Source organism: Lissotriton helveticus, chromosome 3_1 (assembly GCF_964261635.1).
Source record: "Lissotriton helveticus chromosome 3_1, aLisHel1.1, whole genome shotgun sequence".
NCBI lineage: Eukaryota > Metazoa > Chordata > Amphibia > Caudata > Salamandridae > Lissotriton > Lissotriton helveticus.
In genome coordinates, this window is record NC_136061.1 from 1,959,978,271 (window position 1) to 1,960,050,359 (window position 72,089).

Genomic DNA, 72,089 nt, shown 5'->3' on the forward strand with positions numbered 1-72,089 from the left:
TTCCGACCTGCTATGCCACGATCCGCCAGATTTATTCTGTCTGACAGAGACCTGGCTGCAGGATGCTGATACGGCCGTTGTCAACCTGGCCTTCCCGCCTGAATACTCGGTATTCACTCTCAACCGAGCCTCTAGAGGTGGAGGGATAGCCCTTGCGGTCAAGTCCTGTTACTCGTGTACGTGGCAGGGACAGAGTATCTCTGGCTGTGACAGTGCAATGTTTAAGGTGGCTATCACGCCTAATTTTACTCTGTCGGGGTTACTGATCTATCGACCCCCAGGTAGTGAAGTGACCTTTAGAGCTGCACTACCTGATGCCATCAGCAAGCTGGCTGTAGGGTGTTCCAACTTCTCCATTATTGGGGATTTGAATCTGCATTTCGACAATCTCTCTAGCCCGTCGGTGTCTAGCTTCATGGCAGATCTTGAAGCGCTCCAGCTGGCTCAGATGGTCTCACAACCTACCCATATAGGGGGCCATATCCTCGACCCGTTTTTTACCAACTTGGCGGAAGCCAGCATTTCTAGCCTTACACCGTTGGCATGGACTGATCATTATTTGATACAGATCCGGTGCTCCGTACCTGCTATGCAGCCCAAACCAGTGGTGTGTCCAACTCCCAGACGGCGTTGGAACAAACTGAAGTTGGATGAGTTTTACCATCTCTTGTCGTCCGACCCATTAGATATAACTGGGGCTGTAGATCAAGGCTACGATGGCTTCTGCAACTGGGTGACCAGGGCATTAGATTCCCTTATCCCCACAGTCTGGTGTAAATCGGGAGCCAGGAATTCCAGCCCATGGTATGACGACGCGTTACGGGCACTCAAGACCACTTGTAGGCGTGCAGAGCGGGCATGGCGCAAAACCTATAACAATGAGAAAAAGGTCCTGTACCTGGCCACTGTGAAACTCTATCATCGGGCAGTGTGCAGAACCCGCGCTGCCTTCTATGCCTTACAATTTCGGACTAGTGCTAACCCCTCTAAAACCATTTTCAAGGTGTTGAAAGACCTTACCGCTAAAAAGGTGACTGCGATCCACCAGAGCTCTGTCGAGCACTGTGAAATATTGGCGGATTTCTTTTTGGAAAAGGTCAATGTTATTTATCGGGCCTTTCCGTCGGCTATTCCACCCGCTGATACACCTTTTAAACCTTTGACATCTGAGGAGCTGCACTCTTTTCCGAATTTAACATCTGAAAGCCTTGGCAAATTGGCTTGCCAAGTGAGGTCGGGGTCCCCAGCGGATCCGCTTTGTCCGCCTGTGTTCAAAGACCTAGTTGTGCATGACATCTCACCGATATGTTCTTTGATCAACACGTCGCTTACATCCGGCGTAGTTCCACACAAGTGGAAACAGGCCATGGTTCGGCCTATTCTCAAAAAACCTAGCCTGGATGGTAGCAAGCCCGAAAGTTATCGGCCAATTTCACTTCTGCCGTGGCCTGCCAAGGTGACTGAGGCGCATGTTAACGCGGTCCTCTCGGAACATCTATACCAAGCCGATATCCTTGATATGACGCAGAGTGGGTTTCGGGCAGGTCATAGCACGGAGACGGCTCTGCTGTATATGGTGGAGCATTTGCGCTCCGTGCTTGATGCGGGTCAAACGGCGGCGCTGGTGCTATTAGATCTGAGCGCCGCCTTTGACACCGTATCACACCCCATCCTTCTGCGTCGTTTAGAGGAGGCTGGTGTCACCGGCATCGCTCTCCAATGGTTCCGGTATTTTTTAGCCAATCGGACCTTCAGCGTGACCGTCCCTCCGTACCAGTCCAAATACCATCTGTTGGATCTGGGGGTCCCCCAAGGCTCCTCGCTGAGTCCTACGTTGTTTAATCTATACGTAAGGCCGCTAGCTGAGGTTGTCCGGCAATGGGGTGTGACAATGGTGTCATACGCCGATGATACCCAGCTAGCGGTCACGATCAGCGGGGATGCCGATGTGGATGCACCCAGATTCCAACAAGGACTGCGGGCGGTCGCTGGTTGGATGACGTCCAACTGTCTCCAGTTGAACGCCAGTAAGACCGAGGTCATGATTTTTGGCAAACAACCGGAACTTTGGGGAGGGAGATGGTGGCCAGGGGATCTGGGTCCTACACCTACCCCAGTCTCTGAGCCTAAAAACCTCGGGGTATGGTTGGATCCTTCCCTTACGTTTGCCTGCCATACCAAACGTACGGCGGCCTGTTGTTTTGGCATTCTACGGGGGCTCCGTCCTGTGCTTAAGTTTTTTGATGCCGCCACCAGGCAACTTGTGATCCAAGCCACTGTCATCTCTAGGCTGGATTATGCGAGCTCCCTATTGGTTGGCCTGAACCAGGCAGAAATTGGACGCCTGCAGCGGATCCAGAATGCCGCTGCGAGATCGGTGGTAGGACTACCTAGATCATGCCCTACTTCCAGTACCCTGCGCTCGCTGCACTGGCTCCCGGTGGCTCAGCGGATTCAGTTCAAGGTCCTCTGGGTCGCCTATAAAATACTCAAGGGGTCTCCGGCCATGATTCTGTCCAAACTTCTGGTTCATTACACTCCAGCGCGAGCTTTAAGATCTGCTGATTTAGAACTGGCTGTTGTTCCTCGCTTTAAGCGCAGTAGAGCTGGCGGACGTTCCTTCCAAGTCCGTGCGGCGGTGCTTTGGAACTCCCTCCCCCCGGCGATTCGCGCCTCCAGGGACCTGCTTTCCTTTCGCCGTGCGGTGAAAACTTTCTTGTTCCCTTAGTTTTATTTTACTGTGTGTTGTCACGTTGTGTTGTGCTGCTACCTTGTCGCGGCGCCAGGACGCTCCTTCGCTGGAGCATCTGTGCGCCTAATAAAAGCGCATAACATAACATAACATAACATACACGCCGTATAGTATGTGGCTAGTCGGGCAGGCGTTGATAACTGCTCCAGACCGAGTTGGATGATATGGTGGGGTGATGGCTGGATTCTATGCCAGATGGCGCAGACAGGTTGCCGATGGCGGCACAGGATCGCTGGGCGTATGCTTCTCACTCAGTAGGCATTGCGCTGCAGGTGACCACGTGCAATGTGGCCAGAGTGCGTGTCCCTGTGGTGCTTTGCGTAGGTTACGCTGTGAGAGCATGTGGCGTAGGGGCCGAAGGGCAGGCTGCAGTGCGAGGTGGCACCATGAAAGGGCGATACACCGACTGTACAGGCCACTGTGCGAGTGTAGGATCTCCACATGTGCACATCCACGCGTGGCATGTGAGTAGGGAGGCCTCAAGGAACTGATGCTGCAGTTGGAGCCAGGAGAATGGGGAATGCGCAAGCAGTCGCGCTCATAGTGTACTTCTTACTTGCAGGCTTGAACGCCTCGGGAGGGGTGGCCGGCTGATGTGTAAACTGGAGAATCAAAGAGGCCGCACTCCCTCTCCGGATCACAGGTGCGATGCGCGCTCTCCCTAGGAATGAAGGCCAGTGAGGCATGGCGTGTCAGTAGGCAGGTGCAGCGGGGTCCGTGTGCCGCTCCTCGCCAGTCTGTAATGTTGCTGTTTTACCCCCAAAGTGAGGCGCGGACACAATAGATGTAAGTAAAGTAGTTTATTCCGGAGAGGGAGGATGGGGTTGTATCAAGGTCAGTGCCCCCGTACAATTGCCAGCGGTAGTCGCGCTATCCCGCCAGGCACCGCGTGAGGTCACGTGGTTGCCTGACGATTAGACTGCGATACCACAGAGGTGGTCCCTGAGATTGATGGGGTGAAGTGTGCCGCCGTGGCCGGAGCTGCATCAGAGAGTAAGTTGAGCCGGCCTGGCATGGCGTCTCGGCCAGGAGAATGGGGGATGCCACTGCTCGGGCAGTGGGGGTAGGCCAAGCTGGACACCCACGGAGGACAGCGGGGAGCGGCGTGGATCCGGGCAACTCTAGGTGGTCATCGACGGCAGAGGCCTTTCTGTCGGCTGCTACAGGTGCGAGGCTCCCCTCAAGTGAGGCTGCGGCAGGGAGCGCCTCTGTATCTGTGCAGATGGAAGTGACGGGCGAGACTCAGATGAACTCACCACCCATTGATACAATGTTGCCATAGGATGGAGGATGGCTACCTGGAGACGCAACCACAGTGCTGGGGTAGGACGGCCCAGGGGATGAATCACTCAAGGGAAGATCTCAAGTCTCGGGACTCCAGGAAGGAAGGTAGCTCTCCAAGGGGGTACTAGTAAGCATAGACTTCACTCCTTTACCCCTGAATACTGATATGTTTGGGACTGCTATGCTTGGACCTTGCTAAAAGAACCCGCCAGGCTCTCCAGAGCTAGGTGAGAAATTATTTTCCTTAACAGACTTTGAGCTGTCAGCCTCTAGTGTGGTGCTCGCGGAGGAATATTGCGGGACTGAGGGCTTATCGGCTGGCCCAGTGGGGTAAATACGTTAAAATGGTTATTCAGAAATGAAGAATGAAGACTAAAACAAGCTGATCAAGCCAAGACACGGATACCACGATACCAGTACAGCTGGCAAATTAAGATGGGGCTATTCTGTTATTAGTCAGGTTTACAGTGAAGAAGGGCGAGGAAAAACAAAACAACCCCAATATCCCTTCATGCCCTACAGACCACCCCTCTATTGATCTTGTTTATTCAACTCTAAAACAATTGCAAAGGGATGTCTTGTTGGAAAATTGCAGGGCCCACCAGGCCACAAAAAAAGCAAAAAAGAAATACAAGGGTCAATTTGGAAGATCAGTAAAATCTGCTTAGAAATGAAGGAGAGAGTGACCTTGGTTGAGGAAAGGGATGGGCATTAGCGGGGGAAGTTGGGAAACTTCAAAATCATAAAGAGGCACAGGATATGCAAATGACAGGTGTAATGTGGAAGCTCGGGAAATTTGAGAACCGACAACGTCAAAATAATCTCAGGTTTTTGGGTCTAGCTGAAAACTTTGAAGGGAGTGATATGAGATCCTTTATGGTTGGACTTCTGAAGGGAGCTTTCTGTGACCTACCGCTGTGGAACTGGGACGCAGTAGTACAGCTAGCGCAGTTTCCCAAAGATGCTAAAGAAAAACAATGTGGCAGGACAAATTAAACGGCCTCTAGCAGTTTTAGTTTTCTTCTGTAACTTCCTCCTTCGGAAGGCCATATTTGACAAGGCAAGAACAGAAGCCAAACGCATTCATGAAGGTTATACATTCTTTGTCTGCTTAGATTTCTGCCACACGTTTGTGGAAAGGCGGTGGAGATTACGCCAGTTGAGCTCACCCTTTCAGGGATTAGGTAGCAAGGCATACTTATTAAACCCGGTCTAATTTGAAGTCATTTCCAATGGGAAGGTGCAGTTCTTTATGTCCGAAATTAAGGCTCAAGAGTATTTAAAGGAGATTAAGAGAGGCTCTGGGCTGTCAAGACCAGAATGAAAACCTTTCCTTAAAGCCAACCTTGAAGGATGTCTGCAGCTGCAGCATATCAATAAATCAATCAATCAATCAATCATTTGTAAAGCGCACTCCATACCCGCGAGGGTCTCAAGGTGCTGGGCGGGGGGGGGGGGGGGCCCTACTGATCGAACAGCCAGGTCTTAAGTATCCTCCTGAAGGTCAGCAGGTCTTGGGTCTGTCGTAGGCTCAGTGGGAGGGTGTTCCATGTCTTGGCGGCGAGGTGGGAGAAGGATCTCCCACCAGTGGTTGTTCTTCGGATGCACGGGACGGTGGCGAGTGAGAGGTCGGCGGAGCATAGCTGGCGGTTGGGGATGTAGAAGGAGAGCCGACTGTTGAGGTAGGCTGGGCCGGTCTTGTGGAGTGCCTTCTGTGCGTGGGTGAGGAGCTTGAAGGATATCCTCTAGTTGATGGGGAGCCAGTGCAGGTTTCTCAGGTGGCGGGTGATCTGGCCGTGGCATGGTATGTCGAGGATCAGTCGTGTTGAGGTGTTTTGTATGCGTTGTAGTCATTTGATAAGCTTGGTCGGGGCTCCTGCGTAGAGGGCATTTCCGTAGTCGAGCCTGCTGCTGACGAGGGCCTGGGTGACTGTCTTTCTTGTATATGTCGGGATCCATCTGTAGATCTTGCGGAGCATTCGGAGGGTGTTGAAGCAGGAGGAGGAGACAGCATTGACTTGCTTGGTCATTGAGAGCATTGAGTCGAGGATGATTCCCAGGTTGCGTGCGTGGTTGGTGGGTGTCAGGGCTGCCCCGAGTGCCGTCGGCTACCAGGAGTTGTCCCAGGCTGAAGGGTTGGGGCCGAGGATGAGAACCTCCTTCTTGTCTGAGTTCAGCTTCGGACGGCTGGCCTTCATCCCTTCGTGGATGTTGGCTTTGGCTGTGTTGTGGTCCTTGGTGAGGGAGAGGATCAGCTGAGTGTCGTCAGCGTAGGAGATTATGTTGAGGTCGTGCTGTTGGGCTATGTGTGCGAGCGGGCCCATGTAAATGTTGAACAGCGTTGAGCTGAGGGAGGATCCCTAGGGTATGCCGCAGATGATCTCGGAGGCTTTGGAACGGAATGGGGAGGCGGACGCTCTGGGTTCTGCCGGAGAGGAAGGAGGTGGTCCAATCCAGAGCCTTGTCTCAGATCCCTGCGGCGTGGAGGCGTGCACGTAGTATGCGGTGGCAGATGGAGTCGAAGGCGGCAGAGAGGTCTAGGAGGATGAGTGCTGCGGTCTCGCTGTTGTCTAGCAGGGTCCTGATGTCATTGGTGGCGGCAATGAGGGCAGTCTCGGTGCTGTGGTTGCTGCGGAACCCTGACTGGGAAGGGTCCAGGATTCTGTTTTCTTCGAGGTATCGGGTTAGCTGTCTGTTGACGGTTTTCTCGATGACCTTGGCCAGGAAGGGGAGCAGAGAGATGGGCCAGAAGTTCTTGAGGTCTCTTGGGTCTGCCTTAGGTTTTTTGAGTAGGGCGTTGATCTCGGCGTGTTTCCAGATCTCTGGGAAGGTCGCGGTCTCGAGGGAGAGATTGATGACATTGCGCAGGTGGAGTGCGATGGAGCTGCTTGCTCTGTTGAAGACGTGGTGCGGGAATGGGTCTGACGGAGAGCCAGAGTGGATTGTGCGCATGGTCTTGATGCTGTCATCGATGCTCACGCTGGCCCAGGCTAGCAGGGGGTCATGGTTGATGGTGTGCAGAGGGTCTGTTGTGTTGCTGTCTGTTGGGGCTGTCTGGGTGTTGAAGCTGTCGTGGATGTCTGCTATCTTGCGGTGTAAGAAGGTGGCGAGGGAGTCGCCCAGGGCTTGCGACGGCGGGTTGTCGTTGGAGCTGGGGTTGGAGAGTTCCTTCACGATGTTGAAAAGAGCTCCTTGCTATTGAGTGCGTTGTTGTCAAGGCGGTCTATGAAGGAGGTCCCCTTGGCCGCCCTGATGAGGTGGTGGTGGTTGCGGATGGCATTCTTGTGTGCTGCGTGGCTGTCCGGAGTTTGTTCACTGTGCCATTTCTTCTCTAGTTTCCGGCAGGCTTGCTTGGAGTCTAGGAGTTCTGGGGTGAACCAGCTGGCCCTCTTGCTGGTGTCTCTGTGGGGGGGTTTCTTCAGCAGGGCGAGGGTGTCTCTAGAAGGGGGTTTCTTTCTCTTCTGGCTTACTTGCAGAGGTTATCTTATCACTGAATCTTTCTTTGGTTTATTTATGGTCTCTTCTGGTCTTTACACGAGGGCTGGACCCTGGGGGCACTTCCTGGCTAGTAGAGTGGGTGGCATCACCAGGGTCAGATCTAACCTATTTGCTTGTCTGTGGGGTGTAGGAGCAGTAGGGTGGGCTGGGTGGGGGTTTGGGTGGGGTAGGTCTAGGGGAGCTCTCTCAAGTGGACTGAGACAACCGTACACAAGTGGTGGCGAGAAGGTACAATTAAAGATGCTAGAAAAGACAATGGGCATTTTATTTATTATGACTGAGTAATCTGCGGATTGCAACTATTAATATCTGCGGGCTAAAATGATCCCATGAAAAGGCGCAAGGTTGCACTTGATATTCTTTACCTTAAGGAAGATATATGTGGGCAAGAGAGACACATTGAGCAGTCCAGGAAAGTACTCTTAGAGTCTCTGGGGTATCAAGTGGTAGGTAGTACTTTACAAGGGGCCCCGCACACGAGGGGTGGCAATTCTGGTACGGAAAGGTGGGGGGCTTGTCCCTAGGTACAGGGAGATAAACACAGATGCTGGGTCATCGCTGAGTGTCAGTTCCCCAATGGGGGGTTTACACTTTGTTCTGTTTATGGGTCAGTCTTAGATGACCCAGCAGTGGCCAATGGCCAAACTCAGAATCATCTTTATGGACACTCCCTCTCATTTTGTGTGGGGACTTTAATATCAACTTGAACATGGAATTGGTAGGCATGGGGGATAGAAAGTATAAAGGCAGCAAACCTATGTTCCTATGTCTCTGTTGGACCTAGGCTCCACTCATGGTCTGAGGGATGCTTGGAGAGAGAAATTTTCCCCCAGATCCAGGTTTTACATATTACTCGGCGCCACACTACGTTTATGCAAGGCTAGATTATTTTTTTATCTCCCAAGATCTTTTACAGAGATCCGAATGAGAAATATCTCATGGTGATGTCAGATCACAATCAATTGGTATTGGAGATCCTTCATTTGGACAAGATACACCAGCCGCGGGTCTGGTCTTTTGAACCTGCTCTGTTATTAGATGATGCTTACTGTAATCATATGTGGGAATGGATTCCAGTTTTCATGTCAGAAAACAAGGGTAATGCTCCTGTAGAGGTAATTTGGGATGCCTTTAAGGCTGGGGTTTGAGGGAAGACTGCCCGGTTTAGTTGAGCCTGCCGAAAAAAAGAAAGACTTCATTTGAGTGACCTGTATAACGGTAAACAATGTTTACCACAAATCTATTTCCCCGCAGGGAATCAGAACGCGGTTGTTACAACGACTTGCGGGGGAAGGTGTTGGATATAAAATCCAACACCTTCCCTATTGTCCGCACAGACTGGAGTTGGAATAGTAAATTATACTATTCCAACTTCCAGCGCCTTCGTTGCGGAGTAATGGTATGCGGAATCACAACGCGGTCCTTGTAACGACCGCGTTGTGATTCCCTGCGGAGAAAAAATGTGGAATAACAACATACATTCCTGTATAACAGCTTGTCCCGCACAGAGGCTACGGCGATGGAACCAGTTGCCTTGGGAATGGAGACAGAGACTCAGACTGCCCAGCTGAAAGTAGCAGTGGCTAAGGCAGAGATAGTGAGCTTCTCGGAAAATAAGGCCACAGACAACTTTCTGGCACAGACACATATTTTATGAATATAGTGAAAGGGTAGGTCATCTTTGGCTGTGCAGACTAGGCAGGCCCATATTCATAAAATTAGGGATCCCATGTTAGGAATAGTCTTGGATTGAGAAGGAATAAGGGGTGCATTCCAGAGATTTTATGAACAGTCATATACTGAGAATCTGGGAGAGGAGGATGAGAATATAGTCGCATATTTGAGTTCAGTGGCAATGGATAATATAGGTGATGAAGACCAGGAATATTTAGATCAGCCATTCACTGTAGAGGAACATGAGTTAGCAATCTCCTCCCTTGCAGTCAGGAAGGTAGTTGGTACAGATCTCATCCCCAGAGCATTATATATATATATATATATATATATATATATATATATATATATATATATATATATATATATATATATATAATGTCTCCTTGTCTCAAGAATTATCTGCTGGAACTTTTTCTGATAGTTCAGGGAGGGAAAGTGTCACCTGATCCTGGGCTTTAGCAAATGTAGTAGTGTTCCCAAAAATAGGGAAGACACCGTCAGAATTAGGATCTTACCGGCCAATCACCCTGATGAATAGTGATTCTAAAATCTATTCTAAAATCCTGGCTACAAGGCTGGCTGGAATAATTAGTAAAATCGTTTCTCCATAGCAACACAGCTTTGTTCCAGGTCGCGGTACTACTGAGCACATCAGGTGGGTAATTACTCTTTTTGATTCAACGGCATTGATGGGAGACCCTTGGATGCCGAAAAATCATTTGATAGCGTCTCCTGGCACTACCTTTGGTTTTTGATTGATTACGGCGCTGAAAGCACTGTAAATGCAGCCCAGGGCTAGGATCTCTATGATGGGAGGGCCATACCGATCATATAAAAAGTTAGAGGTACTAGACCCGGATTTCCCTGTTCTCCTTGGTTATTCACAATATATATTGATCCTTTGGTAAGGAGGATAGTAAATAACAAGCAAATTCACCATATTATGCCACATGATTGGGAAAAAAACATATTAGCCTACGCTGATGATTTAGCAACATTCACTAAAGAGCCCGGGGAAGAACTAAGAGAAATAGAGGAAGAGGCTAAGCAGTTTAGTATGTTTTCAGGATATCTATTGAACCAGGAGACCCACATTGTAAAAAATACAGAAGTGGAATGTGAGGATCGGCCTGTGGTAGAGGGGGCTACCTATCTGGGGTAACAATTAGAGTGGACGTGGATAAAATTATGCAGATAAACTTAGATCCTTTAATGAATAGTACAAGAGTGGAACTGTGCAGAATAAACAATTTACGAACTAGATTAATAGGGAAGAACTAATCTGATCAAGATGGTATTTCAGCCCAAAATATTCTACTTTTTTAGAGCCTCCCTCTTGAAGTAGGGAACCAATGGTTTAAAGTTATTGATGGGTTAATCTCTAGATTTTTAAGGGTGTACATTAGGCCTAGAAGTGTGTTGAGATAGAAGACCCTTTTGAGAGGTCTGGGGGGGGTCTGGCGGTACTTAACATAAGAATCTATGACTGGGCTGCTGCCCTGCAACAGATTTCTACCTTGTTGGGAACAAAACAAGAGACTCACGAAATACCATATTGTATGAGCTTTTTATTGGAGAGGAGGCGTGTGGAGTATTGTGGAGACAGCTTGAGTACGGGTATTATAAATGAGTTTGATTCAAAACCCACCACTGCTCGTACAAAGTATGGGCAACAGTTCAAAAGAAAGCAGGGCTGGGCCCCCTGAATTTTTATACTACATTACATAAAATCCTAATATTCCGGTCATTTTTTGTGATACCGATATTAATCGGTGGGAAGAGGGAGGCGCGGTTAAACTAGGAGATTTCTTTTATGAGGGGGAAGTTTTCTCATTTGAGACCCTACGGCATATGTTTAAGCTAAGGCATCACAAGTTTTTCAAATAATCTAGATCTATTATTTTTTTTACTGAAAAAAACGAAAGGGGTTGAAGTTTTCTCTAAGATTGAACTGGTTGATAGAGTTCTGAGTAGGCAAAAACACCAATTGGAAATGTTATCAGTTGTTGAATGGGCTCATGCCAGATGAAATAGAAAAAAGCAGGAAAAGTGTTGGGGAGAGGAGGTTCAGGCGAAAACAGATGTCCTCTAGGTATCAAGAAATCTGGCACGGACTATCTTAATCTCCACCTCTCTGCAAGTACAGCATTTTAAAACCTACTACAAGTTGTACTATACCCGTGGAAAAATAGCTAAATGGGGGAGGGAGAACTAGAAATGGACATTGTGCCAGATGCCATATAAATGGGGCGGATCGGATACATATGAAAAGAGCAATGCTAGTGAGTTATGGCTTAAATATATTTATTAGTTTGAAACATAAATCATGAGTGTTTCAAGGGCCGTAAGCCAACAGGCCACATAGCATTAGTGTGCGTGACATCTCGGCAACTCCCTTGCCCCTTCCCTAACCCTGGACCCAGTAGCATATAAAATGAAAACAGTCCTGTCTCAAACATAGCCAAACCATGAATTGGACTGCCTTAAGTGCTAGGGCCTCAGACAGAAGGAGAAGTCGTAAGTATTTGGGACAAGTACGTTTGTGGATTTCAAAAATGAACTACATAGCTTGGGGAACAAAGTACCCTGATTCGGTAGGGTGAGGATTATCCGTTCCATCCCTAGTATGTACTAGATTCGGTGTGGCCATTTTTGATAGGTTGGAATGTCCCCGTGCACCAGTGTGTCAGGATATTCTCAAGGTTGCCCCCAATGCCAGTCCGATCTGTCTGCCCTGGCAGACTTTAAGTGGAAAAGTGTGTTCATTCAGAAGACCCAGGAGGATATAGGCGGGGAATCTAGGAAGTTCTGTGTCAAAGTGGTTGTCAGTCATTAAGAACCTGTGCCCAGTAAGACATGAGTTTTGGGCATTCCCATAAGATATGTAGCAGGGTACCTGGAGACCTACATTACCGCCAGCACTTGGGCAATCTGAATGAGTTATATTTGTGCAATTGGTTGGGTGTGAGGTACCAATATGTGACCATCTTTGTCGCTGTTTCGAGGCTGGATATATCGTGGGCAGTATGCCTTGCGCGATGTCACCCCACTCTTTGGATGTTAGCTCTCTTCCCAGTGTTTCTGGCTAGTGGATTTGGATGGCATAGATGTATAGCTGGTGAAGCGATATAATTCTGTAGTGAGTCGGTTATTGGAGGACCTAGAGAGCAACCAACGCTCGAGGGGGGTGAGCTGATGTTGTGCTCCAGGACGGACAGACAGATGGGTGTGTCGCCCAGTGGTAGATCTGGATGTAATGCCAGCACTCTGATTCCGGCAACGCATGTCCTGTGTGTAGGGACTCAAAGGTAGTAGGCCCCTCCAGGTCGAATATGTGGCCAATAGATCTCCAACCCACTTAATTCCAGAGGTGAAATGTGGGATAATTTAAGCCTGGGGTGAAATCTGAGTTCCCAACTATAGGCGTTAATTGTGTCGCCAGTCAGTCACAGGCAGCCAACGAGGACTTATTAATGGGAGAAAGATAGAGGCTTTTGGGTCAATCGTGTTTGGGGAGAAAGGGAATTCTCCACAGGGGCTGCCCTGTTAAGGCCTTGTCCATGAAAAGCCAATGCTTTTCGGATTCCTCACAAGACTATTTTGCGAAGACCCTAAGTTGGGTAGCGCGGTAGTAGCGATAAAGGTTTGGAAGTCCTAGACCACCTTCTTTTGGCGGTCTATAACTAAAATTTCTGCGTAGGCAAGGTCTTTTGTTAACCCACACAAATAGGTTGAGCTCCTGCTGGTGGGATCGTAGTGCTCCAGGAGGTGGCTCGACCCGAAGAATCTGAAAAAGCAACAAAATACTGGGAATAATCGCCATCTTCACTGCTGCGACTCGTCCAAGCTAAGAGAGTGAATAGGGTTGCTATTGGCGCAGGTCAGACTTGAACTGGCTGGTCAGGTTTTGATAGTTAAGGGCTACCGTTGTTGAGATCGTGGGTGTAATGCGGAGCCCAAGGTAGGGAAAAGATGTTGTTGCCCATTGAAGGGCAAAGGCCTGTTGTAAGGTGTCCAGCATATGTGGCCAGAAGGTCAGATTAAGGACCTGTGATTTATGGATATTCACTTTAAAACCTACTGCTTGGCCAAATGCCTCCAGCCCATCAAGAAAGGCAGGCTGGGAGGCGAAAGGCTCCTGCTTAGCTGCTAGGGCATCAGCTGCATATTGACTGATAGTATGGTGCTCTTCCCCAAATAGAATCTCTCGTATCCGGGGTTAGTCTGAACTCTATGCGCCATGGGTGGCTTTATATATAGAGCAAACAGCAGGGTTGACAAAGGGCACCCCTGCCATGTACCTCTGCTAATGGGAAAGGGGCCATGGACACAAACCACTGCAGTTGGGTGGTTATAACTAGGCCTAGGGGGTGACCGCCGCTCCACTCCATTCCAGGAGGTTTCTGCGCTCCGCGGAGTGCCGAAAGCTCCACCCTGCAAAGTGCAGAGGAGTTACTTTCCCTGCTCATGAACTGTAAGTTGGCGAGTGGTAGTCCGCACTGCACTCTGCCACTAACGGAACTCCTCAGAGTTCTTTTGTCACTTCCCGGAATTCAACATAGTTAAATGCCGCGAACTACGCCCAAGCCTGATTTTAACTGCTGAGGATCCACCCACTGAAACAGTCCCTGGGCCTGAAGTTCTTAAGGGTCGCTGCTAGATATGGCCCGATGGACCCCGTCAAATGCTTTCTCAGCATCTGTGGCCAGTAGCATCTGCTCTTGATCGTATCGTTGGGCATTCTCAATGAGGTGAAGAATCTGTCTTTTGTTATCGCTGCATTGCCATTGTGGCAATAGGGGAATAGGGGATTGAAGCAGGTAGCTAAAATGTCCATGAAGAGCTTAAGGTCAACATTCAAGAGGGAGATAGCCTATACGAGGAGCTATGTGTTTTGTTCTTTCCTGGTTTGGGGATTACCACGATAAACGCAATCAGCATGGATGAGGGGTGTGATGAAGATTCACCTATTGCATTAAACAATCTAGTGAGGAGGGGTGCCAAGATCTGGCAGAAGGTCTTCTAAAAGATGGCGGGAAAGCCTCCAGGCCTCGGGGATTTGGATGCTTTTTGACGGTCTATGCTAGAGATGACCTCCTCATTTTGGTTAGGACGGTCCAATTTGGCCCCATGTTCCGTCATTAGGGCAGAGGTGCGAGCCTCCCTGAGGTATGCAGTTGCAGCTTCTGCTGGCATATCCTGTGCTGCATAGAGATGACAATAAAAATGGCAAACAGTCTCTACCATATGTGGGTCATATCTCCATTCCTGCCTATCAGAATCGATCACCGCCTGGACCCCTGACTCTTGGCACTGGATGTGCAGTCGATTGGCCAGGAGGTGCCTGCACTATACCACACTAGACAGAGCCCACCTAATGCAAATCAGTACTGCCACTGCTCGTCGTGGACCCAGCCCATCCTCAACCATGGTCACCTCACCCCACCCCCCTGCAGCCTGCTGCATTTTTAGTTGGGACATTTTTAATTCCCCCACCACCCGGATTTCACTGACTAAGTGAGGCCCCTGAGGGCAACATTACAAAAGGATACATATTATACATTATGCGCAGTAGTATGCTAAAGTGAGGGACATGGCAGATTGTGAGTACTACCTTAAATTGTACCAGGTAAGAAAGAATGTTTGAAGAATAAGAACGGCCATATGAGATACAAACTGAGGAATGAAGGATATATTGGAATTGTGGAAGAAATTAGGCAGGTAAACCAACTTGAAAGTAAAACAGTAGTTAAACCGAGGGACAAAAAAGTTGGTAAAAGTAATCTGAAAGATGTGATTGGATACCGAAGATATAGTTTCCTAATATTGTTGAGTTGTTTTTGCAAAGTGTGGATGGCTATATGATTTGTATCTCAAAAGTCAAGAGCTGCCTAAATGGAAATCCATCATTGGGTGCAATTGTGGTGCAGTGTGGTGTGTAAAAAGGGGACACAATGGGTTGTCTCAATGATGCAAAGGACCGGATAGTTTCTGGAAAGTTGTATGTCACAGTATCGAGATCATAAATATTGACCTGTATTCATATTGACTCTGCAATGCTGCCTGCTAAGATTGTGCATGTAAGCATCTCTAGGGAGGGATTCATTTACTATTCATAAATCGACGCACCTTGATGGCATATGGGTAGTCAGTGTTGTGGGGTCCGTGGGGGTCAGTATAAGCACAGGTCAATATTACAAATTACATTTTGTTTTAAAACACATTCTGGAATGCTTAAGGAAAATAAACCGTGATGTCATTAAAGCTTCAACCACTCAAAAAGGCGTATCATCCTTTGTGTGCAATGTATGGAAAGGAGGGAAATATTTGGAATAGATCTGCATAAAATGCAAACGAACAGCACACGGAGCAACACATACAGTCCTAGAGACTAAAACGTATGGGTATCTTTAGGAGATGGTAGCAGAAATTGGAAGTGAGTCTTTGTAGGAAGCAGCATAAGAAGGCATATGAGATTGAAACCAGAACCACGTGACAGCCCTCTATACTTCCATCCCCAGAGAACCAGGTCAGAGTTAGACGAGTGAGACTATCCAAAGGAAAACTACTTTCAACTACACGAAGAAGATTGGAAAGGAGGTCTAGTGCTTAATTCGAGCCGGTGATTGTCTGTCTGGGCACCGACACAAAATGTTGGTGTCCGGCACTTGTTGTTTCTCATCAGACATTGACCGAGGCAGAAGAGGGAAATACACACAAAAGGTAAAGAAATTGGACAAGATGGATGAAAAACCATCACCAAGGGTGAAAACAGGGACCAGAAAGAGTGAGATAAGGTGGTAGGGAGTGACTGGTTGTGGATTAAAGAGGACTGAGATGGATTCAAGACTGCGCAGCCTTGGTATTCGACGCTCCAACATTTAGTAGCACTGGCTGCAAGCTTTGGCCACCAGGACTGAACAGAGCTTTGGCCACCAGGACTCATTCTTATACAAGTTAAGCACAGTTCAGCTCCTGCGAGCGAATGAAGATGGTCCAACGTGGAGTGAAGATAAAAAGATGAGTTCTATAGCGAAGCGAGTGAAAGTCATGCTGGAAGTGAGATGCTTGGTTGTGTGGATTAAAAGAAAGAAAACACCAATGTCCACCAATATCCATTAATTGTCTGCAGTGACCCAGAGAATGCGCTGACATATGGTTGCCTTTGTGGCACCACGACGCATCCGTGCCCCGCCATTACCCACACAACCCAAGTCACTTTTCTCACTGAGGCATAGGAACGCCACGAAAATGTTTAATTTGCTCCTGAAATCCCCTGTGCAGAACTGAAATTAGAACACAGTCTCGATTCTCTTTATAAACGTACACATTAAGCATGCTTTTAAACATAACAAGAGTTCAGCGAGGACACACTTTTTATTAATGTTCTAAATGTAGTTTCCATGGAGTGCATACCCAAGAGACATTCTGCGTTTCTTGTGGAGGACAGAAGATGCTGTACTTTTGTGGCGCGCAGAGCCAAAATGGAGATTTGGTGCTGCCGCCACAGGTCTGTAAACTGTGAGGTTTTATTGCAGGAAGAGGATTGGCTGCTGTCCCTCGGCGATTGTGCCTAATAGTCTGGTGCGGGGCCGGTGATTCTCCGGACCAAGTCCTCGTATTTCACGCCCCCGTCTGGACCCACGTTGGCTTCTTTCAAAAGGTCATCGACTGAAAAGAAAAGACATTGCTTGATACGAATGAGGCAAGGCATGCTCTGTGACAGGGCTGAAATCTAAAGCTGAGCAGACTCGCCTAGGATTGGCCCCTGTCATTCACATATGTTAATGCCTTGGTAAATATTGTACTGTGCATCGTAAATTACTTATAAGGAAACTACCTTTTGGGAACTATCAGGGTTTCCCTGTTCATCTGGGGCGTTCTGTGAGAACAGGTGATAAATCCCCAAGGGAAATGTCCTGCATTCACCACTAGGTTTAAGGGGTGGCAAATGCCCCACTCACAGGCACTGCATTAAGACTGATATGGCCATGTGGAAAAATCACTGCCCTTAGTGAGTGCCTTGACCCAAGTGAATGGCCCCAGGCAGAAGCACAGCATTAATGTGGCCTCTTGCCTTAGCACTACAGAACTGTCGCCTGTGGAAGTCAGCCCTTTGGAGAAGTCTTACCTTCCTGCGGGCGGAACTCTCACCTGTGGATGTCAGCTCTTTGGAGAAGTCTTACCTTCCTGCGGGCGGAACTCTCACCTGTGGATGTCAGCTCTTTGGAGAAGTCTTACCTTCCTGCGGGCGGAACTGTCGCCTGTGGATGTCAGCTCTTTGGAGAAGTCTTACCTTCCTGCGGGCGGAACTGTCACCTGTGGAAGTCGCCCCTTTGGAAAAGTCTTACCTTCCTGTGGGTGGAGCTGTCGTCTGTGGAAGTCGCCCCTTTGGAGAAGTCTTACCTTCCTGCGGGGTGAGCTTTTCTCCCATCTGTGTGAGCTTGGCCCGGAGCTCAGATGCTGGGATGGACCCCTTCTTCTGGTGGTCAGTCATCAGCAGGGCAACCAGGATCTCATTCAGGGGGTCTTGCTGCTGCTTCTGTCTGTACATCATGGTCAGGAATGTGGAGAAATCTATTTCTCCGGTCTTCTCTGGAACAAGAATCACGCGGGCGGTTATTGAGAGAAGCCTTCACCCTCCATCGTTAGCACCCTCACAGAATGCAGTGATAGTATCTCCCAGCATAGTTACCCAGTGTAATCACATGTTATAGGTAAAACACTGCTGTAGTTATAAAGCACAAACAGTTATATAGGCACATGATTTGTATAAATAGAAGGTATAGCTCCATTTCGTATTTTTGTAGAAAGGGCTCTCTAGCTGAGTGAGCAACTTTCTATAGTCGGATCTAGGTGCTTGAGGCAGTTACAGAAATCTTTTTATCTTGAATACAAATGCACCCATGTACCAACGCCTTAAATGAAGCACACCTTGGGTATTTATACAGGTACACATGTTTAATCTAAGAAACTTCAAAAGTCTCACACGTTTGCCGTGTACGCACCTAAGCAGCAAATTGGATAAGACCCTTATTTATATCAGATCAAACCAATAATTAAACTGCATTCCGATCAGTATTCAGTATCTGTTATCAAACTGTTACTAGAAGGTAGAGGGAAATATTTGGGACATTTAGTCCAAGCTTACAGGTGTGCAACTTCTGAGTTTCAAAGTCGTTCATGGTAGAGAACACTTTATAGAATCTTGGAGCACATGTTGACTAGTTTATCGTGCACTAGTAATTTTTTTAACCATTGATGCTGCAGTTTATATGCTTCACAGGCACTTTACGAATAGGATTTAACTTCATCGTCATTCAGCTTGTCAAGGACTAAGGTTTTCTTCTTGAAGAGCTGGAGACAACCAGTGTTGTCTTCTCTGCCCACGCAGTTCCTGGTGTAGTAAGAACTAGATAGCCAAGGGTGGATAAGATCTTATTAGGCAAAAAAATCCAAAATCAGGCAGCATCTAAGGCCAAGCCTATGAGGATGTTTAAACTCACTCAACAGAGAAGTACTAGAAACGTAATCCTATCTACACAATTTCCAAGACAGGCTGGAGCTAAAGGTTATGTAGTTATCCACATAGGAACAGTAAATATCATATCTACTTGAACCCAAAACGAAACAAGGGAAGACAACAAATGTCACGAGTTCATAAGAAATTCTCTGAACCCGGGACTTAAGTGGGACTGTCCTCTCACTGTCACATAGTCACAAGAGACACCAAGAGTACTGTCCTCACATAAGTCCACCGTCGACGGGGGACGTATGTGAGGACAGTACTCCTGCGAGAACACAGTCCCACTTAAGTCCCGGGTTCAGAGAATTTCTTATGAACTCGTTAAGTTGTTCCCTCTCAGAAACTCTGAAGAATACCAAAATATTTGGATATTACCTACAGACCATATAGATAAAGGTAAAACACCCGAGTTGGGTGATGACCTTAAATTAGGGACCAACACCCTGATGAAAGCCAGCGCGAGCCGGATGGGGGCATATTATTGGCAGAAACATGTTGGGATTTTCAGTGGGGCTATAGGGGCCGTTGCTTTCCCTGTATACCCCAAAATATATTTTTAATCCTACCAGGGGTTTACAAATAGAATAAAAGAATCTATGTTGACCCTTAGGTTGTTTTAAATCAATATACTGCACTGTTTGGTCCCGTTGTAGAGGGGATAAGACCTCCCTTCTTCTTTTTTGTCTTAAGTTGTTTCACGTTTTGTACATGTCTTGTGTGTGTTTTATCACGTTTTCCCTTTTTTGTTTACCCTCACCACTGTTCTTTGTCAAAAAAAGATTGCGCTCCATCCAGAGTGTTGGTCTGCACCTGGATGTATGATGCGACCCAATGATGAAGCATGACACTGCAAAGTGTGTGAGGGCAGTATTAAGACATTTGTTGTCTTCCCTTGTTTCGTTTTGGGTTCAAGCAGATATGATATTTACTGTTCCTATGTGGATAACTACATAACCTGTAGCTCCAGCCTGTCTTGGAAATTGTGCAGATAGGATTACGTTTTTAGTACTTCTCTGTTGAGTGAGTTCAAATTGATAGCGAGGGAGTCAGTGAAGTCTCAGTCCCATGTCTCTTTCTGTGAGGTTTTCGTATGAGGATGTTTCCTAAGTTAATTTTCTCTGTTCTCTAAGTTTAAAGCGCATATTTACTGCTGGTGGGATGCTCCCGCAACTCATTCACTAGCTGCAATCCATGACTCATAGAGTGATGGCGTCAGCATACCTGGGTGCAGGAGTGGCACCTCAATACACAAGATTAGTGTCCACTCTCACTCTGACATTCCACAGTTAACAGAAAGGCAATCATTTGTTGCTGGGTATCCGCATATTTCCATACATGCAAGAAGGACGTTCCTTATCAATTGAGAACAGATCATAAACCATTGGCTAATGTACACGCGTAAGGTGTGGGTTAACGTACATCTTACAGTTATTAAATGTGATTACAGACTGCTTCTCAGGATTAGCAGTGAGAGGTTGTGAAGAACTGATGCAGACCATTAATAATGAATGTGGATATATGTAGGTAACAGATCAGTTTGTCTTTTAGGGAATCGTTGAGCAAGGTGAAATGGAGAGAGGCATGTAGAAAAGATTAGCATCTGAAGAAGTGGGATTACTTTATCAATCAATTAGTCAATCAATCAGTATTTGTATAACATGACTTATCACTGTGGGGGGTACCCAGGAACTGAGGGATGGGGAGCTTTAGTCGAATGGACCTTCCATTGGTGGTACCAGGATAGTTTGGAAAGGATGAATCAATGCTGGGAATGTTGAAAGTTAAGATTCAGCCTCTGTATTTCCCATAAGGCTTAAAGGGGCAAAGTTAAAAGACTCATAAGAACAATTAGGGTCCTCATATCACTAAAAGATTTCCAATAAATATGCTGCTGGACTGTCGGGGTTCCTGGAAGAAGTGGTTAAGAACAGAAGGGCACTGACTCAGAAAACCCTGCATTTAAGTGTCATAGAAGTATCAAGGGGATCCATGTTCCTTCCTTCAAAGATCAATAAAATAAATATTACTCGGTTGGATAATTACACTTGCTATTAAACGTGCCACTAGTCAGTTAGCAGGGCACTATATAAATGGTCAATGCTATAAATAACAGCAATGTTTCTTCGTATATGTGGAAGCTGGAGTGACTGTCTTTTCTAATTGATGCATTGACTGACCATCTGGTGAGTGCAGAAGCAAGGTTCTCCTAAGAATGATGTCACTCTATTTGTGAAGGCTGGAGTGACTGTCTTCTATAAGTGATGTAGTGTTTTTAAGACGATGTCTGAAGCAAGTGTCTCCACTCTTTGATCCATCTTTTACTGGCATATATGACCCCTTTCTGTCCCTAAGCTGTTCCAAAACAGAGGTCCTTATCCTAAGCAAATTAAGATAAAATCCCCCTCAGCTTTGTCTGGCTCAACTCACAGGGCTTTGCCTTGCGGCCCATCCGATAATAGGAAATCTGAGACATCTTTCATCATCGTGGTCAACACTTTCACCAAAACGGCCACCTTCAAAATCAACATGCTTCCTCTATTAATTGCGAACCACCATGCAGAACTCACCAGACTATTGGTTACTGTCTTACTGAAACATATGGTACATACCACCAGCTATGACGTCATGATACAGGCTTCCAAGTAGAAACAGGGTCAAGTTGAGCTGCTTTGCACCAAGTGCAAAGCATATTATAGGGTGAAGGGGAAAAGCGAAATATACTGACAGTCCCTTGTGGCCCCCGACAAACTGATCGGAGAACTAGAATTGAGCCCTTCCTGGGTCTTACACCAACCAAGTGAAGATGATCAAATAAGTGTGCATAGGGAGCAAATTGCTGGCCCCTTACTATTTTTATAATTCAGTTGGTCCATCATTGAATACACTCCAAGGGGCAGATTTATGAGGCCCTTGCGCCACGTTTACGCCGCTGTTGCGTCACGCAAGGCGGCGTAAACGTGGCGCATCCCTACGAACGATTTACAACGTGACGGATCTAGGCAGATGCGTCACGTTGTAAAGCCCTGCGCCGCTTGTGGGCGTTCCGGCGCAGGGTGGGCGTTCCGGGGCAGGTGCGCCTCGCAAAAGTGGCTGAGTGAAATCTATAAGATTTCACTCAGTCACTTTCAGGCCAATGCTGCGTCAAAAGCCTGCGCCTGCTTGAAGCAGGCGTAGGTCTTGATGCAGCATTGGTCAAATAGGGCACCCCCGAGCCTTGCTGGAGCTGCGTCGCACTTGCGACGCAACTCCAGCAATGCGCCGCCTTTACGGCACAGATGCGTCACTCATCTGTGCCGTTTTTGCCCCATGGTGCACCGCATTGTAAATGCGGCGCACCATGGGTGGCGGAGCTGTGGTGCACATTAACTGGCGCATCTCTGGGGATGCGCCAGTTAACATAAATCTGCCCCCAAGTCTCTCGACTTTCTAACAAATTATCAAAAAAATAAAATCTTCATGCAAGTATTTGGAATATAGATGCGTCAGGATTACAACCCAATTCGGAGCTTGGAATGACTGGGATCATGCCTCCTCGCACCAAGGTGCCTCATATACTGTAGACCACTAGCCTGTAGAACAGGCAATCCGTGTGAGCTTCTTGTCTTCAGTTCACCTAGAACAGTATGGTTGCATATGACTAATGTAAAGTCTGGATCCGAACATCACTCAGCCAGGCATGATTTCTCAGCACAGTAAAGTGGCCCTTGCTATAACGATATTACTGAGCAAAAAATTAACTGTCTCTGCACATGGATGAGGGATGAAAGGGGTGACTTGTTTCTCTATATCTCACATAAGAGGGGAGAGGGTCTAAATACTACTCTGCCACCCCGAACCCCCTACAGTCCACATAATATACACATAAAGGGGTGGAGAGGCAACACAAACGAGGAAGCACGGTGACACAGTCATTAGTATAAAAATACTGCCCTCACTCACACACAAATGTGTGAGACATGCTTCATCATTGGGTCTGCTACGACGCCCTGGCGTAGCCACGCACAGGACGGAGCATAGGGAGGGGAACAAAAAACACAAAGACAAGACACACTAATGAAAGTGACAAACAGTGTTCACAAACAAAATGTGTCAATCACAGACTGGGTATAGTAGTAGAACAAAAAAGTGCAGGCAAGAACGTGAGTTTAAAACTGGCTCATGGATACCTAAGATACCTTTATTCGTAGGTTCCAAGGTCAGGATTAAAAGAAATACAAGGATGATGTTGTCAAGGAAGGAAGATTTATGAACCTATAACACCCCTCCTAAGCTGCTGGAGTCAACATGTTTGACCTAAGCGTGCCCCCAATTGTTAGGTCACTTTGGTCTTCTTCAGGACATCTACCCTTCCCAGTCCCACATTAGAACCCCCTTACCTTAATCAGTAGTTTAGGAAGCTCTAATTGATCTATTTGATCTTAATAGTGTGGAGGAACTACCGCCCACACGGTAGACACTTACAAGTTTATTGGCAAATTAAGCTCGAAAAGGTGCCAGTGGGGTGGAGCTCCAAAGAACACAACTGTTCCGTCGGACGTCTCCAACACCTCTTGTGCCCCTTTCTCTGGCGCCGCGTAGATATATGACTTGTTTCTCTTCACAATTATGAATGTTGGATAAATTCTTTGGACGGAACACCAGTTCACCGAGACTGAAGCCCTATTCTCCGACGGCCAACTACTCCCGTTCACAGACCTGGTCAAAGGAAGTGGGCTTCCAGACAGCCAATTCCTGCTGCACCGACAGCTGGTGGCAGATTGCAGAAGGATCTGGGACCTAGGGGACGGGGAACCCACGACTCATCCGGTGGTGCACATACTATTACATATGGGGACTGGCAGACACCATATTACATGGATTTATAAATCCATCATGGAACTCACACGCGCACCGCTGACACGAATGCGACTCCGCTGGGAGGAGGACTTCGGCCGCAATCTCCATGATGGGGAGTGGCTGACAGCCCTAGAACACCACAAAAAAGTGTCCCGCAACCAAAGATTAAAAAATGTCCAATTTAACGTACTACACCGCGCTTATCTTACGACGGCGCGTCTTAAGCGTTTCTACCTGTCCTCCCACTTTGAATGGCCCATTTATCCATATGTTTTGGACTTGCCCCATGATATAAACCCTCTGGACGACAGTACACACTATACTCCAAACAGTTACAGGCCTAACAGATTTTCACACATGGGAGGCATGTCCCCTGGGCATCTTTAAGCGCAATAAGCGGAAGAAGGTAGAGACAAAATTCGCCCTGCTAGCCGTACTTCTAGCGAAGCGCAGTGTGGCAATGCACTGGCGAGCCACAGAAGGTCCCCCAATAATGGCATGGTGGGAGGCGGTGAAGAAATGGGCCGCGGCCGAAGAAGACCTCATTCGTCAGGAAGAGGCTCGAGGCATACGGCGACGTCCCATTTCATTAGAATGAACAATGCTCCTGGATGACTTTCAGCAAACGCACGCTAATAGCGTGGATCCCCCGCTAGACGCCCAGGTGGCATCGGGATCAAGTGCATCCTAATCTGCCTACACACTCCCTCTTCCCCCTCCCTCCCCCGCTACACCATCCCTCCAACCGGACCACCCTCCGGGACACACAATATTGGGCAGAATAGGAATACAGCCCCCAGGTGATGGAACACCATGGAGCTCCACCATGCAGGCCCCCACATTATGCGACCGAATGCCCGCCCTCCTCCCTTCCCGACCCCGCATTCCCCAAGTTACAGATCCCCAAGTTCAGTTGTTTAGAACCGGGATTGCCATTTGTTAACACCCCTTGAGGGGGTTATAAACTAGAGACTGTCATACGGGTCGGAGTGACGCGATAACCTCACCAACGACCACCTTCGCGTTGCCTCCTGGCAGCTCCGACGGAGTTGGTCGGGAAATCTCTGTCTATTGATTGACTAGTTAACTACTTGATTAACCACCCCAATGCGCATTGTCACGGCAATGTTACGGTTGATTGTAATTCTGCAGTAGTCAAGTATGAAATGTGATTAATGTATGACATATTTAATTATAAAATCCAATAAAAAGGTTTAAAAACATAGATAAATGAATGTTGGATAAATTGTCTCCTCCAAGTCAAGCGTTGTTCCTCAAGGTCGCGTATTGCACCTCCAGATAAGAGCTAGAGTGATTGTCCCCTTTGAAAGAATGTATCTGTGTTCCCCAGGGGCACAGCGTTAGAGTGGAATATAGAAACTTGTTGGACCTATAAAAGTGCAGTAGAGTGGGTTGTAGCAGTAGCTCACATGAAGTGGAGTTGTTCTCCCGGAACTATGTTTGATGCTACTGAAAATGTATGTTCTTGTCTTGTGGCAGCTAATTTGCCATAACTTTCTCTCATGTTGTATGCAACATGTCCCTTATGGTTAGGCAAATGTGTGGGATAACCTTATGGTGCTCCTCCTAATCTTGAATTAGGATACTATCAGGGACAAATTAGACGAATGAAGAAGGAATCTGCCTACAATTTTTATATGTAACAAAGCGGGATATGGTGATATGTTCAGCATGCTGTTCTGTGGCTGATGTAAGTTTCTGCTCCTTTTTTACTCACCAATCTTATGCACCTGCAGGTGTCTGTTGATCTCAGGTTGTGTGGGGCACACGCCCAGGCATCGCATCACAGTCATCAGGTCGCTACTTTTTATCTTCCCCTTCTGGCTCTTATCATAGAGAGAGAAGCATTCCTTGAACTCTGCAGTCAGGTTTCAAAAGAGGAAAGATGTTAGGAGAATTGGAGAATCCTGATGGCTACAGTTGTAAATGTGATAGTTTTAATTCAACCTAAAGAAGTTAGTAGCAGTATGTGTTAACCCACTATGTAAAACAAAAGTAAGGAAAACGAAGGTGACAACCCATGACAAGGGAGGTGTGGCCAGCACGCCAAGAAGACAGACAGTACTCAGTGAGGCTCCAGTCGCAGTCCCCGTTATCCACCATATGTCAAACAAAAATTAGAGGTAGATCACCCCCCATATATTTTATTGGTGGGGGACCTAAATAGCAAAGTATCTAACTTTTCTTTGGACATGTATAGAAATAAACCTAAGGAAGAGGCATATAATATACCTCAAGCACTCCTGCCCACTAAAATAAAAACTAATAAAAGAGGTAAGATACTCCTTGAGGAACTTAGTTATGGGGAGGGTCTTATCCTAAATGGCAGGATGCCTTCTGATACTCCTGCTAACTGTACACATAGATCCGCTAAGGGTGAATCCATTCTAGATTATGCAATTACGGACTATGACACGTTCTCTTTTATTAAAGATATGGAGATCTCTCACTCTCCCTTGAGTGACCATAAAATTATTAATATAACTGTCTCATTATTTCCCCCCGAAACTAATGCCTGGTCTCTAAAGAATAGAGGTTTTTCTATAAAGCGTAATTCAGGTAGATGTTATTGGGGCTCTACCAAGAGGGAAGATATACAAAACATTCTTGCCCAAACGCTATTAGAATTAGATCATTGGCAAGGTGAAGAATTCCTTTATTTTGAAAATTTCCTCAAAAAAATCACTGCCATAGCTAAGATTACAGGAAATCCTAAAAAAACATATTTCGCTCCTAGTCAATTATTAATATTAAATAAGGAGATAAATAGAATTGTTAGGAAACAATATATTAATAGAACCGGGGAAAATGAGCATTATTTAGCGATGTTAAAAAGAAGGAGGGTAAGATTGAAATCCAAGATAAAAAGAGAAAAGGAAGACTCTCTATGGATCAAGCTAAGAGAGGCTTCTATTTATAAAAATTCTAGAGATTTCTGGTCCATAATAAGGAAAGGATGTGGTTCAATAACATCTTCCACTCCTATTGCTATCTCTGAAGATGTCTGGACTCTATTTGTGACCTCCCTATATGCTCCGAATAGGAAAGGGGGGGATACCTGGGTCCCAGACTCAAACAGTGATTACGGAATGGAACTCCCTACGGAGAAATCCATAGCTACCGTGATAAAGAGTATGCGCTCTTCAGGAGCTATGGGTCCTGACGAACTCCCCATGTCTATAATTAAGCAGGATGATATCACTTGGAGTAGAATTCTCCATCCAGTATTTCTAGCATGTTTTAAATCACGCTCAGTCCCCCACTCTTGGAGGGGAAGTATATTAATCCCTATTTTCAAAAAGGGTGAACGGGATAATCCTTCTAATTATCGTCTAATAGCTCTATTGGACTCTATAGGAAAAATTTTCGCTAAACTTCTTTTAATGTTAATAATGGAATGGGCAGATTCTAATAATATTTTACCTATGGAACAGACTGGATTTCGAAAAGAGCATGGAACTTTAGACAACCTTACAATTTTACAAGTGATAATGGATAAATATGCTCGTGTTCGAGGTGGTGGCGTATACGTAGCATTTATAGATTTTTCCACGGCGTTCGACAAGGTAGACCGTCCAACACTCTGGAAAAAGTTGGCTGCATTAGGGATGCCAGGATATTTACTTGAACTAGTCAAGTCCTTACACTCGAATACATGGTGTAAGGTGCTACAAGGAGGAGAGAGGGGTCTTTCTCAATCTATCCCCTCTCTGAATGGATTAAAACAAGGATGCATATTGGCGCCCATATTGTTCTCCCTGTATATGGTTGACCTACCATCGTCTATAGCAGTTTGTGATGGAATAGCTCCTTTAATCGGAGGGTCAACTATATCGATTCTAATGTATGCGGACGACATACTTGTATTAGATTTGACACCGAAGGGTCTATCTAATCGCCTGCATGCATTGAATCAATTTGCGGAAGCTCACTTTATGAAAATTAATAGTGCAAAAAGTAAAATTATGTGCATCTTTGGTAAAAAGAAATGCAGGTCAAGTAATTATAACTGGTCTATTAATGGACAAAGGCTTGAGGTGGTTAAAACCTATACCTTTTTAGGTAAATTAATTTCTGCTAACCTTAGTGATAAGCCCCATATTGAACATAACTCACGTAAAGCGCTGGCTCACGGTTCGGGGCTATGTGCCTTATACAATACTACTGGGAAGAGGCATTTTTCCCTCTTTCTGGATGTATTTAGAGCAAAAATTCCAGCAACACTCTTATATGGAATGGAATTAGTGGAGTTGAATCAATGGGGCTTTATGCATAAAATAGAAGGAAAGGTACTGAGAAAAATTTCTTCCCTTAATACTGCATGTTCTACATCTTCATGCAGGTTGGAATTCGGACTTCGAAGTTGTTGGGCACAGGGGTTAGTTGCTCTCGTAAGATGGGTAGCCTGTTTGGCCAGAGGTAAATTAGGTACCCTGAGAGATATAATTAAAAAAGAACTCCTGGGTAACTTTAAAGAGTACTCACAGCTAGTAAAAAACTTTAGAAAAGCGGTATCTCTGCTTGAATTGGATGAAAGTACGTTATTCTTACTCTCTCCATCTGAACTCAAGCGTAAACTAAAAAGTACATCCTGGGAGTTCTGTTATAAGACAGATATACTTGCCCATCCTAGACATAAAGAAAGTGAAGCCCTGATAAAAACATATACTCCTAAATTAGCCCAACAATATCTTATTTGGAATATTCCTCATTCTGTCCGTAGAATATGGTACCTGCTAAGACATAATCTGCTCCCTCTTAATATACTCTTAGCAAAATGGTATGGGGTATCCCCTATATGCAATTTTTGTAGTAATGAAGTACAGGATGTTAATCATGTTTTGCTTATTTGTCCGGCATTGCGCCCACTGCGCCATAAATGGTTAAAACCAATTTGTTTACAATTGGGTATTGTAAATGTAAAAATGTTCTTCCATGCACTTTATTGCCCCCCAAATGAAATGTTCTGTTCTAGAATTTTTAAATTTTTTAAAGGTATTTTAGATATTTATTAATGAAATATAGGGAAATGTTGATTGCTTATCTTGTCGATAACTAGTGTTTTTTCCGGTTTTGTGTTGTTATAATTGTATTATTGATGTATAATTGTGTTTATAACTTTATGTGGCCCTCAATTGAGAGCCAAAACATAATAAATAAACTTTGAAACTTTGAAACTACACCACCATCCGTTCCTGAGGGGAGTGGGACAATCTCCACCCAACTGCGGATCTGATCCAGTGACCATCGGGCTGGGTGCCTGGCCGTTCACTGGTGAGGCAGCAGGAGAAGGGGGCAGCTTCTGGTGGGCCAAGGGCTTTCTGAACACTTCAGAGTGACGACAAAGAGGCCAGCGTCAGCTTGATCTAACTGAGGCCTCTGGGCAGCTGTGGCAGCATGGGGCAGTTGTGGACATCTTGGTGGTGGAGTAGCAGGGAAGGCAACGTGAGATATTGCAGCATGATGGAGAGGAGGACAACTGCTGTTTTGCGACCGGAATGTGGTTGCAAAACATTCATAATTTACCTACTACGTAGAGGAGGTGGTAGCCCATTCACAAACCGGAAGGTGTCCCTAAGGGACCATCCCCCCCTTTGTGAATGTGGGTGAAAACATTTTTAAGAGCAGGCAGTGGACCCACGAACCACTGCCTGCTCCTAAAAAATGAAAATAAAACTTTTCATTTTCATTTTTGTAATGCAGCCCGTTTTCCTTTAAGGAAAACGGGCTGCATTACAAAAAAGCATTGGAAATGCAATAGGTCTCACATTTGCTTGCATTAGAGCGGTTGGCGTTGTAAATGACAATGTCTTTTACCCATGTGTTATGGAGTGTATGTATGTGGTGTGTAGTGAAATTATGTGGGTTGGATTAGAATTGTTAATTGTGGAATTCTGTGGTGTGAAATTGTATGTTGTTGAGTGGATTTGTGTAGTGAAATTATGTGGCATGGTGTGCAGTGGAATTATGTAGCATGGTGTGCAGTGGAATTATGTGGCATATTGTGCAGTGGAATTATGTGGATGGTAATTATGTGGTATTGAGTGTACTGGAATTATGTGAAGTAGGCTTGTGTGCTATTGAGTGTAATTATGTGGAATGGTATTTTGTGTTGGGGAAAGGCATGTATTGGAGTTTAATTATGTGGTGTGGTGTTGAATTTTGTGGCATGATGTGGAACTCTGTGATGTGGATTGGATGTATGTGGTGTGTTGTGTAATAATGTTGTTGAGTCAAATGATGTGGTTTAGTGTTAAATTATGTGGTGTAGATTGGAAATGTGTGGAGTTGATTTGTGTACCGTGGAACTGTGTGGATAACTTTGCCTTTTTGGTGATGAAAAAAATCACATATGTAGGAGCTAAGCTCCAGATCTGTCCCTTTAGGTGTTCAAAACAAAACAAAAAGAACTCACAATGCACTCAAGCAACACGTTTAAAGTATTTAATTGCCTAATAATAATAGTATGTAAATACAATAAATAAATACCACCTTCCAAATGGCACAGGGCATTCATTATGTGTACATGCAAAGGAACAGAAAGTTTTCTCTAGGTGTGGAAGACTGGAGACCGTCCCCCTCTTTTGTTTTTTTCAACTGCATGTCAAGTAAGCTCGACCGTTCAAGGTTAGTTGAATCTTCCTTCTGCTCCCTGTTTAACAAGCATTGGCATAGCCAATAGGTCTCGCATTTGGGACCTTATAAGTGTTTAGCCATGCAGCAGTTGGTGTTGTTGCACCAAGGATATTGTGCTGCATAACCAAATACTTAAAGGGTCCAAAAAGCGAGACCTATTGGCTATTCCAATGCTTGTTTGTTTTTTGTTGCTGTTTTGTTTAAGTTGCCAGATCTACAATAGCTGGACATGGTTTTTGTTAACAGTTCTTTGTTTCAAATGAACTTGTTTGCATTGCTCTGAATGTTGTTTCCAGTCTGGTTGTAGGAACTAGTCATTCCCAAGAGTGTGGCGGCTGCCTAGCTGTGCGCATGCGCCAAACTTTGCAAATGAGAAAAAGCCTGGGGCAGGAGCAATTTACAAGTATGGAGTGAGTGAGCCCCAGGCAGCATGACTCACTCACACAGGAGTTCATGCACTGCACCTGCATACTCAGCATGGATAAGGAAACTCGACCCACTCCCTCCCAGGCATCAAACACATATTTACCAAGAAACTCTGAGAAGAGCCTGCCTGCTGCACTGACGACTGGTGGTGTGTGTGCCTGGAGAAAGTCTGCACTGACAGCTGGTGATTTGTGTGCCCAGTGAAAGCATGCACTGACCGGCTGGTGGTGTGTGTGCCCGGTGGAAGCGTGCACTGATGGCTGGTGGTGTGTGTGCCTGGTGGAAGCGTGCACTGATGGCTGGTAGTTTGTGTGCCTGGTGAAAGCGTGCACTGACAGCTGGTGGTGTGTGTGTGTGCCTGGTGAAAGCGTGCACTGATGGCTGGTGGTGTGTGCCTGGTGGAAGCATGCACCGACGGCTGGTAGTGTGTGACGGCTGGTAGTGTGTGACGGCTCGTAGTGTGTGTGCCTGGTGGAAGCATGCACGGATGGCTGGTGGTGTGTGTGCCTGGCGAAAGCGTGCACTGATGACTGATGGTGTGTGTGCCTGGTGGAAGATGGAGCATTCACAGTGATAGAAGACACAAATGAAACTGACGAAGAGGAGGGGAAGAAGGGAGGGGGAGTGCGAGCAGAAGAGCATGATTCACAGCTAGAAGATACAAATGAAGCTGACCAGGAGGGAGGGGGAAAAGGGAGGGGGGTAGTGCAAGCAGAGGAGCCTGATTACAGCAATAAAAATACTGATGGCAGCTGTGCACGAGCTCGTGAACGCGAGCTGTAGGCCAGCAAAAGCCTCTGGTGGCACTTTTAAAAGCCACTTACTAAATGTCTTGAAGAGAAGGCGCATGCGCTGTCTCAGGCGAGACATAAAAAGCACATCAAGTCTGATGATATCCCGTACAAGGAAGAAGAAGCCTGTCTCTCACGCAGTAAGAATTTAACACTCCTCTTTTTTCTGGAAGTTTTTTTTTCTAGTCTTACTGATGTTGCATAAAATATACCCACATGATTAAAAAACAGGGAAGGAATAATATCATAGGTGGAGGGAAAATAAGCGGTTGGGGGTTGATGGCAGGCATTGGTGGGAGCGCAGCTGCGTGTGATTAATGGGGTGGCAGGGCCCGGATGCTGATAAGGGGGCTGGCACCGGGCCCTGATGCATTCGATGCAAGTCTGAGCTCCCACACTTCGAAATCTGAGTCAATCGGAGACTCGCATCATATTACTTTTTCATGGTATATATGGGAAACTTGAAGGTCTGAATTAGAGCACACTGCCATAGCGTGTAGGGTTGAGGGGTCATTACTACTGTAACGTTCGGGGGTGCAGGACTGAGGTACAGTGACTGAGTTGGTTGTAAAATCTTACTGCAATATGTGGAGAAGCGTGGCTCAGTGGTTAGAGGCGGCAGAGCCGGAAGCTGAGATCGGCCGTGGACCAGGGTTCGATTCCCCGCCTCGGCGGGTCTCGGGCTCAAAAATTCCACGGACTCGACAATTCTCGCTCCGGTGCCTACTCGACTCACGGGGTCACACTCTGCGACTCTGGGCAATAGCTTGCTTAATCTCCACTACGGCCCCTCGCGGCGGGATGCCTGGCTTTCACCTTGTGGATACCCTGCCGGGGTATCTCACAGGGGAATACCAGGACGGGTTCCCTAAGCAAGCGCCTTGATGCCTTCGGGTGATACGTGCGCTATATAAGTCGCAATACATTTACATTTACATTTACATGCAATAGCCTGGTGCTCTGGGTGAGCAATTAGGTGAATTGATAGAGCTGTGTTACGGCCTCTGAACAGCAGGGGGTGGTGCAGATCAGAGATGCTTTTACAGAGTTGTCTGTGGCATCTTAGTGCAGCTCCAAATGTAATAGCAGCAGGCGTTGTGGGTTAAGGCTGAGGTGAATTAGAGTTTTGCGGATTTGAGAATCGGCGCGCGTGTGTGTGTCTCTGTGCAGGTGAAGTATGTCTGTCTTCCCATAAGTCTTGCTGTGTTGGCCGAACTCCAGCATGCGGGCCAGAGGGAGCTGAGAAAAGATGTTCCCAGGTCCTGACCTTGCACCTATTTTTTACTCTATCCTTTACAACTGGTAATTCATAACGGGATGTTCAAGTCCTGCGTGTGCCCCAACGGCAGGTAGACCAAAAAGAAAACCACACTCGGGTATACAACACACGCTGTTACTCTGCCTCACTAAATGCACAAATACGAGCAAATCGCTCACCAGGAAGCTAGGAAGCAGGCTTAGATGTTCTGCTTTTTGATGCTGAATTTCCATAGGGGCTTTTTGCTGCTGAAACTTGTAAGTACAACAAATAAATGAAAACGTATGTTTTGAGGGAGGTCTACTAACTCCAAGGCTAGCTAACAATAGTTATAATTATAATAATAATAATTTTCGTGCTTCCTCAAATTTGCTTGAAAATGCACCGTTTGTCCACTCTTTTAAAAAAAAAAAAAAAACCCCAAGCCCCTGGTTCACAGTGCAGTACGACAATAAAGTTACGCCACACCACTTTCAAATGTCACCAGCCGCCACTGCGCAACATATTCTGAGAAGCAGACAGTTGAGGGGAGCTAGAGGGTGAGAGAGAGAAGGAGGGAGGGAAGGAGGCTGAGCAAGTACTGGCCACACAGAACAAGAAAAGGAGTTGCACCATACATATGACTAAAAACATTATCATGAATGATGACAGTTTCCTGCGTACATTGGATGGCAACCAGCAGCACGTTGTCGAGGCCTGCACAGCAGCCAAAGCTTGTGGACACACAGTGATAATTGCTGTTTAATATATAGACATCAATGGGCGGGCTGCCCTGAAAGCGTCGTGAACAGCTGAAGAAAGAGTGGCATATACGCTCTCTCTCTCTGCCAGCTGCTGCTTCCTGACATCCTAATTAAAGATAATTTACCCCATAGCCTTTTTTTAAATTACTCCTTGAGATACTGAAGGAAGTTTCAGCTGTTTCTAAACAGGAATCCAATTAAAACATCAAGTGCCGTGTGGCAGTGCAGCATGTTGTATAATATGTTATAGAATTTATGAATGTTTTTAGGGTGCATTGTGGTCCATAATGCTCTTTACCTGTTGGGTTTTTACCACTTTCCTATATGTAGCTACAATATTAGAATACCATGTTACAATACAATTATATTACGGGTTTTTAAAGAAATGTTAGTGCTTAAAATATAAAGGAATATGACATTGAAACAGGGATCTAATGCCACAGCAGGATCAAAGTCAGTGGTTACAATATGTATTTCATGAGTAATGGACAGGGCACCCAGCATTATATATAATAATGTCTCCTTGTCTTCTTCGTTTTACAGAATGGCTTGCAAGGGCCAATGTCTGTCTTTAGTACACAAATCATGCTGTGCCTTCACAAATATGACAATGCAGTGCAGAGGTGGGCTGCTCAATGGTGGTGCTGTGCATGCGTTAAGGTTGTGAGTCACTCCGGTGAGACACAGCACAGCACAGAAGGGGAAAAATACAGATTTAATGCGGAAAAGACAAACTAAGTAAACCTTTATTCATATTTAACATTTTTAAAGCATAACCCTCAACTCAAAGCAACCAGGCGCTGTATGGAAAAAACACAAGATGAAGGTGGGCTCATTCTACTGTATAGTCCAGGCAGAGCATACTTGATTTGGGTGAAGAAGTCCTCAACCGACACCACCACAACAACGTTAAACCCTCCTTTGGCATTTAGGCAATGGTAAAGCATGCGCTATCACTGAGTCAACAAAATGAAATGTAGGCTGTAGCTGCTTGTCAGTGCTGCGTCATGGTCGCAGACTAATTGATTCCTGCTGCACAACAAGTGCATGTACACACCAGGGAGAAGCAGGGGCTACTGAGAGTACTGCGAGAGGGAGGAAGGGTGTGAAGACGAGCAAGGAGCTGTGGAGAAACGAGGGGGGCAAAAGAATAGTGGGTGGAATGGGGCGGGAGAGAGACTGGACAGAATGTGGATAAGGACTGGAAGAGGAGCAAATAAAAACAAAGGGGGGATCATCAGCACCGTGGGGGCTGCAGGGGAGAAAAGAGCACGACAAGCAGGAGGCAGCTGCAGCCGAGGAGAGGGAGCGACCGTGGGGGTGAGAGAGTTCCTCAGCCTAAACAAGCAGAAAGAAAGAAAAGACTGCTCAGAAAGTAATAAATAGCATGACGAGTAAGAGCACATGTAAATGGGGAAGTCCTCATGGGAGTTTACAAAAGTACAAAAGGAGGAACGTGAGCATGTTAACCAAAGAAATCCAGCCATTTATGAAGAACAGTAAAAGGAGGCAATTAGAAAGATGGTAGGAGCCTAAAGCTCATATTCCTGATACAGAATGTCTCAAAGATACAGTGCAAGCACTGCCTAAGCGAGACCTAAAAAATATTGCTTTATTTAAAAAGCAATCACAGGCCTTTTTCTCTGCTTACCCCATTAGGCCGCCATCCTCGTGATTGTGATTGCTATTCCCAGTGGGTCGTGAATTGTGACCTGCCTCATGAATATTGATGAGGCAGGTCCATTTGTGACACATTAGGAAATCACAAACAGGGTCTGAGACAATGTTGACTGAAAACGAACACGCTATCGAGAACCCAGTCATCACGCTGCTGTGTCTAGTGAATACAGGTATATGAACCTATCGATTACGTCTGAGGAAACTGGGTCCCGCATTGATTTCTGACTGTGTCATAGCTAGAAAACCATTCAAGCGAGTCACCAACTTTGAACCTTCATCAAGACACCACTGCCTATGCAGACGCAGGCATGTTAACGACAATCCCCATATACGACGGGAGTTTTTTAATAGGAAGGGCGGACATCGGTTTTCAGACACAGTTTTGACATTCTCCAAGCAGTTAAGCAGTTAAACAGAGCATCACCCATTGAGAATATTCTTCAGTAGCTAACTGGCAAGGTTTAAATAATAGAAGTCTGAAGAAGCCTATCTGAAATAGCAATATGATGGTACAGTCCTGAGGAAGACACGGACATGTGTCGAAACGCGTAGACAGGAAACCATCCACATATGATATTTTTATTAGCATTCATTTTTTTATATTACCTAATGCATATGCTACAATGCCACAATGTTTTATCAATTATCATGAATGATTCTTTGTTTTTATCAAATACTATCCTACGTATGTAATTAAAATGTACTTTTGTTGCTAAACAGTTGTGTATTATTTATTTTGTGGCTTATTTGCCATTGTTTATGTGCTAGTTAAAAATTGAGTTTTGCCTGGGTTTGTTTATTTACATATATTCTGAGACAATGTTGTACATGCATGTTTTTGATTTCCCTATTGCAAATCGAAGACATTTGCAATTAGGAAATCGCAAACTGACTTTTTTGTATATCTGGCTCTTAGTTCCCTGCTTCATTCCTGGAAAGAGGTTATAGGGCAAATTGAGGATGAGGAGCAGACTGCAGGCTGGCTCCTCATGAGCTTAGAATTCCTGCAAGCCTATGCCTCATAATACTCCAATTCGTACATAGATTTTCCTACCCCCCAACTAGGCTATGAAACATTGATTGTCCTTCCTCAATACGCTGGGGAGAGGGCGGTGAAGGTTGCTTTCACATGATTTGGTCCTGCCCAGGGATAATACAAGTCTGAAAGAAAGTAGGGGTAAAGAATCCAGGGTTGCAGGTGACCTGTTGAGATATCCCCAAACTTTTGACTACTAGGTAGAAGTGAAGATTAGAATGGCTCTCAGCATAAAACTACTTCAGGGGGCCTGGTGTATCTTGCTGTACAGAGAGCCATTGCAAAGAAATGTGGAGCGGAACAAAGGCCTAGGCTACTTGGCATTCTTGAAAGCACTGGACTGCTGTACTGCTATGAAGAGCTAGATTTATTTATTTATTTTATTTTTTGCACTTATAATGCGCGCAGATACCCACAAAGGGTTTCCCGGCGCCAGGACTGAGAGGCCGAAAACACAGAAAGCAACACGGTCAAAGACCACAATTATTTATTGAAAAGCCAAGTTTTAACGCTTTTCTTAAAACTGGCAAGGTTTTCCTCCTTACGTAGGGCTGAGGGAAGGGAGTTCCAAAGGACTGGTCCCAGATGGGAAAAAGATTTTCCTCCCACTCGGGCCAGTTTAAATCTAGGAACCACAAAGTTTGCTCCATTTGAAGACCGAAGGTTGCGTGCAGGAGCGTAGGGCCTAACCAGTTTTTGCAGATACTTAGGTGCGGTCCCTGCCTTGATCTTAAACATGTAGGTCAAAGCTTTGAACCGGACCCGGTTCTCAACCCTGAGCCAGTGCAGGTCCTTCAGGTGCTTCGAAATCCTTGCTGTCCTAGGAATTTTACACAGCAGCCTGGCTGCGGAGTTCTGGACAAGCTGAAGCCGCCTAGTCACGGCTAAGTTGGAACCCAGGTATAAGATGTTACCGTAGTCAAGCCTAGATGTGATCAGTGCATTGACTACGGTCTTCTGGGTATCCACAGGCAGCATCCAGATAATCTTCCGCAGCCATTTGAGGATAGTGAAGCAAATGCCAGCCACTTTATTGACCTGCTGTTTCATCGATAGTGAATCATCGATGCACACCCCTAAATTTCTGACCTGGGTGGCCGGGATGGGAAAAGCACCCAAGGATGGCGGCCAATGGGAATCCTGCCACATATCTCTGTTCTTACCTAGGAGAAGGATCTCCGTCTTCTCCCCGTTGAGCTTCAGCTGGTTTGTTGACATCCAGCTGAAGACTTCGTGAAGACCTAGTTTCAGCGCAGAGGGGGATGAAGGCTCTGAGTTGGTAAGAGAAAAAATAATCTGCGAATCGTCCGCATAGGTCATGAGTTCTAGACCTACTCGCTCTGCTAGATCGGCGAGAGGGCGGAGATACAGGTTAAAAAATAGCGGACTCAAAATTGAGCCCTGAGGCACGCCATGGGGTGAGAAAAAGGTGTCTGACTGAGCCTGAGGGGACGAGATCTGAAACGTCCGGTTGCTCAAGTAGGACCCAATCCAATCCAGCGCTGTCCCTCCGACACCATCCTCACTCAGCCTGGTAAGCAGTCTGTTGTGTGAGATGGTGTCGAAGGCTGCGCTTAGATCAAGCAGGACAAGAGCGACCGTTTGCCCATCGTCCAGGAGCCCCCTGATCTTCTCGGTGACTCCCAAGAGGGCGGACTCGGTGGAATGGCCCGCCCTAAAACCTGACTGGGAGAAATGGAGTAAGTTGTTATTCTCCGTATATGTTGAGAGTACACCATGAATGTGCTTCTCCAAGATTTTTGAGAAAGCAGGCAACAGGGATATCGGGCGATAGTTGGCCAGCACCTCATGATCAGCAGCCGGCTTCTTCAACAGAGGGCTGACCATGGCGTGCTTCCAGGACGAAGGGACAGTTGCCAGATGAATGGAGGCATTTAATGTCTCAGCAATAATCCCCAGAGCCGAGTCATCAAGTTGGCTCAGAATGCTAATAGGGAGAGGGTCACAAGGAGAGCCCGACTTAATGGAAGCAGCCAAGGATCTCAGGGTGTCCAGGGAGATGGATGGCCAAGAGTCGAGCCGGTATCCTGTTGAACTTGCTGGAGACGGAACTTCCCTGCCATCCTTCACCGGGGGATTAATATTAGCAATAATGGTCTCAATCTTTTCCACAAAATACGTGGCAAGATCTTGACATTTTTGAGGGGTAAGGGGGCGTGCAGCCGCCATAGAATTAGCTCCGGCTAGTTCTTTGACTGTATTGAAAAGAGTCCGCGCTTTATTGGCAGCAGTGTTGATGGTCTCTGTTACATAGCAGGCTTTGGCTCTAGTGCAGGCCGAGTGATAAAGATTTCTGGCCTTACGATATGTTTCTTTTTTTAGAGGATCATAGTGTTTACGCCATTTCCGCTCGAGTGCCTTACACTTGGTTTTTTCTAATTTCAATTCTTCAGTGTACCAGGGAGACGGGGGACGGTGAACATTCCCTCTGCACCTGGTAGCAGGCAGACAAGTGTCAACTGCTCTTTCCAGCCAAGTGTGGGTTTCCAGCGCATTTGTTTCCATATCAGCACCCAAAACAGGGGGGGATATCTTTAATGCATTCTGCAACTCGGACAGGTCCAACCTTTTCCAATTTCTCATGAGAATCGGAGGCCGAGCAGAGTGTGACAGCTTAGGTTCTCTAAGAGTAATACTGAAAAGAGTTAAAAAATGGTCCGACCAACAAATAGGGTCAGTTTTTACCCATTTTAACTCCTGTATGTTGGATATAATGGGGTCCAACAAATGTCCAGCTTTATGAGTAGGGCCCTCATTTCGCAGTATCATATTCAAAGTAGTGAAATCCTCCAAGAGGTTGACAGCTATGCTATTAGATTTGTCCTCCAAATGGAGATTTAAATCCCCCAATATAGTCAGGTTTTGGGCATTCAGGAAGTAAGGCGAAATGAAATTAACCAAATTCGCAGCCCAGACACTACTGTTTCCAGGAGGGCGGATTTATCTTGCATGTGGCTGCGTAAACAAGAATGCTTAGATCTAGAGTTCTTTGGGGACTATCGACATGACTGAAGAAGAGTGGGATTGGGTGGGTGGCATAAGGGGAATCGAATGTGTTGATGACGCTGGTTAATTAACATGTGAATAAGCTGGTTTGGGTAGTGGTTTTAAAAAGTCTGCAAAATGCTTATAAAAAACCACAACATGACAAAATATAAACTGTGTAGGATGTTTTCAGCCTGTGTTGGGTTTCAATACCCCTTGAGAAGGTAGAAGCGTTATTGTAACCTTCCTTATCTTACAAGCTAATGGTCAATTATAATGCTGGTAAATAGCTAGCAAAAGCAATGGTCAGCTACCAGCCTCTATCGACACACATAATCCGGTAAATACTCTGTCACGGTTTTAAAATTAAGACACCAATTTTTTGCTGGTGTAACTAGTTCTCATCTTGCTTACCTTTAAAACGCTTCAGTTTAATACTGAGGAAATGTATGAATGATCACGTCGACCCCATGGTTCAGAAAGGAATGAAAGGGACTTTCAAAGCCAACTAATATTTGAAACCCAGCAGCCAAGATCGAGGCTGGTGAGCAAAGCGTAAATTAGGAAATGGCCATGTTTTGAGATTCTTCCTAAAGGAAGTGTGATGAGGATCCGAATAAAGCAGAAGGTTGTTCCAATGTTTTGCTTTAACTTCAAGAGAAAGAAAAGCCTCCAAGCATGTGTGACCTGCTGCTGAACACTGTGTTTCTGGAGCTTCTACCACTGAATTCGCCTGAATAATTTTTTGGGGTTTGTCACCATTGAAACTGAATTCACTTTCGAACTTCGCTGTTAGTAAAGCAAGGGCATTTCCATATGGAACACTAAGAGTCTGCCTGCCACACATTTGCACCTGAAGATTGAAGACTGTATAAAAGGCAACAAGTGAATGAGACAGACATGGGTTCAAGGTGCAAACATATACAGAAAAAGAGTACATATAGATATACACAAAAGGTACAGCAGATTATTTTCAGTAAGTTATTGTTTGAGCAGTAAGGAGTCTGTCACCTCTGATCATCTTGTAAAAGGAGTCAATGGAGTTTTAACAGAGTTGAGGGTATCCCGTCTGCCTTCGAACACACTAGCCTTTTCCAGTAACACCTAGGCACGGAAGGGATATAAAGTTCTTCAACTCGATGGCCAAATCAGCCAGATTCCACCTGAGCTATCTATGGAAACTAAAACCCTTCCTTGACGCTCCCAACCTGAAAATGGGAGTCCAAGCACTAGTCATCTCTAGGCTGGAATATGGCTGTTCTACCCTCTCAGGTTTACCCAAGATATCCCTGGCACCCTTAAAAGCCTGCCTCAGCGCGGCCACTAGACTACTTACTGGCACAAGGAAATTCAACCACATTTCTCCACACCTGAAAGCGCTGAACTGGCTTCCTCTCGAGGCCAGAATACAGCTTAAGCTGACATGCATCGCACATAAGGCTTCACACTCAAACTCCCCTGCATATCTTGCACAGAAACTTGTGATATCTGGAGGAATCAGAAACTCGCGGTCCGCCAGAGATCTCCTACTCCAGCCGGCACGCTTTCGAAAACAAAAACTGTACAATCGGGCTTTCGCTGGGGCCGCACCAAGAATATGGAACTCTCTCCCACCCGCCATCAGAAGAATCCCCTCTCTTGCACGCTTCAAAAAGGATGCCAAATCCTTCCTCATGGATAAATTCCTCGCTTAAACTTGGCCTTCAACCGCCACAGAGACCCTGATCAACGCACAGCTTTTGCCTCCCTCTGATGACCTACTCACCCCACCATGTAACCTGGGACCTTGTCTTGAGTAACTGTAATGTAAACTGTCCATGTTATCCCTCCATCCCTTATGTACCCGGCACCCCGCCCCCTCTGTTTTGATGGTATACTCTTATTATTTCATGCCTTTTGTACAACTCTATGACTCTGTAAAGCGCTCTGATACCCTAACGGGTCAAGTTTGCGCTCTATAAAACACAAAAAAAATAATAATAATAATAAGACAGTCTCTTGAGATAGTAGGCAGTTTTAGTTGACAAATAGCAGAGCAAGCCAGCTGGCCCATGAAGAATGAATTTATTCTACAAAGCTATATGTCCTGTGTGATTATGTGTGATTAAATGTTAGAGAGGCAACACAAAGTGTTATAAACAATTGTGTGCTTGGCCACAGGGAGCCAATGGGGAGAGGAGGAATGACCTGGAATAGAAGGTCCAGATGGGAGCACAAGTAAGAGTCAAACAGTGTCATTTTGCACTACCTGACCTCTGCGCAGGCCATAGGCAGGAAGATGAACGCAGAGGGAATTACCATAGTCCAACCTCGAAGAAATAGTTGTTTGGATTATAGTTTTGCTGCACTTGGTCTAGAAGTGGAATATTTTTCCACAGCATACATAGAAAGAAAATTCAACTAGATACAACCTTATCATAATGTTGTAAAGCAATAAGAGAGGAACCAAAAATGAATAAGATTCCTAGTTTTCCACTGTAATATCCAATAACAAGTGATTTAGTCACTTCTTTGTAATCTATAACAAAAATCACAGCGTGGGAGAAGCACGGGCCCCGAAAGACTTTGATAATTGTGCCTCTGTTTAGGGGATTGAACCTTTTTGATCTTGAATAGAATGAAGAACCTGTGTTCACAAATGCATGCATGATGATCTATTGTCTAATCCAGGTATGTGTGTCCTTGTGTCAATGATATATAGATGATATAGATGAATGATTTCTTAAAACGGTCACGTAAGTGATTGATGGATGAACTGCAATATTACTACTGTTATAATATTAGCAGCAGTTCATGGAGACACAGATAACCATTGTCTGATATCTCTCTTCGCTTGAACTGAAGCCATTTTTGGCAGAAGAGAAAAGGGGATGCTTTGACAAGTTTTCTAAGTTTGCTCATCTGAGGCTATTACAGTTAATTCTTAGAAATTAAGATCATTTGGTATCTCATTGCAAGGGATGGTGCTCTCCTGCTCATCCTAGCAGTTCCTACATAAGCTTTGGGGGAGGCCAGAAACATCCCACTTGGCCGTTCTTTCTGAAGTGTACCTCGAAATTTAGCCGAAATTAGTAACATTTCAAGACATTGTGAAGCTTCTCATTTTTATCCCTGTATCCTTTTTGGAGTGTGACTACAGTGTCTTTAGACCCTCCCTTGATGATGACCCCACACAGCTGAAACGCTGATGACTGCTGTCAGCAACTGGACTGTGTTTTTGATTACCCCAGTCCTTATGCACTTTCAAATATACTGTCAATTGCAGGTTTATATTTCTATTACATGTTATTCACTGTATTGTTATATTCACCTTGTGTACCAATTAAGCACCTTCTAGTCAACAATTTATTTTCAGGTTTTTAGAACAGGCTGCAACACGAAGGCGTGTAAACACAAAGTATATACCAGCGTATAGAGATAAGAGAAAGAAAGGATGATTCTTAACAAGGTTCAAAAAAAATATTTTAACAAAATAACATAAAGTTTATGTGTATGGATTTCCATCATTCACCAAGCCTGGTGATTAGCTTCATCATTTGGGTATCCTTTTGTATAGAATGACATTCCTGCTCTATAGATATCAGAGCTCTCGGATGTCAGAAGGTATGGTTACCAAGATGAGCAAGATGTAGTGTATGGGATCAATATTTAAGTGCAGTGCAATTTGTGAAGTGAAAAAATATAAAATTGATGCGTAATCAGACTGTGAATTTTATTGATGTCTGTCACGATCAAAGGTTAAAAACAGAACTCAAGGACAAATAGCTGTCCTCAACAGAAGTGGTCGACATGTTTCAGCACTCAACGGCAAAAGTTAAACCATGTGCTTTCATCAGGACCTCTAAAGATAATAAAGCTACTGCTATTACAAAATTACAAAAAAAAGGATATTGTGTGAGTATAACGTCTCACAATCCAGAATTCCTCGTAGACTCAACAATGATCTGAGAAATAAAGTGACACAATACACAAATGAATCTTGAGAAAAAGATCACCCATTCGCTCTCTAATTATGCGTGGTAAAAAAGTATTAAACCATCACACTCACACCCAGTCAATGGGGCAAAACTCCATCTTACCTTGTTAATATGGAGGACAAAGCCTCACCCCACCTGGCAACTACTCAGGATAAAGGAGGCACCGCTCTAAAAGGAAAAATATACCAAACTTCAAATTTCTATGGTGTACCATGCCTTAACGTTAAAAACAGAAACAATTGCCACACAACAAACCCAGCAAATACAACTACACACTCACTCTCATCAATGGGCAATACTAGTAGTAGTATGTATTATCCAAATACGTTACTTGCCAAGAGGCAAAACAGCCCCAAGCGTCGACAGTAGTAGCCATCAACCTCCTAGAGATGCTTTTGCCCCACAGCAGGATCAGATATGATCATGTTATATAATTCGTCCAACGTATGATGTTCAGACACTGACATTCTTATACAAACATGAGCGAGGACTACTGGTAACATCTGAGTTAAGCATCATTAGCCCCTGATTTTGTGATAATCGGTAAAGTTACAATAAGCGCCTTATGGTAGCTTGAGACTGGAAAAACACCAACACATAGTAACCACCAATATCTAAAGCGATCGTAATATGGCAGCGCATGAAAGCGCTCTCTCTTACCTCTCCGTCGGTACCTCTGACGGTCTTCAGAGCCGTCGGGGAGGTACGGAACAGGAAGTGGAAGGTGGTTAAATACACCTCTTTCACCCGAGTATTCAAACGCGGTCTTCCGGGTTCTCGGGCGAAGTCTCGGTATTCGCGAGATCTCGCGAGACTACGCCAAGAACTACTGGGTGTCATGGGATGTGTAGTCAGCCATCTTAGTGCTGATACGAAGGGTATAGACTTAAAAATCATAGGCAGTGTGCATGAAAAACTCTTGTGTGGTCGCATATTGCATTTACCTAGTCATGTTGGATTATAACTAAGCATTTATTTAGAACTAAGCATTTATTTGGAGTGATTTCACACAGGCACGTTTACTTTATGAAGCCTACATGCAAGTCGGTAAAGTCTCAGTATAGACGATAAGTTGGGAATGAGAAATGCTTACCGACCCCTTAAACAAGATCCCACTGAAAGAATTAAAAGGGATATAATAACTATTGTGGAAGAAGCTGAGAGTGAGGGCTGGATAACAGCACATGAAGCCAATTTTCTCCAGACCAACAAACCTGTCATGCCGTACTTCTATGTTCTTCCCAAAGTGCATAAGCCTAACAGACCACCTTTGTGACGCCCGATCATATCAGGGATCGGGTCATTACTGGAACCCCTTTCCACCTTTGTTGATTTCTTTTTAAATCCAATGGTGAAGGAAATGCCCACCTTCCTTCAAGATACTAAAGACGTCCTTTTTTTTTTTTTTGAAAATATGTTTTTATTGCGAAAACATGGAGAATGCACACCTTACAATGACACCCCAAGCAAATACGCAGGAGGAGTAACAACATACCATCTCCAAAATAATACACAGCCAAATACGGCCCACATCCCGGAGGCTGGGCGGCGTAGGAATAAGGCATGTAGTGAGGATAAAGGAGGTGCATTTGTGCGCTAAGGATACCAAACCATCAATACATTCTCTGATTTTTACGCTCCAACTTCTGATTATATATAACATGACAACAATAACCAAAAACCCCCCTAAAACAACAAAGGCATCAGTAGTACAAATTCGAAGGAGGTAAGTCACTAGTGCGGGAACAAGCTAAGGCATGGATCTTATGAAGCAGCTGGACCTATGGGGATCCCTGCTATGTACAAGCAAACATTGTAAGGAAACTCGGCGTGGGTACAAAGGGCTCCTACACCCGGTCGAGACCCCCTAACTCTGAACCCTCCCCAGCATTGTCGGACTCCGGATCAGCAGGAGTAAACAGTTCAGCGCTGGTGGCATCTGAGTCATCCTCTGTTAGCCCCTCCATGCACAGCACCCTCCAGGCAAGCAGATCCTCTTGCAATTTCACATCTCTACGAGTACGCTGCATGTGCGTCTCCTCAGCTAGAGCCCATTCTTTCGCATCTCTCAACCAAATGGAAAGGTCGGGTGCCCCCTGGCCCATCCACGTGATGGCCACTCGCCTCCTCGCTAGGATCAATAGAAGTTGCAGGAACTTATAGGACAACTTTTTCTTCCTGGGTCTGGGTATCAGCGCCAGGAGACAATGGAGCGGGTCTAAAAGGAGCTTGATATGCGTGGCCCGGGCAATGTGAGGCACCACTTTCTTCCAAAAGTCCTGCACTGGAGGGCAGACCCATGCTAAGTGCAGAAAGCCCGCTCTCTGTGCTCCACATCATGGGCAAGTGTGACGTCTATCGGACGAGATACGATGCAAGGAAACAGGGGTCATATAGGTCTGGTGGAGTAAGTTAAAGTGGATAAGTTTAACACGCGCGTTGCAGGAGACCTTGCGGGTTAAGAGCCCTATTCGCCTCCGCTGGTCTGGTTCCAGCGACACCCCTAAGTCCGCCTCCCAGGCCGCCCAAGCCGGCGCCGTCGGAGGGGTTGAATCCCGGCGCATGGCCGAGTAGAGAAGGGAGATCAATCGTCTGCCTCGCCCACAGGACAAGATGATGTCAAGGGTATGCGTAACCGGAGGGGCCTCCGGGTACTGGGGCCATGTTGTCTTGGCCACATCTTGGATGCTCCGATAGTGAAGGTATTGCCCCCTTCCCAGCTCAAAGGACTCCCTGGCACGTTCAAGGGATAGGAAAGAGTCGTGTGGGTAGAGATGCGCTAGTGTCTCACATCCACCAGAGCGCCACCTCCGGTAGGACATAGTCTCTTCCAACCGGAGTACCGGGGCTAAAATCCATATCGGGAGCTCTCTGTGAAAAGGCGCTCGCCTCAACACCCTCTCAACAAACCGCTGCCAAATTTCAGCCGTGTGTCGCACCACATACAGTAAGGTGTCATCGGTGCCTCGGCCCTGCATCAACGCCTCTCTCAGGACCCTTTCATTAGCCGTACCTGCTAGTAGAGCCAGCTCCCAGTTGTGTTCTTCCGCAAACCCCCTCGCTGCCGGGAGGAGCTGCGCCGCGAAGTAATAGAGTTACTAAAGACGTCCTTAGGCTTATTCCTGATATCGAATACGACTACGAAACAGATCTGCTTATATCGTTCGATGTAGAGTCCCTTTATACATCAATTCCACAGGATGAGACCCTTGATTCTGTGAACACTCTACTGTCACAGCGGAACCTAGACTCTATAACACCGCCTCATTTCATCATGACGTGTGCCCAAATAGCCATGAAAGAAAACTTTTTTAAATTTGAGGATACTATCTACCTCCAGACATCTGGTACGAGCATGGGAAGCATTTTTGCCCCAAGTATGGCTAATTTCTACGTTCACGGTTTTGAGCAGGAGCATGTCCTCAATCCCATTAACCCTCATCGCGACTCAATCCGCCTTTGGAGGCGATATATCGATGATATTTTAGTGATTTGGAGAGGGGATGCTAATAGTGTGAACGAGTTCCTAGTGTGGCTTAACAGCAGGAACAGTTTTTTGAAATTCACAGTAGAGATGGACAAACACAAGTTGCCTTTTCTGGATCTTCTGATCACTGCCTCGCCTGATGGCCTTGAGACTGAACTCTATACCAAACCTATAGCTAGAAATTCCTTGTTAAGCTACAATAGTCATCATCCGGTAGCTCTCAAGGACAACTTACCATATGGGCAGTTTCTTCGTATACAAAGGAACTGTTCAACGAAGGAGAGTTTCCAAAGACACGCAAAGACCCTATCATCCAATTTGGTTGACAGAAACTACCCTAAAAAATTGGTTAGGCAAGCGGTTAAGCGTGTCAGTAATAACAACCGAGAAAGTCTACTTGAAGTCAACACTAAACAGACCTTGATTCCGAGATTGACATTTGTTAATACATATAGCACAGTGTCGAACGATGTAAAAAAATCAAGTCGGGAGAATTGGAAAATTCTCAATATTGGAGGAGAAAATGTACCTGGCCCCCCTTTTTGCCTTTAAAAGAAACAGTAACTTACGTGACAAACTAGTGCATACTAGACCACATGCCTTTGAAGCAGCTACCCAAGATACTATCTGGGGCACACCCGCCTTACAAGGACATTTTCCTTGTGGCACCTGCAAAGTGTGTCCTATGACTAAGAAATCTAAAACAGTAGACATAGGCACAGATTGCCCATGGGTACAGAAGAGGATGACTAATTGTAATAGTGAGCGGGTGGTTTACCTGATCTCTTGCCCCTGTAAACTTAATTATGTGGGCATGACGGCACGCAAAGTTAAGTTACGGATCATGGAACACATGAGCACCGTGAGGTGCAAAAAACAAGCTACTAGATTGACGGCCCATTTCCTGGAACTGAATCATAAACCAGAGGACATGCTTTGGACTGTTTTAGAACAACCTTACATTCCACAACATGTCACTGCCATTTCTAAATTTTTACTCCTTAGAGAACAGCGATGGGTTTTCAGACTCAAGAGTGATACACAAGGATTAAATGACTCTATTCCTTGGTCCTTGCTTTAATATGCCCACCTTGTTACAAGGTACTAAAGGGAGTCCACATGTAGCTTTACTAGACTTTCTTACAAGCATAGTTGCATATGCGATGTATCAAAGATGGTCAGTATATTCCTGGTGGCTTAACAATAGCATCAGGCAACAAGAGTCCATATATTAATGGGTTTTTTCCCCAAATTAAAGACAGCAATCTATGTGGGCTTTGAGTATGAGCATCTTGGTGTCATTACATTTGACGACCTATCAATCATCATTCAAAAACATCAAGTATGCATTTAGAGTACTTTTATTGCCAATTGACCATTATATGCTTTTTTTATGAACATGGAGCTGATCTACATGATATTCGTAATTTACATTTGCAATTTGCAAGACTCTTGTCGGTTTATCGTCTATTCTGAGACTTTACCGACTTGCATGTCGGCTTCATAAAGTAAACGTGGCTGTGTGAAATCACTCTAAATAAATGCTTAGTTCTAAATAAATGCTTAGTTATAATCCAGCATGACTAGGTAAATGCAATATGCGACCACACAAGAGTTTTTCATGCACACTGCCTATGATTTTTAAGCCTATACCCTTCGTATCAGCACTAAGAGGGCTGACTACACATCCCATGACACCCAGTAGTTCTTGGCGAGATCTCGCGAATACCGAGACTTCACCCGAGAACCCGGAAGACCGCGTTTGAATACTCGGGTGAAAGAGGTGTATTTAACCACCTTCCACTTCCCGTTCGGTACCTCCCCGACGGCTCTGAAGACCGACAGAGGTACCAACGGAGAGGTAAGAGAGAGCGCTTTCATGCGCTGCCATATTACGATCGCTTTAGGTATTGGTGGTTACTATGTGTTGGTGTTTTTCCATTCTCAGGCTACCATAAGGCGCTTATTGTAACTTTACCGATTATCACAAAATCAGGGGCTAATCATGCTTAACTCAGATGTTACCAGTAGTCCTCGCTCATCTTTGTATAAGAATGTCAGTGTACTCTGGTCTGAACATCATACGTTGGACGAATTATATAACATGATCATATCTGATCCTGCTGTGGGGCAAAAGCATCTCTAGGAGGTTGATGGCTACTACTGTCGACGCTTGGGGCTGTTTTGCCTCTTGGCAAGTAACGTATTTGGATAATACATACTACTACTAGTATTGCCCATTGATGAGAGTGAGTGTGTAGTTGTATTTGTCGGGTTTGTTGTGTCCCATACCCGTGGCAATTGTTTCTGTTTTTAACGTTAAGGCATGGTACACCATAGAAATTTGAAGTTTGGTGTATTTTTCCTTTTAGAGTGGTGCCTCCTTTATCCTGAGCTGTTGCCAGGTGGGGTGAGGTTTTGTCCTCCATAGTAAGATCGAGTTTTGCCCCATTGACTGGGTGTGAGTGTGATGGTTTAATACTTTTTTACCACGCATAATTAGAGAGCGAATGGGTGATCTTTTTCTCAAGATTCATTTGTGTATTGTGTCACTTTATTTCACAGATCATTGTTGAGTCTGCGAGGAATTCTGGATTGTGAGACGTTATACTCACACAATACCCTTTTTTGTAATTTTGTAATAGCAGTAGCTTTATTATCTTTAGAGGTCCTGATGAAAGCACATGGTTTAACTTTTGCCGTTGAGTGCTGAAACATGTCGACCACTTCTGTTGAGGACAGCTATTTGTTAAAACTGGTCCTTGAGTTCTGTTTTTAACCTTTGATTGTGACAGACATCAATAAAATTCACAGTCTGATTACGCATCAATTTTATATTTTTTCACTTCACAAATTGCACTGCACTTAAATATTGATCCCATACACTACATCTTGCTCATCTTGGTAACCATACCTTCTGACATCCGAGAGCTCTGATATCTATAGAGCAGGAATGTCATTCTATACAAAAGGATACCCAAATGACGAAGCTAATCACCAGGCTTGGTGAATGATGGGAATCCATACACATAAACTTTATGTTATTTTGTTAAAATATTTTTTTTGAACCTTGTTAAGAATCATCCTTTCTTTCTCTTATCTCTAGACGCTGGTATATACTTTGTGTTTACATGTCAGTTTGGGGCTGCATATTCCAGTTAGTCTTTAAACCTTGGCCTCTGGCCCTATCTTAGTTTTTAGGTCTCGCGACCTATCGATGCGCGCATGCGCATCGAGCGGAGCGAGAATTCAAGTGGCGAAAACATCATGAAACCACCAGCTTTTTGCTGGCGTTTTCATGAAGTGCATGTGAACCACGTGTTCAAACATGAACGCGCATCAGCCTCCCTCCATTTGCCGCACAGCACATCAAAGGGCTTCGCCCAGCGTGCGCTCTGCGGCTTCTCGGCTTCTCCTCCCCTAATTACAGCCTTCCTTGCATTTCTCCTCCCCCTCCCCAGCCAGCTTCCCCAGGCCGTGTTCCCTCAGATATGCTATTGCATATCGTTTGCTACCTCTTGTATTTTGTTTGCTCTTGATACTTGCACAACTGTCACTATTGCCTCATGTAACGTAACTTTTGCTTTTGTAACATGCTCACTTGTAATTTTTGCTTCATGTATCACTACTGTTGTCCGCACTATATAATAAAAAACGCCTCCCTCGCTCTTCTGCTGCCGCCATTGCCTGGGGCTCTCGCGCTCCTTTCTCCCTCTCTCCTGCTGCCTAGTCCTCCCACCCCCTCCCTCTCCAGTGCGCGCTCCACTCGCATCTGCCTGCTGCTCCGACCCAGCAATGCCGAGAAGCTTGTTTCCTCTAGTAACATATTGTTTGCTACCTCTTGTATTTTGTTTGCTCTTGATAATTGCACAATTGTCACTATTGCCTTGCTTTTGTAACATGCTCACTTGTAATTTTTGCTTCATGTATCACTACTGTTGTCCTCGCTTTATAAAAACTGCTCCCTCGCTCTTCTGCCGCCGCCATCGCCTTGGGCTCTCGCGCTCCTTTCTCCCTCTCTCCCGCTGCCTAGTCCTCCCACCCCCTCCCTCTCCAGCGCGCGCTCCACTCGCATCTGCCTGCTGCTCCCCCGCCCACCCCCTCACTCCCCCACCCAGCAATGCTGAGAAGCTTGTTTCCTCTAAGAACATATCGTTTGCTACCTCTTGCATTTTGTTTGCTCTTAATACTTGCACAACTGTCACTATTGTCTCATGTAACGTAACGTTTGCTTTTGTAACATGCTCACTTGCAATTTTTGCTTCATGTATCACTACTGTTGTCCGCACTATATAACAAGCATTGGCATAGCCAATAGGTCTCGCTTGTGGGACCTTATAAGTATTTAGTTTTGCAGCACAATATCCTTGTTGCATAATCGGATATTGTGCTGCAAAACTAAATACTTATAAGGTCCCACAAGCGAGACCTATTGGCAATGCCAATGCTTGTTTTGTGTGCCTTGCAACACGAAGGCCTCAGGCTTTCAATGAGTGGATGAATTAGTACACCTCCTTGTCAAAAGTGATTCCTGCCTTCTCTCTCTCTCTTTTCTACGACACACACGCACACACTCTCACACACTCTCTCTCTCTCTCTCTCTCTCACACACACACACACACACACACACTTTCTCTCACACACTTTTTGATTTGTCATTATAAGGGTTTTTAACTACAGGTTCTAGTTGTTGTGCATACGTTGTTGCTATTGTTGCTGTTCGCCTCTCTATCTATGAAACCATCTTGAGCCTGGTATGTGCTATATCAATGGTAAAATCTCATAATATATCAATAAAATAAGTTGATAAAATATCATATTTTGCAACGTCTACGCAATGCAAAGGATTCGTTACAAACCTTATGCGACATTAACAAAAGAACCCAGCACTTCAAATGTGGAATCAGTATTGCCCGAGGGCGTATGTGTTTTGAATGCATAATATTTGTTGCACCTTTCACCAGGACCTTGCTGCCAGGCAAGAAGACTTCTGCTTATTGACCTTTTTCAAGAATGCAGCTGCTAGAGCAGAAACCATCTCTATATAAGCCCTGGAAGGAACTCGCTTGCACACATGAATACCTGTGTTCATTGCTGATAGAGCACAATACTGTGGTGTACTGTCCCTTTGTCGAGCACCTTTACCATATGGCAGAAGTGGATCTGGAAGCATCAATAAGACACTATCACTGAAATTAATAACAGAGATGGGGGGTTCAGAGGCAGGTACATATGAAAAGATAGCTCAGGTGCACCTCTTGCGCAAATATATGTGAAATCTGCAGGTGACATGCTTATATTCTTTATCGGATGACTTAACTTTTCCTTTATGTTTTTGAGGTTGGTGAAATGAGTACTAATGAGTTGGGTAATATTAAGAGCTGTGTTTCTGCAGCACTATGAAATGGTAAGACCTGGGTAAAATATTATTAATATACTTACCATTGATTTCATCCTGGGACAGGAATTTGGTCTGTAGGAAGACAAAGAAACAACAGTTTATCAGGACCAAGGCCAATGAGACAAACATATTGCGCTCACAGACTTAACATGCATTGGCAAAGCCAATACATCTGGGTTTAATTTGTCAACATTCTCAAACAGAGGCATGCAGAAACAATGTTGCCATGCAATAATATATCAAAACCAGACCTACAGGCTTTGTCAGTGCTTGGTGGTGGTATTCTTTCTGATCGAATTGTTATTGATGGTGGTGGTGCTAGTGGTGGTAGTGAATTTATTGGTGGCATGGATATTGGGAAAATATTGGAAGTGTTGATTGTATTGATAGTGGTGGTGATAACAGTGGGAGTATGGGAGGTGTTGTGGTATTGGTGGTGTGTGGTATTGTGATGGTGCTGTGGTAGTGGTGGTGATTCAATTGATGATGGTCGTGTAGTATTGATGGTGGCAGTAGTGGTGGTCATTTTATTAATAGTGATGTTGGTTATGATGTTGTAGTGGTTGTGATAGTGTTGGAGGCGCTGGTAGTTTGTTGGTGGTAACTGGTAACCACAGATTTTTAGTTTATGAAAACACTGAAAGAACCCCACCAGAATTTTCAACAAATAGAAACTGAAAACAGGAAAGCCTAATCATATATTATACAGGAGCTGTCAAACAAGGACCCATATGGATAGATTCCTTCTATATAAGCCATGCAAAGAGCAGACATCTGTCTTCAGTGAATGCTGATACTCAGGCCAAAAACTTAAACAAGGAAATCTTGGGTATGAAGCGATGAAACTCTTCTCTGAGCCCAAATACTGAACGAATAACATCTCTTCTTTTGGGAAACAAATTGCTATTTCTCTTTCTCAAACACCCATTCCGAATTGTATCTCCCCCGATGTCCCCAACATACCCCAAACTTGTTCTTAATGTTCTTGATAACCATGGTAGGCTTTACGTTTTAGAGGCTAAGATATATTTGAAATAGATCAGTGAGTTTTTGTATCCACTACATAGGTTTACATACAATCTACAGATCATTCTATTAGATCAATGGGTTAGTGTACCTGCTGCAGAGATCTGCTTAAAACCTGCAGGTACCTGGTTGTAAGTGAGAAGGCTCAATGGATTAAGGCACCTACCACAGAGATGTGTTTAAACTTGGAGCTCACAGTTTCACATTCTAGTGATATTGCTACCTCATAGAAGTGCGCTAAGTACTAGGAGTGTGAGCTGTTTCTCAATAACTCTAATTTAAAAGAAGCATTGGCAGAGACAAAAACTCTGGTTTTAATGTGCTAAAGCAATTTGTTTTAGTACCAGTGGTGCCTCCTTGTCAGGGGCTCCAGGGCGCAGTCCCCCGGCCAGGTCCCACATTCTGCACCATGCCTCTATGAGTCCTGACAATGTGCATTATTTATTGTAGCAGTGTTCATGAAAACACAACTTTTGTATTTTCATGAACACCGGCCAGTGTGCAGGTCTGCCCTCTCTGACTTGTCTCAAGGCTCCTGATGCCAGGAAGAGAGTCTGAGAGAGCTGAGACTTCATCCAGCTACAGAGCACTTTTAAAACACAACACTCTGTAGGTGGAGGTCTGAATTGTGCATGTCTGAGGGGCGTAGCTCAACTACCGTCCCTCACACAGGCACAATCCATTCTATTTAGCAAACATGCCTCAAGCAGCATAGCGTATCTGCTCAAATGTGGCTGTCAAGGCACACATCAGTGCACCCCTGGGGCCAACAAGATGCCACACAGCGCAGCAGGGGCAGGATCCCCAGCTCTGTCTAAGCTTCTTATGGGGCTGTGCTTCCAGCCGTAGCAGGAAGCTGGGAGGGGGTCTGATGTAGGTGTTTCCCTTTTCAACCCTTCCCTTGCTGCTCTAGCCAGCACCTGGGTGGGAATCATAGCTTGCTGGTTACAAATCCCCACCACCAAATTCCTGCTCTGCTGCAAAGGAAGCAAGGAATGCAAAAAATGTGTTTTTCTGTTCATGTAGTGTTTGTGAGTGAGTGAGAATCTTAGTTTGACTGTATATGAATAAGTGAAAATGAGTTAAAAGGAGTGAGTGGTGGTGTGAGTTCATTGGAAGGAGTGGATGATTGGAGGTTGTGAGGGGAGTGGAAGTGAGTCAGGGGTGTAGCTATCAATAGTGCAGTAGGTGCAGTTAAACCAGGGCCCTAGTCAGTGAGTGTGTGTTAGGAGGGCATAATGAGTACCAATGAGTATGAGTATGTTTGTGTGTAACAGTAAGTGGGAGTGAGTATGAGTTAAAATGATTTAGAGAATGTGAGTAAGAGTGAGTGGCTTAGAGAGTCAATGTGAGAGCGAGTGAGTATAAATGAGGCTTTAATAAAATAGGGTGTACTCCTGGCAGCATATCACCACTTCCCAAGGTCACCAGCCGCCACTAGTTAGCAGATTGGAGTGAGACAAACAGGAGGGAGCCAGCAGGAACAAATCGAAAAGGCTATCCTTGTAAAGTTCAATGTCAGCACTGGAGGGGGGGGGGTAAGATATATCCAAACAGCCAATAGCCTTAGGTGATAGATGAATACGCAACTGGGCTGAGCCAAGACGTGATTGGCAAAGTCTGAAATTAAAAGCTGAAACAACCTGGTCGGAAAAAAATGGATAAAAGGAGCGGACCCAAGGCCCATTACACCTATACTGAGACAAATAGGTCTGCATGACAGCTTGATGTTAAAACTCAGACCACAGAACAGGATGTAAGCGCTTGCAAATGCGCTCACTGTTGCACCCAAGGTCCCGCCCGAGGATGCGGCTGTAAACCTGCCGTACTCCCTACCTCGCGCCCCAGCCACACCTGTCCTCTGTCATTCTTGCCTCCGGACCCCATTGGTTCAACAGGGCGCTGGTGTTAGGATTAGCCTATGGGATGTGGCGCTGACCCTGGCATATAAAACGGGCTCAGTAATCCTTTTGGATGGACCGATCAGATGTAAACTCTCCAGGTCAAAGGCAGGTTAGAATGGCATTTCACCATGTCCACCCACGCCACTACTGCCCTTTCCGAGTGAACGCACCATCCTGACACATATCTATGACTGACTCTCCACAGCTCTCCTCTACTGCTTAACACTGGCACCGCACAAGCCTGGCACGTGACAGGCTTCACCCATGCCCTGCCGGCCTTTCAGAGCCATGAACTGCCCACAATTCCACCGAACCCCGATTTTTTGCTAGCCCCCCGCTGCTTACCATCTTGCGAGTCTGTGTGGCCTGTTTTCCTGATGGCTGAGGGCCTGTGTTCGGTTTACCTCCGTAACTTCCTTCTGTCTGACGAAGTAGCAAAGTCCAGCGCAGGAGGAGGAGAAGACAGAGGCGATGCCTGCTGCGGCCATGGTAACGGTAAGCGATCCTTGCCAGCTCGGGTGGCTCCCCGCATGCCTCCTTCCCAGGGCAGGCGAGAGCCACCTTGGCATTCACCCAGCAGAGAGCGCCATCGCTGCACGCATTGTTCGGTAATTCTATTGTGAGAACTGAGAAGCTATTAATAAAATACCCCAGCTTGTTCTCCTGCAACTGTTTCTGTAAACTGTATTATCTAAAGAATTGAAACAGAATTGCTTTAAAAAAAATCTACACATTTATAACTTTTTTTTAGATAAATATTTAACCCCTTAGAGTACAACCTCCATCCAATGTCCTCGACATAAGTTAGACTGATATCAGTACTTACAGCACGGCGGTTGGCGGCCAGTGTGGTGCATCTAAATATACAGATAATGGTGCATCTAAATATACAGATAATAGACGGCGCTGAAACTTTTCAGACACTTACCCCCAGTCACAGATCTGGGTTGAATCCATCATCATTCTTTAGCTCACTTTGCCACCCCAGTTCAGACCCAGCCATATGCAAAACACCTGTTCCTCACGGGAACAGTCCAGCCCGAACTGGCAAGTCAGGATTCCCTGGACTGGAAACAAGCATTCTGGAACCGGTTTCGGGGAAACACCCCTCATCAGCCAGGCTAGCTTGAATCCAGTTGCATAGCAATCACGTCTGGGCATACCCTGCCAATTTAGGGCGAATAAAGCAAACCCAAGGAGACGATGGACGGAGCGCTGAAACTTTGCAGACACTCACCCCCAGTCACAGATCTGGGTTGAATTTATCATCGTTCTTTAGCTCACTTAGCCACCCCAGTCAAACCCACCATATGCAAATGAGTCATGACCCTGTGCCTCATGGGAACAGTCCAGTACGAACTGCCAAGCCAGGTCTTCCCTGGACCTGAAACAAACATCCTGGGACCAGTTTTGGGAAAACACCCCTCATCAGCCAGGCTATCTTGAATCCAGTGACAAAGTGAGCAAGGGGCCCACGTCTGGGCATACCCTGCCAACATGGGCGAACAAAGCAAACACAAGGAGATGATGGACGGAGCACTGAAACTTTTCTGATCCAGGCAAGACCTGGCTTGGCAGGTCGGGCTGGACTGTTCCCATGAGGAACAGGGTCAAGACTGATTTGCATATGGCTGGGTCTGAACTGGGGTAGGGAAGTGAGCTAAAGAACGATGATGGATTCAACCCAGATCTGTGACTGGGGGTGAGTGTCTGAAAAGTTTCAGCACTCTGTCCATCATCACCTTATGTTTGCATCTAAATAGACGACAGCAGCTATTCATACCTATGTGGTACGCTGTACCTCGAGCTAGCCTAAATTGCAGGGAAAAATATGTAATAACGTAGATAAATACTCCTGCGAGAAAATGCAGTAAAATCGATGAAGACAATTCAAAATTATTGTTTCTTATACCAGTGACAAAAATAATGAAAAAATATCAATATAATCCACTGCCCAGGGCTATATCAGTTGTTAAAGACCCTGAACCCGAATCCATGCATCCTTCAGACTCCTACATGGCTTTTAAATGCGAAGACACTGAGATTATGTGTCAACCGTTTTACCCAACACACAAATATGACCTCAGAACTCTTATAATACATGGGATTATGTAATCCCTGAATATAAATATCAGTCTCTAATTACTTTAAAATCGGCGATTTGTGACGCACCAGTCACAGATTATAAAGAATAGATGTCAGGACTCACCTATTGTATGTTATTAAGGCCAAGTTCTGATGTCACAATGCCCGCTGCTAGAGCTAGCAGCCGATGTGCAAGGCAGGTCAGGTCAGGTCACAGAGCATAATTGAAGCAGCTATTAACAGAACGTTGCTTTTCATTCTTTTGCTCTGTTTTCCTTGCAATAACAAGCAAAGAAGACGTTTATTTTTGCACTCCTTCGATAGAGAAAAGCTAGAATCTTTCTGCTTGTTTCTACACATTACCGGCCACTGCAGCTTTCATATTTTAAAAAGAAAATGACTTATATTGAACTGTTTCCAATATCTGTTTGCAACAAATATCTAGCAGGTTTTTCTTCATGTTTGCAACATGCTCACTCTTTCAAATGAAAGAGCTTTGCAGTGAGCTCCTAAGTGGTTTGTGGGAAAGTTGATGATGTGACCACGTCTCATACGGGATAAAGTACCCCCTGGCGTACATGATAAGAATATTGCAAGGCACTGAGGAGTTCCAAAAGCGCATAGAGGAACTTTTGGCCTCATTCCTCTATATGGTTATGGAACTCCACTGTGACTTGCAATATCTTCATCACGTACTGCAGAGGGGTTCTTTATCCCTTATATAAAATATGTTCCCTAGGTGCTATTACATCACTGTGCAGGGTAATAGAATTCAAAGAAATTTCCATGAAGGAACTATAATAGCAAATAAACAGAAATAATGTTGCTTTAGGAGAGTACCCCAACATTCTTACCCAAGGAATATTTCACTATATCATAGAATCGGCGTGTATCATCAATAACAATCTTTGTCAACCCATAGTAACAACCAGCGTATTCAGCGTCGTATATTATATGTTCTCAAAACACTTGTGCACCACAATAACAAGGTAAAAGGGTTTAGGAAAACATCACAACTCTGCCATTTTCCCACCCACTCATACGCATGTAATCATCTATCAAAGTAAGTTTGGCACTTTAGATTGTCAGATGTATTCAACTGTAGATGGGGGCGGAGTCCAAGATGGCGGAGTGAGGACTCTGCTTGCGGCGGACTAGGAGCATTCTCCCTCCTCTCGGCAATATCGGCAATACTAACAGATCTACAAAAAAAAAAAAAACGCCCGACCCTGATCGCCTGATTTAACGAAATTGGGCGGCCTTGAGCAGAGAAATATATGCGGAGCATACAGAGCGCAAGCACCAAATGAGACGGGGATGAGACGGAGCAGAACGGCAGAACGGCAGAACGGTGAAAGCACACATAAAGTTTTACTCTGACTCACCGGTGGCGGCTGGCTGACCGAAGTATTGGCTTTTGTAGTCTGGTCTGCCCTGTTCCCATGATGCACTGGGCCAGGGACAGACTAATTTGCATACAGCCAGGTTCTGAAACTGGGATGGTGCAATGAGCTAAAAAACGGTGTTGGATCTAGCCCTGATCTCTTGACTGGGTGAGAGTACTCTGCTTAATTCAGAGACTCTGTCCATCACCACCCCTTGTTGTAAATAATGGCTGACCGATTGAAGCATTGGATTCGGTTCAGAGTCCGCTTTCCGGTCTAACCGCTTCTGGTCCCCAGCCCCCTCCGCAACTGCCTCGACGGTGTAAAGGAGAGAGTCCTCTCAGCGGTATCAGCTGGGCGGGGTTACTGACCGTTACTGACCGGCAACTTCAGTGCAACGCACCGATTACCGCACTGATTACCGCTGTACTGTCTGTCTGAAGAGCAGTGCCTGGACTGATAGAAAAAAAACGCTGGAAATCTCGCTGCAACTTTGCTGCAACTGTCTTCACGGTCAAAGGCTGACGGATGCTGTGGCATACTACGAGTATTTGGCGAGCAGTGAAGGTCTGGCTTGAGAAGCGGCTCACTCGCTCTGGGATCATCGCGTTTGGCCTGGCCAAACCAAGGCTTTCCACCACAACTGTAATTGCAGCTACAGAAGGCATGTCACCCAAACACCCTCCGCGAACCATGCGAAATACCAAAAACTCAACAATAGCTGCGGCGGCGGCGGCAGCAACGATTACTATACCTGTATCTTTACCCACGGCAGCAGACTCAACGGCAGCCCCGGGGGGGTTCCGAGAAATTGGTAGCGAGCGTGGTAGTGAACGCGGATATAGAAGCAGAAATGGCAGTGCAAGTCTCGTCAGCCCAAGGAGGGAAAGACAATCCCAATAAATCCGCTATCATCAAGGGAAGCGACAAGAAGTTGGCAGGTAAGAAGGCCCTGCCTCCTCCATTACCTAATTGTGGAACAGTCCCTAAAAAAATTATGTCAAAAAAAAATATAGACACTAATGAAAGTGCTAAAGTCGGGACAAATACAGGGGAAGATGGAGGTTTATCCAATAACAATGGTAATAATTGTAACACTCCTATCTTGAATGAAGACAATAAGACTCAGGAGATAATAGAGTTGGAAAGTCCCGAGACAACCATTGGGGTAGAAGTGGCAAATGAGGTGTTAAATGAGAGACTCTTACCACCAAACATCGCTAAACCATCAGTATTGGACGCTACCTCAGATTGTGCTTCCAAAACTACAGTAAACCCTTCAAGGATGGAAAATACCATAGGCAATGGCAAAAATACAACGGAAAAGATTAATAGTCTCGTCACGGGATCTATGAATAATCACGGGACAGAACAAATTCTGGAACTTAATGAGGAACACCTCTCTTCTGAGGATTGTGAATATGACACAGAGGAGGAATTGGACAAGCCTACGAATAAGACTCTGAATAAGCTACCTCCACGGAAACGCAGTGGTAAGGCAAAGACGATTCATAAAAAAAAAGGTAGAACTCTGACCAACCTGGTAGCAGGAGCAATCCCCTTGAATACAAGAAAAACTGCTACTGACAAAAGCCCGTTAAGAAAGTGGATGGAGGCTAAGGGATTAGTTAAAAACATGACTTTAAGGCTCTCAGGGGGTAGCCCTACAGACAATGACAATGGGATACAGCAACTTCAAGACAATGGGTCCTACTCAATGACGCAAACTCCTAATCTTATCACCAACGAACAGACTAGCGAACAAATCACAGGGGGAAATAAAGTCCTTCCAGTTGCTTCCCCATCGGATCCAGCAGCCTCAATAGACTTGGGCTCGGGCTCTGAATTAAACCAATCTTACACTGACAGCAGGCAGGGTAAACTAATGGAAGAGCCCAAGCTGGGTAATGCCGACCACCCCCAGCTAGATGCTATCCTAAAGCTCCTTGTAAGTCAAAGAACAGAATCGGAGGCTCACTATCAGCAGTTAAAAAACGACAATATAAGACTGCAAACCTCAATAACTGATATAGCCTCCATATTAAAGGGAGTCACACAGGAGATAACAGAGCTCCAACAACGTACAGTTTTGGTTGAAGAAAGAACACAAAGGGTCGATGCCAATGTGGAGCGACATGACACAGCACTAACTCAGCTACAGGGGAACGTAGAGGACCTGGAAAACCGCTTAAGAAGATCAAATCTCAAACTGTATGGAATCCCGGAAGGGGCAGAGGGGTCCGACCCCAGGGCCTTCTTGGTGAAACTGATGCCCCGAGCATTCCCTGAACTCTCCGACTGGGACTGGGACTCCCAAATTCAAAGAGCTCATCGGCTTCCACTTGGCCAAAAACGCCTTAATAGCAAATTGCCGCGCCCACTTCTGATTCACTTTGGCAATTTTCTGCTACGACAAGCGGTGTGGCAAAAAGCTAAACCCAACACTCCTATAACTATTGATAACTTTACTATTTTCGTGCGCTCGGATTTAAGCAAAGCTACGATGGACAAGAGATGGGAAATGCGCAAACTAATAGACCCAATTAACAAACTGGGTGGTTTAGCATATTTGCAGGAACCAGCTCGACTCAAAGTGATCATGAAAGGACACACAAACTTCTTTAATGAAGTACAGGAAGCGCAGGCGTTCTTAACCAGCGTCAATAAGAGTAAACAGTCACAGAGTTGAAATGAAAGGAGGGGGGTTATATCTATCTTTACATTTTGGACACACAGACTAAACAGTTATGTCTAGCTGACGTTATCATGAGGGAGTGGGGGGGGGAAATAAAAAAAATAAAAAAAGGGGGTGGAACGAATCAATACTATTAGTAGATACAAAGTAGATACAAAGTCACTAAGGTGGAGGGGGGGAATGTCCTAGGCTTCCAGCCGCAAGTGCTGCCCCATCAACGGCAGCAGTAGGTAAGCGGGGGGAGGGGGAGGGTAGGTCTTCGCAGCTTGGGGTGGGCATGTGTGGGGTGGACGGGTGGAGGACGGCCCGGGGGAAAAGGGGAAAAAAATATTTTCAACCTGGTAGAAAGACTTGAGAAGAGATTTATGTTTGCAAAGTACTTTTTTTTGTATGTGGGAGAACACCAAACTATGCTGATAATAGGTACCATTGACTATACCTACTACCTTAAAGATGCAAAGTATTAGATGTTTGGCATGGAACGTCTCAGGGCTAAACAATAAGCGTAAGAGACACTTAGTCGCTGAAGAATTAAACTTATATAACCCCCATCTAGTATTTTTGTCAGAAACCCATGTCATAGATTGTGATAAGAAGCTGTTGAATCAATTGGGTTTCGAGATGATAATCAACTCAGCAGCTGCCTCTCATGTTAGAGGGGTGGCTATACTAAAAGACAAAAGATTTAAGGTAGAAATAACTAGGACGCAATCTGACAAACAGGGGAGATGGGCAATCACTCAACTATGTCATAACAATATGAAACTTGTTGCATGTGTCGTATATGGACCAAACAGAGAAGACCCTAGAATATTTGAACAATTAAATATAGCCCTATTGGACTGGGAAGGAGAAGTTATAATTATGGGTGATTTTAATTGTATTATGAATTGTCAGACGGATACAACACGCCCAGGTAATCATATCCGAATGCCCAGAACTAGAACATCTATCTTAAATTTATGTAAGCTACATAATGTTAGAGATGTTTGGAGCTCACTATATCCAAACACCCCAGGCTATACATACTATTCTGCTCCTCACAAACTATGTTCACGTTTAGATATGGCTTTAATATCAGATTCGTTGATGAGTTCTATAACAACAATGGTCATACACCCACGCATTGCATCTGATCATAACCCTATTATGGTTGAACTAACTACCTTTCAAAAACGTAATCCTCCTAGAGCCTTTACGTTTCCAAGGAATTTAATATCAAATACGATTTTCATTACACAACTGAAACAACATATTATAGAATTTTTGATCTTTAATAGAAACACTGCCTCTTGCTTAACAGTATGGGACACATGTAAAGCCAGTATTAGAGGGTTTGTACAGACGTATGTCCTAAAACAAAAACAAGAAAGACGCAAATTTAATCTAACCCTGACTTCGGATATTGCTGCAGAAGAGACGAAACTAGTAGAGGCTTTATGTGGAAATCTGTCAACCCTGGCTATTAATACAAACCTTAGCCAGCTTAAATGTAAGACCAAAGAAACTTTACTAAAAAAAAGGAGCGCACAGATTCACAAATACAAATTTACACAATATGAGGGGGGCGACAAAATTGGCAAAATTTTAGCATTTAAAGTAGCAGAGGATAGAGCTGATTCCACGGTTTCACAAATCATAGGGGTCGACAATAAGAGATATAACCGGACAGACAATATAATACAACAATTTGCCAAATACTATGAAATTCTGTATACACCGGAGAACTCGCCTAATGGCAATACAATTGATAACTATCTAAAAGAAAATCCAACAAATAAAATAACAACTTATGAAGCAGAAAATCTGGCTTTAGAAATTACTAGAGAAGAACTAAAAGAAGCTGTAAAATCATTACCATTAGGTAAAGCTGCTGGGGAGGACACTATCCCTTTGGAATTGTATAAATCATGCCTGGAAGAGCTAATACCCCTTCTTCTAGAAGTAGTCAATCATATAAGTAGAACAGGGTCCGCTCCGCACTCTTGGAATAAGGCGAAAATTGTTTTTTTTCACAAAAAGGGCAAACCTAAAGAGGAGATGGGCTCATATAGACCTATCTCCTTAATTAATGCTGACGCTAAGATATTCGCAAAATGTTTAGCCAGAAGACTCGCACCACTACTACCTAAAATAGTAAGTACACAACAACACGGGTTTGTAATGGGGAGGGACACATCAGCCCATGTAAATACGGCAATAACAGCCTTCGACATAGCAGAGGTAGAGTCTACTCCCTTAGCTATGATAATGCTTGATGCTGAAAAAGCATTCGATCGGGTGGGGTGGGACTATCTATGGCATATAATGGGACATATGGGGTTTGGCGGAAACTTTTTAAATGGGATCCGGGCACTTTATGACAATCCATCCGCATGCATTAGCTACTGCGGCCTCATGTCAAAATATTTCGCAGAGAGGCACACGTCAAGGGTGCCCCTTATCACCTTTATTATTTGCCTTATCATTAGAGCCGTTTTTAAAGGCATTGGATAACCAACCAGAAATAATACCCTTTAAAACCAGCAGGCAAAGCTTAAAAATAACTGCATACGCGGATGACATCGCTATTTATTCGACTGAAGTCATTGACTCTCTGAAAGCAATTAATCTGGAAGCTTCCAAATTTGGCATTGTATCTGGCTACAAATTAAACACTCATAAAACTCAAATAATAGCTAACTTTGATCCCCCCCAACCAATGCCTGAAATGTGTAAGACGGCGACCTATCTAGGTGTACAAATCACCTCAAATATCAAAGAGGTAAATAAGATTAATTATAATAAACTAATGAAAACTACTACTTCGAACTTAAAAAAATGGCACCGACTCCCACTAAATTTAATGGGCAGAATAAATTTAATAAAAATGAAAATCATACCAAAATACTTATATTTATTTAGATCAATCCCTTTGGCACAATATAGGCTTTTTTTTAAACAACTAGATAGTATCTTCTGTAACTTTATTTGGGGATATAAGAAAGCCAGGAGATCGCTAAAGATGTTAAAAAATCAAATCGGATCAGGTGGCCTTAATTTTCCCGATCTGAAACTCTACTTCTGGGCCTCATTTATAAGGCGTATCAGATCCTTATTAGATACAGAGAATCTGCTTTTCTACCACCATCTACTTTTAAAAGGTGATTCCAACCAATTTTTACTTCGCATTACAGACCCCAACTTCTACAAAAGGGTTAAATTTAAGACTGCACGGGATTTGGTAAAGATATGGAAAGATATACTTATCCATTGTAAAAGCACAATATTTCACACCCAATTAACCCTGTGGGACAATCCTGGACTACCTAACTTATTTAGCGATGGGGAATCCCGAAGGTGGCAATCTAAAGGAATCGAGGTACTAGGGGACATATATACTTCTCAAGGCATAATGGAATTCCGCACCCTAAAACAAATATATGGATTGTCCGACACACATGAGTTTAAATATAGGCAAATATACGACTTTTTAGTGCGGAAGAACAGAATTCAAATTTTATCGAGCGGGGGTATCTGGGATATTTTAAACTCTAAAAAGGAGAAATCAATAATTAGTTCGGCATATAAGATCTTCATAGATTTAAGCACGGATGATAACGAAGTATTAGCTAATAAATGGAACGTAAAACTGGGAACCAACATAACAGGAAAACAAATAAGCAATTCGTACACTAATATTCATTATTATGTAAGATCCTCTAGCCTACGAGCAATACAGAACCATATATATGCTATACTATACCCCAGAAAAGATCTCTAAATGGACTCCAAATAACAATGTGGGAGAGAAAACCAAGTGTCCAAAATGTGATGAATATGCAGCAGATCTTATACATATGTTGTTTACATGCCAAAAATTAGGGAAGTTCTGGGAAGAAGTGGGGAAAATTTTAGTTATAAAAAATGTTTCCAGCATACCAATAACAGCCCCTATGGCAATACTAGGTCTACATACCACAAATCAACCACACTCCGTATTGTTATCTATCTTACTTTCCTGTGCTAAACTAACTTTAGCTAGAGCCTGGATCAGCCCTAACCCACCCAACGCTTTGGAATGGTGGTATCTGGTTAATGAAACTAAAACTATGGAACGCATGTTAGCAGAACTTAGAGGTGTCAAATCGATGCAGAAATATGAGAAAATTTGGGGGAAATTAGAATTGAATTGAATTGACATTTAGCTTTGATTTATGTTTAGTACTGTTATTTTATAAGACGAGAACAGATTATGTATGTATATGATGAACTTGCTTAAATTGAAAAAATTATCTGAATGTTTTTGTAATCTTATACCAGGTGAAAAAAAAAAAAAAAGTAACAACCAGCGTATTCAGCGTCGTATATTATATGTTCTCAAAACACTTGTGCACCACAATAACAAGGTAAAAGGGTTTAGGAAAACATCACAACTCTGCCATTTTCCCACCCACTCATACGCATGTAATCATCTATCAAAGTCAGTTTGGCACTTTAGATTGTCAGATGTATTCAACTGTACTGTGGTCCAATACACAACTTACTTTTGCACATGCACCTTATTCTACCGACAAGAAAGGCAACATAAACTAATGTAACAAGCATTTGCAATGCAACATTTGGAACAGTTTGAGTTCTTGTCATTGTAAATGACAAAGCCTTTTTTTATGCGTTGGTTTTCAAACATAAATAAAAGGCATTATCATTTACAATGGCACTTGCGAATTAAGAAGGGGTTCATTGAAATAGTCAGTGGCAAAAACACGGCCTTTATACTGTGGGCGGTGCCCCAAGAGGCAATGCCCTTGTAACTTCTTTCGGCAGAAAAGCACATCAAAGGCACATCAATTACTGTACTGTAACACTGACAGGACACGCGGATAAAAACACTCATACCGTGTCCTACATCGGCAGCAGCAAAACAAGGGTTTAAATGCATTAGGGCGGCAGGAGGGTAAACGTAAAGTGCCCTAACGAGGTGAAGATTATTTATGAAGTGTGAGGAGGGCTGGGAGCAGGGTGGGTTTGTAGGGGGCTGTGGGTGAAAATTCCGGTTCCAGAGGTTGGAAAGGGGCAGTGCTGCGTGAGAACAGAACCACGGGTGGTGAATATGCACCACACGCCCCCCAGGGTTCGGGATGGGAGGGGGGGGTGACATAGCCAGCGAGCTCCTGTATAATGCTTCACAAAACTTGCAGAGCATAGAGCATATCGCCGACACGGTTATGGAGATGCAAATAATACAGCCTTCTCACACTTCACAACCCGCATACCTCAAATGTCAACACGAGCAGGACGAGTCTGAGGGGATATGACCCCTTGGAGTCCTGTCACGGAGGGAGACCGACTCTAGAAGTACTGCCTTGGGGGCCTTGCTGCATCTGCCTGGGCCCAGAGGACTGCGGTGAGCTGGCCCGTGTGGACTGACCTGGTGCCCAGGCCCCTAACAGCAGGGCCGACGGCGTGACCCCCCGCACCTGGGAGGAAGAGTGTAGCCGGCTGTTCCCATGCTGTTTCGGTGTCCCTTCCCTCCCCACTGGATGAGCTGGCGGCATGCTCCGGAGTCCGGGAACGGATTGAGAGGCAAACTGTTGCCGCTGGGCTGGGGGCCTGGTTCCCTATTGCGAGTAAATTGGGTATCGCCTGGACTGTTTGGGAAAAGGTTCCAGCTCGGACATTGACCTTCACTCCAGACGAGGAATGCAGGGGCTCTGCGGTATTCAGTCGGGGGTGGGGGTAGAATGGCAGGGGCCCTGGGGGATCTTGCGCGGTGTGAGTGCGCCGAGAGAGGCGTGACTCACTCAGGGGGCGGCTGGTGACATTTGAAAGTGGTAGGGCGTAAAATGATAATCATACTGCACCGTAGCGAGCGAGCGCAGTGTGCGAGCCCAAACCCCCTAAGGAGGGTTCAGGGGGATTTCCCCCCTGAGAAATTTTTGAAAAAAGCATGGACAAATGGTGCATTTTCAAGCAAATTTGAGAAAGCAGGAAGGTTAATAAAGCAATTGTGAAAGTGCAGTTTTTACATTAATAGATGTCATAACATAGGTAGCTGCTTATTCAGTATAACCACAGAGCTTCATACATTCCGTCCTATTAAGTCTGCTGCAGTGAAAAACAAAAATAAAAACACAATTGCTTTCTTTATATAATGCATCTATGAATGAAGAAATGTAAATGCAGGATGATTCTGTGTACCTTTGTGATGTGAAATATTCCCCCATGGAGGGAGTGGAATGATACTTTAATCAGCCATTAGTATAATGTGAGAAATGGCGCACTCTCTATGTTAAAGAAATAGCAACAATAGATCTGACGGACAGCTTCACTGTCAAGTAGGACCTGAGAAACTAGTGAGCACATGCACATTTTGATCGAAAGAGTTGTTATTTAAAGGTCCTGCTTCAGCCTCCTCACACAAATGGTAGAACAAATTCAGAAACAATTGCATGGAGCAATGAATAGCAAAGCCAGACAGGGAGGGTGGTGACCACAGACAGCAGTAGGAGGATTTAGCCACCACCTCCTCCAACATAGTCAATCACTGGGCAATACGTTAATTGGGTCCATCATGCCAACCACTATCCAGTAAGACTACTCTCCTCAAGAGAACAAGAAGCTCCGCTAAATTCCAAATCAACAGAGAACAGCGAAGACGGCAGCATTCATAAGAGGTGCTGAGGCCATAGTTATGGTGGGAATGTGCCATTCAAGAGCACTTAACACAATTTAACATGACCATGCGGTGTGGGCCATTGCTAGAAGGCCTGACCTGGTGGGCTTGCCCAAGTGTCAATGTAAGAGTAAAGTGCATGCCGAATTTTTATTGGGCAAACTACTTTTATTTGGGAATCTAAACATTAAAAGTTGCCCTGTTGATTATGCAAAATGTTTATAAAGTTCCTGCTCCAGAGAGAGATAGCGCACTCCACTGAAACAGAACCTGGCGAACCGCATATACTAGTCCTGGACACTGACCACAGGTTTTATATATATAGGTATATATAGGTATATAGGTATATATATATATATAAAACCTGTGGTCAGTGTCCAGGACTAGGCAACTTCATAAATGTGACTTGTGGTCACGGTAAGTGTGCAGGTCTGAGTTCAATTCAGCAACATAATTTATTGTCAGAACCTGGATTAGTATCATGGTTCATTGCCTTGGATTAGAGTCATGGTGCATGGCCCTGGATTAAAGTCATGCTTCATTACCCTGGATTAGAGTCATAGTTAACTGTATATGAAGGGTCTAGTCTTAGGCCTGCACACAGACCATAAATCATGTATATCAAACCATCCATTGTTTGTCCTACATGCAAACTATAAGCCACATATGTGAAATGATCAAGTCTTTGGACTGCACATGGTCCTGAAGTCACATGTATGATAGGTCCAGTCTGAGACCTGCAGACTGACTACAAGTCACAGATATGAAAAGGTCCAATCTGAGACCCACACATTGAGCATAAGTCACACAAATAAAAAGGTTCCACTCCTTTACTGGCACTGACCACAGGCCACATGTATGAGCTTTTACAGTAACAGATCTGCACATTTGCAACACATTACATCTATCAAAACATCCAGTCCTAGAACAGTACCTTGACCACAAGACATATTTATGAAAATGTACATTGCTTGACTGTGAACTGATCACAGGTCACATATATAAAAAGGTTTAAACCTTGACCTGCATACTGACCAGAGTCTACGTATAAGAAGGACATCCTGTGTTATGCATGCACACTCTCTACTGTTCATCTTTGTGGGAAGTGTGGTCTCAAACCTGCAAAGTAGCTTCAATTCATTGTATAGTAAATGCAAAACATAGTTATTGGCCTGCACAAAGGCCTTCTGCCGGTAGAATTAATAAAACCAGTCTACAAGGGAACTGTTTTATGGTCTTGCTCCATTTATGTGTTTTTTCCACAAACAACTCGCCAGTGTTTTCTGAGAAAGCTTCCCAGGAGCACCACCACTCTCTAGCCTTTTTTTTAATACATCCCTCCCTCAAAACAATTTAAAAGTACACCATGACCCTCCCTGTCCATTATATTATTTTTGAAAGATTCTATAGTGTCTTAAAAATATATCACAAGCCTAAGGATCTTGACCACGAGACAAAGCATGCGGAGGTCGTATCACAAGGCCAGCTTCCAAGTCATTCCTTTGTTAAGAGTGCAGATAAGAAAGAGTTTGAACGGTCCAAAGTCACATGTCGCATTCTTTCACGCCCAAATCATGGCCTTTTGTATTCAAGCCTCCTACTCAACAACAAGCATTTGCAATTTGCATTTGCAATTTGCATTTGTATTCAAGCCTACTCAACAACAAGCATTTGCAATACAATCGGTCTCACCTTTGGGACCTTATATGTATTGAGCTATACAGCACATTAGCCTGGGTGCTGAAACATCTATTGTTCTTTAACATGGGAAATAAGCACCAAACTGCGTGACACGTCAGGAATGGGAACACATGGAGAGAAATATTGCCTCATCTCATCGTGATTTTCTAATCGTAAAAGTTTACTTTGAGGCAAATAGGTACCGTTGAGGGGCAATGGTTGGTCCAAGGATTAAACCTGTGATGTCATCAATAGTCTCAGAGACTGCATGGTGTCACATCCTCTGCCCCTCAAAAGTTGGTAAATTAACGCCAATCCTCACCTCAACTCTTTTGAGAAAGAGCCTCAGCCATCTATTGCTGTTGATCTTTTCTAGCCCCCTCCGACTTCCATCTCATTCCCACATTTTTTGCTTCATCCTTTGCATTTTCTTAACCGAGTGAGATCAGATCACCATGCAAGGCGACAGAAACACCCAGGACCATTGAAGGAAAAGATCCACCACAACTCCTAGCTCCACGCCACGTGCGTCACCTTTACCATCCCCTCAACAAGAGGGCTGCACTGACAGACTCCCTGCAGCTACCGCAGGTTTTTCTTCAAGTTTCAGTTACCATTAATAATGTGAAACATGCATTTTGTGCATTTTCCAATTAAAACCACCCCACAAGAAATGAAGGCTCAGGAATCCATTAGCTGTGATAATTCTGCAGGTGCTGGAGGGAGACCATGCTCCATCATTACAAATATTTATTGCTTTTGGTTATTTGCGGAGGAATTTGAGTTTTTTCTTAATTTTCAGCTGTGTTTTTCTGTAAAGAGGATGGGAAGGGGGTGAACTGTGGGCTCTGGTATCTGTATTTATGATCATGAATAATATTTAAGTGGTTTTGGAGCTGAAATTTATATTATGTTTTTTAGTACAATTAAAGACTATAATTTCAACATGGGGCCATGTGGAAATCGACAAAGGGTCAGGGTTTCCGTTTATATAGCAACAGGCAAAATGTCAGTGACTATATTGTAATTTGCATAATATCCAACATTTTTCCTTACCCTTTTTTTTCGAAATTACACCATACTGGTACATGGCGTCATTGGGGTGGCTTGAGCAAAGAAAAATCCTGTCTCTGAAGCACCAGTCAGTCAAAACACGAGCGGCCCTGTGCGTTTTGTTTAATTTGCCTGAAACTTCGTGTAATTACTAAAATGTGCGGATTCTGCACATGCCCTAGTTACAATAGAGCCCTGCTGTGCAATTAATTGGCATTGTAAAAAGGAATGTCCTGTGTTATTGTGTATCCTTTCTATTTCGATAGTTGGGGCTGGAAAAAGTCAACTAATTTGACATGGAAACCCCCAAGTGGGCCTTGTATTAATTAATGACTCGTGGTAAAATATGGTTCGCCAAATCAAGAATGACTCCAACCCGGCAACAGTAACGACGCACAACTTTAAACCTAACGAGGCCCTTCTCACGTGAGGCACTAGAACGCTGCACTTGTTGTCCTGAAGGTTTACGGCCTCCATAAACACGTGAGAACCAGAACCCGAGAACCATCCCCCAAAGCTCCACAAATGCTTTATTGCCGACCTGCCCTTGTCTGTGTTCTTTTCCGAGAGCGTTTCTCGCAGGCGCTCCTGTAAATGTCTTCTCCGGGCTTTGACAAACATCCCTGCGGGGGCAGCGAGCGGCATTTTAACGGCGAGATGCAGAGCGAAAAGCTGTGAACCAGCGCGCAGTGCCATGCCAGAGGACGTGACGAGGAGGATCAATTCGTCAATGAGATTGTAATTACTACTGATTCTAATTCTATTCATAGTAACAACAGAGTCAACTTTTTTAGAGCAGCACTGCACCTACTATTCTATTGTCTTCTGTCACAGCAGCTGACTTTCTGTCTGACTGTATCTTCTCGAGTAGGCTCGACGACGACGAGTGAGTGAAGTGTCGGAGTCGGACGTCTGCTGCTCACTCAGCTGCCTGCACACACGTGGCGACGACTCGACCAGCAACTAAATGTACAGTAGAAACAGAAACTACTGAAAAAGTTAAAACGACGTCACGGCGCGCGCGTCCCGAATGGCCAATCACTGCATGGCTTCACATGCTGTGATTGGCCATGATATGCAGTCAGTGCTGAGGCAGTGTGCCACCCACCACCACCCACGCGCGGCATCCAATAATGGATTGCCTGCCCTTATGCACGGTGGACCAGCCAATCCTGGCGCTGCATGCAGCGCCAGGATTGGCTAGGGGGGCACACTGACTACTCGCCCTCTGGCGCCTTTGAAACCCCGGGGCCCGGCAAAAGCAGCACCCCGACCCCTTCGGTCCCTCTCAGGGGAACTTCACTGTCAGCCTTGTAACACGCATGCTTGAGCTAGTTACAGCCCAAAAATCCTCATGCGCAGACAGTACTGCTGCTGGCCTGCTGCAGACTCAGACTGTCACTCAAGCTGGCCAGCCCCACCCCCTGCGCACTCCGCATTCCATCGGGTGTGTCCCGGTCCTGGACTGAAGCGCTGCGCTGCGGCGCTTTATTATTTGTAAATATTTCTAATTTTATTCAGGTGCTGGCTGCTCTTGTCACGGTGCATCCAGGCTTAGTGGGGCTACGCCC

General features: G+C 45.0%; 1 protein-coding gene across 1 annotated transcript; it reads right to left on the minus strand.

Moving 5' to 3' along the window:
- Nucleotides 1–16,569: 16,569 nt before the first annotated feature.
- Nucleotides 16,570–55,417, minus strand: CALML4 (calmodulin like 4). The gene is made up of 5 exons (XM_078684076.1): nt 55,311–55,417; nt 52,077–52,107; nt 25,312–25,452; nt 17,618–17,806; nt 16,570–16,882 (listed from the first exon to the last, which is right to left on the minus strand). Exons 1-5 carry the CDS (start codon nt 55,311–55,313, stop codon nt 16,785–16,787), a joined length of 462 nt encoding a protein of 153 aa, XP_078540202.1. The 5' UTR covers nt 55,314–55,417; the 3' UTR covers nt 16,570–16,784.
- Between the last annotated feature and the right edge of the window lie 16,672 nt (nt 55,418–72,089).

Coding starts and splice junctions, on each gene's coding strand:
- CALML4 (XM_078684076.1), bottom strand. Junction 25,453..52,076: donor GTCCCAGGATGAAATCAATG/GTAAGTATATTA, acceptor ACCTGACTGCAG/AGTTCAAGGAATGCTTCTCT. Junction 16,883..17,617: donor AAAGCTCACCCCGCAGGAAG/GTAAGACTTCTC, acceptor TTTTCTTTTCAG/TCGATGACCTTTTGAAAGAA.